Source organism: Theobroma cacao, chromosome 10 (genome assembly GCF_053813885.1).
Source record: "Theobroma cacao isolate CCN51 chromosome 10, ASM5381388v1, whole genome shotgun sequence".
In the NCBI taxonomy this organism is placed as follows: domain Eukaryota; kingdom Viridiplantae; phylum Streptophyta; class Magnoliopsida; order Malvales; family Malvaceae; genus Theobroma; species Theobroma cacao.
In genome coordinates, this window is record NC_142648.1 from 19,176,873 (window position 1) to 19,248,961 (window position 72,089).

The window sequence follows — 72,089 nt, forward strand, 5'->3', positions numbered from 1 at the left end:
CAAAAAAGGTAGAGATGGTCCTGTGTGTAGACTATGATACAAGGAAGACACTCACAGTCTAGATAAAGGTTAAGGGGAGAATCTTTACTAACATAATATTCAAGCCCATCAAATCAAACTCTCCAAAGCATCCCACAAAAATGGATTAACCCATGGACATTGACAGTAGTCTTGACATTAAACCCACCAATTCAATTGTATACATACTACAAAAATTACTTGCAAGGCATGCTTAGGAACAAGGTTATATTGGTAATTTTATTTTGCAAAAAATTGAGCACCTACAGTGGCATTTTTAGTTTGTACTTCATAGTTGTGTAAACTAGTCAACATTTCTTAATTCTTGAGATTCTGAAGTTGGAGTTCTTGTCCCAGCAACCAATATTTTTATGATCTTTACATCCTTTCCAATTTAATTGTGGTTCCACCCTAAATAAATCCATTATTAACAGCAGGTTTGCAAAAAAACTTAAGAGCAGGTTGATATTATCGCATGGGTAAAACTAGCAACAAAAGGTATCCATGAATGCTCAGACACAGACACACACACACGTAAAGAAAGAGACTGATCCAGACAACAAGGGAAGAGAAAAAGAATGTAAACTCTAAAGCTTAATTACCTGCAATGCTTCTAAATATTATCAAGCTTATAGTGATATTTATTTATGTATTCATCTTGCCTGCTCAAAATTACCAATATCCTCTAAAGTATTTAGAGTTAAGGATCTTCATAAATTCAAATTTGCTGGACATGTCATCTCTAGTCAAAATTGAGTTAGTTTCCTAATTGGAATCATTATCCTACACATAAAATGTTTCCGGCATTGCTTACCACCACCATGTTTTCAGGAGGTTAGCAAATGTCAGTAGTTTCACCAGAGCAAGTGGCCTCACTCTTTGAATTAATGTAGATAACAGAGGAATTTCCTAGGTGACACAAGCCCATAGTACAAAGTTAACAAGGATCCCATCTTTAGAACCAAATCTCAGCATTCTTTTATTAGAATTTCAAAATATCCTATAAAAAAATCTACATAGCCAAAATTGCAGTTGACCCCTATTTAGAAATTGATTCTAACTTCAAAATTAGGCTAATTGTAGATAGAGATATAAGTAGAATTATTGGCTACAAAACAGCTACCAATTTCAGCAACTGTGCCTGTGCATCTGAGAGAGAGAGAGAGTATTGTCATCTCACAAAAAAATAAAAGATAATTCAGTCTAAAAGAGATAGGACATTTGCTAACCACCAAGCAACTGTAGTGGAGCTTAGCCAAACCTAATCAAATCCACCCAACCCTCCCCCAACCAAGAAAAGAAAAAGGACAACCTCCAGTCACTCATTTTCCAAATTCAATTGAAGATAAGTCCACAGACCTACAGTTTTTTTTTATTTTTTTTGTACCTGAGGGAGCACTACAGCTTGAATCTAAGTTCTCTATCCAATCCGTGCCCACCCTTACAACTTGAGCTAGGACAAGTGGCAACATATATTTTTGCCACGTCGCATTTCCTTCATTTGAACATAAGATGAAATTGTCTACATTTTAAGCTTTGCTCTATCTTCAAATTTCAAATTTCCAGCCTATATTAACAAACAACCAGCTTTCTTCATCAATTCTGAAATACATTTCCTGAAAAATCATAATTAATCACAATACTTATGCCTTAAATCCATTAAAACTCTTTTCAACTGCTCTTGGTAGAATTAGACACCAAATATTATACTTCTCAACACCATGACAGTACAGATGTCAGGCTGCCATTACTACTTTAAGTGCAATTAAAACTAATTCCAAAGTGCTTATAAATGAAAAAAGAAAAACCAGTTCCAAAGCGCAAAAAAAGTACTGCAGAAGCCCTGAAGATCCAGCACCAGAGAACATGCCCTAAATAATTCTATCCAATATCATCTAGACATGCATTTTAACAACACCAATATTGGGCACTATGACAAAGCTGCAACTTCATATGCCAGTATGAGAGAGATAACAAGCATCCAGTAATTACAAAAGCAAGCATGATATATAAATCCAGAGAATATATATTCAACTGGGAGGAAAAGAAAAAAGCAAACTTTTTGCACTAGATGCCTTCCTAGTCTAGTAGAAAATTGACTTCCTTTGCTCAAGAAATTTTAAAATGCCAATAAAGTAACTAGAACTAAATATGTCTATCATGGAATTTACTTCTGGTTTTCCATGAACACAAAAATACACGAAATGATTTAGCTTGATATCAGAACTAAGAAAGCAAAAGAACTTAAAACTATTTCTATCAAATAGGTGTTGCCAAAACATACCGGTGAACTACTGTTTTTTTCTCTGAACTTCTCTTCCCATTCTCTTTGGGCCCTTTCCATTGCTTCATAATGGACAATGAGTTGTGCTTGATGTTCTAGTGCCTTTTCCATGTCTTTCTCTCCTTCATACCCATGAAAATCAAGATCAAAACCGGTTACATTTCTTTCATTCTTTAAGGCATCTGAATGTAGATTGTCCACTGTACTTTTATTCTCATGAATTTCAGAACCCATTGGCAAAATATGAGGCCCACCTGTGGAGTGATTGGCATTTACTTCTGAAGAGTTTTCAAGTCCTTTTACTTGTGGATCAACCATGATATTGTCTGATTTAAGCTCCTCTGCTACTGATCTGATAAATAAAGCAAGCATAGATAAATTTTTGTTTACTTGACTAATGAGAGTAAATACCTATGAGGAAATCCATGTTATACATGCAAGAACTTAACATGCACCCAGATGAAGAAAATTCTCAACTGAAATCATTTTTACAAAGAAAAAGGAAAGAATGATCCTTGTAATAATATTCTTTCATTTTGATCTTTTAATTCTACAGTTTCAAAATAAAATGTATTGTCTTCATCTCCTTTTATTCTTTCTTTTTGTTTCTTTTCATTCCTTCATCCCTTCCCCATTAGTCTATATATATTTATATATATTGTCATTAGGAAAAAGAACAGACAAGGGGGGTGGTGGGGGCGCATACCACATCTTGTGATACAATAAAAGACAGAATCATGTACTAACCTTGATTCCCGACGTCTTATCTGCCGGCATGATTTTCCCTGGCGGTGTTTTCGGGATGAAAAACTCATAGATGCAAAACTATTGCGACTTCTCACAAGTTTATCTTTATACCTTTCAGGAGAATGAGAAGCACTCTTGCGGCCTTTCCAAGACAAACTTCTACCAGATGCTGAAGAACAATCAAATTCAGAACCTGAAAGTTCCTCTGACTCTTTTTGTCTCACTTTTGAAGTGACAGAGCTCTCCTCTTCTTTAGTCGAACCATTATTTATGTTGGATTCAAAAGGTGCATCCTGGTCAGAGCTTGAATCAAGTTCCTCAGATATATCACTTACCCCATTATTCTCCAAAATAGCAAGAACATCTGCTGTAGCCTTTTCAGCCCTCCTCCTTTGGACAGACACAAATTTTAGCTGTTTCTCCAGTTCAGCAACCTAAGTCATATAAATACCAACATTATAAGCCATGAAATGAAGAGTCTATATTTATGCTATATATAAACACAGATAGACAGAGAGAAAGAGAGAGGGAGAGAGAGAACCAAAACCAGCTAATCTAAAAAGACCTAAGAATAACACGAAAAAATACCCTTTTCGCCAGTTCATCAGCTCTCTGCCTTGCACTTTTTGAGACAGATCGTTCAGACAGTAACCGTGCTCGAAGGAATTCAATGGTCATTGTGGAATCCTCCACATTGCAAGTTGTCCTGACAAAACAAGGGCAAAATAATCACCCAAAATCAAACAGCAAACCTAATTTAGTACAACTTTACAAAAGTTCAACATGTTCCCTCCTCCCCATTCAAGTACACCAAGCATGCATGGTGCTTCATATAAATAGAAAGAAACGTCCAAACTCCAAAAACCAAGGTTCCATCAATTCATCCACAAAAATACAAACAATTACTACAGCTAACGCAAAGACACAAAACCTTATATGATCTTTACATCAAAACTTTAGTTTCTCCTTATGAATAAATGAACTTATTTATCAAAAAAATGTACGCAGGAAGGCTTGCTTTAAAGGCACAGAAACATGTACTTCCAAGGTATCAAGAGGCTCCCTCCAGAGAAAGGGAACTACCGTTAAAGAAAAAAAAAATCAGTGGGAAACTAAACAAGCAACAATAACAGTAAGTAACCACGTTTTAGGTACATCCGAAACTAAATCCTAGCCCTTATGAGAGTTTACCACCAACTACAACTAAAGCGGCACTCTAAACCTCTAAAATTAGCTCCAATATCAGCCACCATAGCTTGAAAAATCAAAGTAGGATCAGCATGAGCAGTTCTCATGCTTTCCTAAGCTCTTTTGCTAGCAAACTTTGTAAAGAGACGCATCCCCAACCCAATCTCGAAAAAAAATGATATTCCAAATGACTCCCCTATCAAATTCCTGATCGATCCAATTCGAACACTTAACTCTCCTATCTCTCTAGAGAAAAATGCTTATGCATAGCTAAAACCGGGTTTCTATTGTGACACTCAACTCTAACTGAAATCTTAGCTTCTTAACAACAGCTCACTCCTCTCAACAACCCAAACAACGAAGCAAGCAACAAAATACTAATCCATGAACTTTAAAGTAATCTAAATACAAAGAGAAAGCTCATACCTGAAAAAATAAGGGATGAGAAAAACAACCCATGAGCTAACAATACTTCAACAACATAAAAAACTAACTAAGAGCATCAAAAATTTTAAAAAGAAAGAAATACCCAGATTTATTTACCTTTGATCTTGCTTTACTTGATCAGAATTATGCATTTTAGAAGCTGTAGACTTTGATCAGCTACACTCCCAATACCCCAAAAAGTCAGCTTCTTTGATAAAAAACAAAAAAAAGAGACAAAAAGAATCAGATAGAATATAGAGTACGATGAGTGAGGAAAACAAGGTTTTTTTTTCTTTTTGATTCAGAAGGAAAGCAAGGGAAGAAATGAGAGAGAGAGAGAGAGAAGTGTGAAGAATACGTTAGAAAGCAAACTCCATGGAAGGGGAAGCCAATATGGAGTTGGATGACTTTTGTTTCACTAATTTTCACTTGGAGGGGTCCGTTGGGAATGAAGAAAGCAGGCAGAAGTTTCTTTATTTGGAAGACGTCCATTTGGACACAACGTGGCCCACACGACCTTTTCTGCTATCTTTCTGTCACTTCTCTTCTTTTATTTATCCCTTTTTTCATTAATTAATTTTTTTATGAGGTTAAAAAATAAATGACATCAAATTTTGTATAATTATTATGCTATCATATAGTTTTTTCTTTATATTTTGTTAATCTTTTGTGTTTCACTGTTGTTATGATTACAGCCTTAATCATTACTATTATGGTTTTCAATTGCCCTCATCATAATATATTCTTTTGGCATATTATTATTTTCATTATTTTAGCTTTTTTATGCTTTTACAATAAGAAAGCTTTCTTTAGAAAAACAAAAACTCAATCTTGTCACTCGCAATATCTCTATTGGTTTCAGCAATTTTGTATATAAAATTAAAATAATTTTAAAAGATAATATTTTAGTTAACCATAATCGATCAAACACGCTTGGAATCAAATATGGTCAAATTTGAATAAGTTAGAAAAAGCCTTGAGTCAATTTAAGGTCAAAATGAATCGAATTCACAATAATTTAAATTTAAAATAAATTGAATTCAGAACAATTTAAACTTGAAATGACTCAAACTTGCAATAATTTGAATTTGTCATCATTCTAATCTAAAACATGTAAAATATCAAATTTATAATTAAAAAAATTAAGACTTGTAATTAAATGATTTTTATTAAAATAAATAAAACAAAAAATAAAATTTTTTTCTTTAATGAAAATTTAAAAAATTTGAAAATAAGCAATATTAATTTATAATTCTTAAACAGTAATGTAAATAATCTACTTTTCAACTTTTTCAATGTTAAATATTTGAATTGAATTATAAAACTAATTTAAGACACACAAAATATGAATATTTAAATTATTTTAATACTATCATTATTTAATTATAAAAAAATGATTTTGTTAATATGACATTTGATTTTATTATAAAAAATAATCAAATACATGGAAAAAGCACTGATATCTAAAATTATTGATAAAGATTTAGCTATGAGGGCTGCTGGAATTAAAGATTTACCTCTCTCTCTCTCTCTCTCTCTCTCTCTCTCTCTCTCTATGTATATATATATATGAAATTTCAAATGTGAACTAAAGAGATGCATCTAGTGTGCTAGAGTTTGAAAATGGGTGGCATTAATTAATGATCAAGAATAATATTTTGGAGCAAATTGAATGGCTTCAAGGGTTGTTGTACAAGATTCCAAATTTAGAATCATAATATTAATTTCTTGGGAGCAATAAAGACTAGGAAAGGAGTGAGAGCATAAATTCTTTTGTGGGAAATTTGGATCAAATTGACCAAAAGATTTCCATGATATGGGAAACCAAGTGCTTAATGTGATCCACATATTTTACCCAATGAAGGTGGAAAAAAAGGGTGGTCATGAGTCTCCTAGTGGAAGATTCGAAAGTGGTCTTGAGATAGTTTTGGGGAATACAACTATGTCAAACCAAGCATAGCTGTGAAGAAATAGAAAATTTCACAAGTATGCCTGCAACATCTGCTAGTGTAAACTGAAAGGCATGACTCTTGAATTTTTTTAGTCTAAGAATGGTTAGGATGTTGTGGTACAACATGAGATAAGCAACTTTTATCCTTTGATTTTTTATTCAAATTTTGCTATTGATTTCAAGTCTTAAATTTGCATACTAGAGTTGTTGGCTATGCACATCTATTCCACACACAATCTATTCACTTGGCAAATTTTCCTGAAGATGGAGAGCCTAAAATGATTTTGGTTCTTTCTGTTTTTCTGGTGCTGTAACAGTCCCTTTCGTTTGGGTGCTTGCCTGTATATCTTGTTCTGGTCTTTTGTTTACAGACCAATCTATGAATCAATTTTTTTGTATTTAGTAAATTTTTGAATTGATTGAGAAATAAATAAATAAAGAGATAAAAAATGGTAAACGAAAAGATAGAAGCCAAATGAAGTAAAAAGAAGTGTTTTAATCTTAGTCATAGATTTTTATTTTGATCAAAAGACTAGAAAATAGTGTAAAACTTATTAGTTTTATAGTGCTGTAAATAAATCCTTCTCGTAATGTATATATATATATATATTCATAAAAATTCTTCCTGATTCAAGTATAAACTACGAGAGTATTTAATATTTATTTATATTTTTATACACTTATTTTTATCTACTTTACAAAAAGGTAATGCCTATAAACAAAATTAAGATGATAATCTATTGTTGTGTTTTCTCATATTTCTATGATGGTAAAGGTATTAGCTATATACAAAAATTATCATCAAAGTGTTCAATTTCTAAAGCTATATGTAGATAAAAAATATTGGACAACATGAGTCACAATATTATCGGATTTATCATGCAAATACACATATCATTAACAAATAATATAATAGAAAGTAAAGTTCACTCCTACGAAGAATTTCCAAAATCGTTTTGGTAAGTTCTAAAATTAAAACAACTCAATCATATCCAAACAATCAAATTTAAAACTACTTAAAAATTAAAGAAACTAAAATTAAAACTAAAACTAGAAGCAAAAGTAACAATTTAACTAGAATCAATAAATCAAAAGTAAAACCACAATATTTCCTCAATATCTTATGTGAATCTCTTCTACTCTCTCTTTACTTACTAGATGGGCTTGAATTGTTAACCGAGAATTTTAATGTATTTATAGGTCTCTTTCAATATTCTTATAAAAATATCTTCTTTAACCAACTTAAATTCCTATGCAAATTGAAATCAAGAAAGACTTCTTAAGCTTAGACTCTAATTATGGCTACGTATGATATGTAAGTGTATTCCTATCCTATACGTGTATCAAATCAATCATCTTAGGCAATTGATATTGCACATATGTCATTTCATTCATCGTTTACACTAAACTCCCTCTTCCAATTCCATTTAGGTTTATGAATCAATCTAATTGGTGATCAAGCAATCATACGCATTAAGAATAAGATTGAAATAAACAGCTCAAACACTATCAATCATAAACAAGAAAAAATATTAAAAATTCAAACTACACATTGGGTTTTATCATGATTCTAGATTAAAAATTTAGTTTCACACAACTACTAAAAATATCATCCAAAAAAGAAATTTAACCATCAAAACTAAACAAGAAAGTATATAGATAACAAGAAAAGAAAGAACTCTAATATTTATCAAGTCTTCGATCTGCAATCTTCCTTGCTTTCTTGCAAGCTTCAATGCCTCTTTTTCTTTAGAAAGCTATACTTAATTTTTTCTCCAAACATGCTCTAAAGGAGGGGATTAAATAAAGCTTGAATTAACGTCCAATTAGAAGTTCAAACATGTCAAAATTCCTTTCTAACATATGGGCATCCCGACGTCATGGCCATTTATTATATTTTTAGGTTTTCTCTTCGAGTGTAGTGGCGTTGCCTCCTTAGTGGTCAAGACGCCAACTCCTTTAGATGCTTGAAGTGTACTTGCTTGTCGGGGTGCCATGGCACTGATTGCTTCCATGGCCGTAGTCCTCGATATGTCTTGAAAATTCAGGTTCTGCTACACTACTTTGGCTTGTGATGTGATTTTCTCCTTCTTTGAGGTTGATCTGGGCAAAATAGTAAACATGAAAGTTGTAGCTTTGCCTCCTAGCTTTCCAATGTTTCAAGAATCACATCAATTAGGCTTTTATAATGGAAGATATACTCATAATTCTGAAACATGTGCAGTGAAAGTCTACATCTTGAATGCATTCATCTTCACGAAAATATCACCCTTTTTATAGTACACCTACAAAAGCAACAAACTAACTTAAATAATAACTTAACTTAAAGCAAAATATCATAATATAACTTTAAGCAATTGAACCAAATATAATTACCTTTAAATGAAATCAATGACTAAAAATAATAATACTTAAACTAAATCTCAAGAACTTAAACAAAATATACCCAAAATTATGACCAAATAACTCTATAAACTAGAGTTATCATACCCCTAAACTTAAGATTTTGCTAGTACTCGAGCAAAATATAAAAGAAAAGCTAAAAAGAAAGCAATTTAAATGATAAACACAATCATAAGTAAACAAACTAACTAGAGACAAGTAGCACCAACTCAATGATCTCCATAATTTCCTCCAAAGTATATTTATAAATCTCCAACTCACGATAAAATATAGACATCATTCAAGTTCATGTTTCAATTCAAGTGCAAGCTCATTCTTCAATGAATTTTTATGTGTGTGTGCAATCTTTTACAAAGAATATCATATTTATCCAGATGAGTTTATGCCAATGCACAATTTCCAATTAGCACTAGAACTCCATAGGTTTGAAATTTCAAAATTTTAAAATTTGAAATTTTGCATTAGCATAAACTCATTCGGATAAGTATGATGTCCTATGTTAAAGATTGCACACACATGGAAATCCATTGAAGAATGAGATTGCATTTGAATTGAAACATGAACTTGAAGGATGCCTATATTTTATCATGAGTTGGAGATTTATAAATATAGTTTTGAGGAAATTATGGAGACTATTGAGTTGGTGCTACTTGTCTCTGGTAGTGTAAACTAAAAGGTATGACTCTTGAATTTTTTTAGTCTGAAAATGGTTAAGATGTTATGGTACAATTTGAGATAAGCAACTTTTATCCTTTGATTTTTTATTCAAATTTTGCTATTGATTTCAAGTCTTAAATTTGCATACTAGAGTTGTTGGTTATGCACATCTATTCCACACACAATCTATTCACTTAGCAAATTTTTGTGAAGATGGAGAGCTTGAAATGATATCAGTTCTTTCTGTTTTTCATAATATATATATATATATATATATATATATATACTATAGTTGGCCTCGTACCATGTGTTTGGGAAAAATAGAAGCTTTTGAATGAATTATTTATATCTATATATTCATAAAAATTCTTCTTGATTCAAGTATAAACTGGTAGATTATTTTATATTTATTTATATTTTTATTTACTTATTTTTATCCACTTTACAAAAAGGTAATGCCTAAACAAAATTAAGATAATGATCTGTTGTTGTGTTTTCTCAGATTTCTATAAAAGTGAAGGTATTAGCTATAAATACAAAAATTATCATTAGAGTGTTCAATTTCTAAAGCTGTCTGTAGACAAAAAATATTGAACAACGTTGGTCTTAATGTTGTCGGATTTACCATGGAAGTACATTGTCACGACCCGAAACTCCCATCGAGCCCGTGACAACTGCCGCGACGTCCCAATAGGCACTCATTACCCCGAATGCCGATCAAAACTTCGTAAGGCTTAACATCAGTTTTCGCATCTCCCCAGTGAGCGACAGTTATTAAATCTCACATTTCAAAAAAATCATAAGTTATTTCAAAATCAAAACAATAAAATATTACTTTCTAGCTCACAAGGGCATTTTCGTCATTTTTCTTCGAAAATACAGAAACTCGTCAAAAACATGGTGTAAAAGCTAAATATATTCATACATACTTTAAATCAAATAACTGAAGAATAAAATTACTTTTACAGTGACACGTGGGCCCCCAACTGACTAAGAAGATATAGGGTTACGAACCCTTACTTTCTAGGATGCAACTCCGAGATTAATTCTCGTCTTAATCAACTATCAGCAAATTGTCCTGAGCTTGAAAAATGGATAGGAAGAGGGGTGAGATTATGATTACATAATCCTAGTGAGTAAACAATTACCATCAAAAGCATCTAAAACCGAGTAGATGGAGACAATATAAAAACGTTATATCTCAATAATGTTCATAACACAAATTTTGTTTCAATCTATACCAAACAATTTCTTTTCATCAAAATTTTCCGGCTTATGAATTTCTTAAACTTAACGCCTACCAATATCATTCTTGCGGGTACCTTCGTCAAGGTATCCCACTAAGACCGCCAAGGCTGTTCAATGACCCATACCCATAAACATGTTTTCACATCTGACACACAGCCGTTCTTTGGCGTTGGCTGAGTCTCACTTTCACGTGGTGGCCTGAACGTGAGGTGCACTCAAATCATACCTCAGGAGATACTTCACCCAACATCTCCCCCCGAAGGTAAGTATATAATTGGGTTACCGTACCCCTCTCATAGGCAGTCCACGAAAACCCCCACCACTGTAGTGACCGTTTAATATACCACCAGACCCATAAAATTTTCGATAGCATAATATGGCGAATAAAATTTAATCCAATCTACCGAGACCAATCCAAAACTATTCATATATTTCATGTCAACCCCAAAAATTTAGCCATCATGCTACCATAGTGTCATAAGCCCCAATTTCAATAACATATAAAATCATAAATTTCAACACAGTCTCCATATACTCAATTTTCCCAAAACAATATTTGATTTCAAAACCATTATAAATCTCATTTTTATTAAAAAATAATTTTAATTGGAAAACATAATATTTTATAATTTAAACTCACTATTTAATAAAAGCATCAAACAAGTATAATTACTCTAGATATTTAAGACGATAAATTGTCCACTCATAGTTCTAGGAGTCGATATACTTCAAACCCTAGTCTTCAAGCACAATCTCTGTACTTTTACCAGTTTAATTTGCTCACCACCTATCCACAATGTACAATACATAATTCACCACATTAATGCTTGACCATTATAAAATCAATTCAGGCTCGGTGTATATGCATGATATGACATGCAACTTATCCGACTACCGCTTAAATGCGGTACTGACCTAATTCAACCTATTATCTCCAAGTTAACTCCAAATCAATTCTTCTCACTTTCTACACTCTAATTATACTTAAATTACCTCAGTGACTGTGAATGAGATTCAATTTATCAGTCCTAATAGCAAATTATGAAAATACCCCTAGTGGGTAAAAATTCGTATTTTTGCTCCGAAAATTCCCATTATTTTTCTAGGCTCATAATTCATCATTATTCATCATAATTCCTCAAATAAACATCAAGATCATCAGCCAATATTCCCCTAAAAATTCAGCCAATAATGGTACACTAACTTCGTGATTTTTCCTACTTAATTTTTTCTCCATAATTCATTAATTTCTACACCAAAAACTATTATTTCTTAATCAAATCACCTAGAATAACATCTCATTCTTCCTCTTTATTCACTTAGAGAATTCGGCTATTGATGGGTTCCAAACCTTTGGTGGTTTTCTTCGCTTATTTTCATGCTACACATCATTAATCACCTAAAAACACTAACATACCTAAAAATCAAATCAATCCAAGATCATTCTCTCTCCATACCCATTTTGACCAGCCATAAATTCATCATGAAAACATGTAATTTAACCTTGGAAATTAAGGGAAAATGCATGGGTAAGGTAAATCACTAGCAAAATCAAAGAAATTTTACCTTTGCTTGATCAAATCCTTGAATTCCAACACTTTCTCTTTGATTTTTCCCACCTAGGGTTTGTTCTTCCTTGGTTTCTCTTCTCTTCTGGTTTGGCTGATCACTATGGGAGAAATGGGCTGATTTTTTGCCTTTTTAGAAAGAAATAATAAAATAATAAAATAATAAAAACATGACACATGGCATTTCCTTATTAGTTCAAATTTTAAATATTTGACTTTTAATTCTTTAATTCTCCACCACACATTTCTCATGTTTATCCATTTCCATGATGAATAAAATCCCTTGGTCTGGACCAATGTCGAGGTGAAATTCACCGATTTGCCCCCGAGGTGGTAAAATTACCATTTCACCCCTATACTCCAAAACATACCAAAATTAAAATTTTTCACTTCTAAACCTCAAATCATACTCCAATACTCAAATCATACTCCAATAAGTCAAATGGGGCAAAAAAAAATCTTTTATAAAAATTTTCATTTTGTCCCCAAGTGACAAATGACCATTTTGCCCTTAGATAATGAAAATTCTGATTTGACTCCAAATTGATCATCGAACTCCGAATTACCATTTTGAGTCATCCCTGAACTGTGAAACTCTTAATTTCACCTTAAAATTCTTATTTGAACTAGTTGAGGCTTAATCGACTTAATGATACCATTAGGGGTAATATCGTTTTTTAACGATTTCTCAAACTTCCTAAATATGTAACCATTCTATTGAGCATGTAAATGACGTCGTAATTATTTTATAGAACAGGGTTTGACATACATGTATCATTAACAAGTAATATAATAGAAAGTAATGTTTATCCCTACAAAGAATTTCTAAAATCTTTTTGCTAAGTACTAAAATTAAAACAATTCAATCATATCCAAACAACCAAATTTAAAACTACTTAAAAATTAAAGAAACTAAAATTAAAACTAAAACTAGAAGAAAGAGTAACAGTTTAACTACAATTAATAAATCAAAAGTCTAGAATCACAATATCTCATAAATGTTTGATCTGAATCTCTTCTATTATCTCTTTACTTACTAGATAGGCTTCGGTTGTTAACTTAGAATTCTAATGTATTTATAAGTCTCTTTCGATATTCTTATAAAAATATCTTCTTTAACCAACTTACTATATTCCCATGCAAATTGAAATAAAAAAGACTTATTAAGCTTAAACTCTAATTATGGCTACATATGACATGTAAATGTATTCCTACCCTATATACGTATCAAATCAATTATCTCATATAATTGATATTGAACATATGTTATTTCATACATGGCTTACACTAAACTCCCTCCTCCAGTTCCATTTAGGTTTATAAATTAATCTAATTGGTTATCAAGCAATCATATGCATTAAGAATAAGATTGAAATAAATAGCTCAAGTACTATCAATCATAAACAAGAAAGAATATTAAAAATTCAAACTATGCATTAGGTTTAATTGTGATTCAAGATTAAAAATTTAGTTCCACATAACTACTAAAAAAATCATCCAAAAAAGAAATTTAACCATCAAAACTAAACAAGAAAGTATATAAATAATAAGAAAAGAAAGAACTCTGATATTTATCAAGTTTTCGATCTGCAATCTTCCTTACTTTCTTGCAAGCTTCAATGCCTCTTTTTCTTTAGAAAAACCTTACTTAATTTTTTCTCCAAACATGCTCTAAAAAAGGGGATTAAATAAAGCTTGAATTAGCGTCCAATTAGAAGTCCAAACATGTTAAAATTCCTTTTTAACGTATGGGTGCCGTGGCACTAGGGCCATTTATTGTATTTTTTAGCTTGTTTGTTTGAGCACCATGGCATTGCCTCCTTGGTGGTCACGACGCTAACTCCTTTAGATGCTTGATGTATACTTGCTTGTCAAGGCTCCATGGCACTAATTGCTTCCATTGCCCAACCCTCCACACTCTGTCTTGAAAATTCAAGTTCTATTGCATTACTTTGATTTGTGATGCGATTTTCTCCTTCTTCGAAGTTGATCTGGGCAAAATAGTAACATGAAAGTTGTAACTTTACCTCTTAGCTTTCCAATGGTTCAAAAATCACATCAATTAGACTTCTGTAATGGAAGATATAGTCAAAATTCTGAAACATGTGCAATGGAAGTCTACATCTTGAATGCATTCATCTTCATTAAATATCACCATTTTCATAATACACCTACAAAAGCAACAAACTAACTTAAATACTAACTAAACTTAAAGTGAAATATCATAAAATAACTTAAATCAATTGAACCTAATATAATTACCTTTAAATGAAATAAATGACTAAAAAAATAATTCTTAAACTAAATCTCAAGAACTTAGACAAAATATATCCAAAATTGTGACCAAAAAGTTTATAAACTAGAGTTCTCACACTCGCAAACTTAAGATTTTATTAGTCCTCAAGCAAAATATAAAGGAAAAGTTAAAAGGAAAGTAACTTAAATGATAAAAACAATCATGAGTAAACAAACTAACTAGAGACAAGTAGCACCAACTCAATGATCTCCATAATTTCCTCAAAAGTATATCTATAAATCTTCAACTCACAACAAAATATAGGCATCATTCAAGTTTATATTTTAATTCAAATGCAAGCTCATTCTCGAATGGATTTTTGTGTGTGTGTGCAATCTTTTACAAATAACATCATGTTTATCCGAATGAGTTTATGCCAATGCAAAATATCAAATTTGTACTAGAACTCCATAGGTTTAAAATTTCAAAATTTCAAAATTTGAAATTTTGCATTGGCATAAACTGATCCAGATAAGTATGATGTTCTTTGTAAAAGATTACACACATATATACAAAAATCCATTCGAGAATGAGCTTGCATTTGAATTGAAGCACGAACTTGAATGATGCCTATATTTTATCATGAGTAGGAGATTTATAGACATACTTTTGAGGAAATTGTGGAGACCATTGAGTTGGTGCTACTTGTCTCTAGTTGGTTTGTTTACTTATGATTATTTTTATCCTTTATGTTGCTTTCATTTTAGTTTTTTTTGCTCGACAACTAGCAAAATTTGCAAATACAAATTTTTTCATTTTGAAGGAACTACTTGCACTAGACTTTGATCTCTTCTGTGCCATGATTAAAATTCCTACAAATTACTCAACCAAAACTAAAGCAAAGGAAAGCAAAACCACACCAACAAAGCAACATTATTTTCAATTAGTTTCCAACACCCAATATCTTTTATCAACAATTAACACAAAATCTTAAGTAGGAGTATGACACCCAATACCCTCGTATTGAAATCAATATGACCTTGTCAACGAGACAAAGGGTCAATGGATGCTGTTTTAAGTGCCAAATGATGGAGACGGGTGAAAAGAGTATTTTAAGATAAAATATTTCGCATTTGAAGAAATAATAATAAAATAATAATATTTTTGTCGGGGAAGAATTTGCGAGATAAAAGGTGATTTGGATGTGAATCGAGGCAAAGTAAGATGTTTTGGAGCCCTAGAAGGCTAGTGGAAAATTTTGAAATAAAATAATATTAAAATATTAATATTTCATTCGGTGTTGAAATTTTTCATGAAGAAGAAATATATGGTCAATCTAAGTGGGGGAGAAGAAGGACGAGGAAATTTTAGAGAAAAATGACGTTAATGGGGCTCGCATGTCTTTATTAAATAAAGCTAGCGTTTGTAAGTAAATATTTAAATATTATGGTGTTACAGCGTTGAATCATAAATTTGATAGTTTATTGGTACAAGTGTTAAGAGAGAAAATTTGGAAAGAAATTGGAATTAAAAGATTGTGGGAGGATACAATTAAAAAGGGTGAAAACTTTGGAAGGCAAAACAATAATTTTTCATAAAGCTTGGTCAAAGCTTCCAAAAGAAGTTTGACTCTCCATCCTTATCCCATGGCCGACCATTGTGTCCAAAGCATAATCTTCCTCTTTCATCTCCTCCCAACGCCATTTTTGTTCCTCCCCCATAAAATTCAAGATTTTCATTTTCTTTTCCTTGTTTTCGTTTTTTCCTTTTCTTTTCTTGCTCCTTCCTGCTCCTAACTTCTTGAGCATCAAACTTGCTCCTTCTAACCCCAATTTCCAACACATCTAAACCCTAGGAGAGAGAAAGAAAAATCTCTATTTTTTTATTTTGTTTTCTATGTCTACTCCACTTTCAACAACACTTGGATTTTTGGCTTCAAATCTTCATTTTTAAGGCTAAAAGGTATATATTTTCAACCCTTAAATTTTTAAATTTATGGGTTTTAATTTCTAGACTTTATTTTCTAAGTTTTTTCAAATTTCCTTTCCTTGAAATTTGCTAGGTTTGGTTGATCTTTATACCTTCAAGCACCAGGGTAAAGAAACTTCAAACTTGAACAATTAGTTTAAAGGGTTTGTGAATTAGACTAGAATTCTAAGTTAAAAGTTGGGTTAGAGTGTAGATTGTATAGTGTATATTTATTAAATTCAAATTATGACTTGATGGAGGTTGTTATGGCTTATTGGTAAATATAGGTTTTAATGGTATTTCGGGACTACTTAGATTGAGACTTTGTGAGCACTAGTTTTGTAAGGTGGCATTAAGGTGAGTGAACTTGCATTAAAATATTTTGGAATAAATGATTATATGCTTGATTGAACCACTTGCAAATATTTTATTGGTTTTTCTTTAAAATTTGCATGGGAACAAGCCGTTGATGAAATGTTTGTATGTTGTGAAATATGAATGCGATGAATTAATATGTTTCTACATTATGTTGATGCGTATGTTATGCATTGAATGGCACTATTAGGTGATAATTGTGACCGTGCATGTGCAATGTGGAAGTACACATGACAGTGATAGTGGTGTGCTGTGTGAGTGCACACACTGATGATGATATTGCCTGTGAGTGATGTGGGGGTGGACACGATGGCATTAGCTATTCGCGACGTGGGGGAGCACACGATGGTATTAACTGTGCGTGATGTGGGGGTGCACAGGATGACTCCGATTATGTGCGGTGTGGGAGTGCACATGAGCTGGGTGAGGTGGTGGTAGTATACGTGTTTGAAAATGATTGTATATTTACTATATAGAGAGAGGTCTGAAATTAATATGTGATTGCATTGACTATTAAAACTTGATTATTGTCAAATGTGTTTAATTTGATTTTCATTGCAATAGGATTGGATTTTTATAGCAGTGGAAATTCCCCTAATTTCATTTGCCTAGAAATTTCGCTACAGCAAAAATGCCTTCTCGCTGCATCGAGAAACTTTCGGGTGGATGGCCTTAACCCTTGCTCTGAATTTTGCTGTAGCGAAAATGCATTCTCGCTACAGCGAGAAACTCTTAGGTGGTTGGTTAAAATGCCTGCGTAAATTTTTATTGCAGTGAAAATGTATTCTCGCTACAGCAAGAAACTCTCGAGTTGTTGGTTTAAAATTCGCTCTGCCATGCTTGCCTTGCTTAAAGTTCCTAAATGTTTTAAAATGAGTTGAAAAAAAGCACGGCATCAAGTTTTGTTCATAATATATAAAATTACATTGTTTTTCAACAAGTGCATCATCTTTTCGAAAAGCTCTTCGTATCGTTTGCTTGTTCCCTTCCTATGTGTTGAGATGCGCCCTGTAGCCAATTGGGATTGGTTGAGGCTTGATTTCAATCATGCAACAGTATCATTCATGTTGAATGATTAGAGGTTTTCCTTCATCAATAAGACATTAATTATAATGAGTTATAAGTCTAATTGGATAAAGTCTATGAGATTAATATGCCTTGTAAGGAAATTGTAATGGGTTGCAGTTATGAGATTCCTATACATTAATGCATAATCTCAAAATGTTCCTGGTCAATGTATCGTTGAGACTGGACATCAATGATGCTTAGAGACTGGTATATTCTATGTTCCTTACTTTAGAAGTAAGCAATCGATCTCATATATTGAAGCATAGAGATACTTGGAACTAGAAAGTTCATTGAACATGACCCGCCATGAAAAGTGCATTTGGTAATACACTCTAGTGTCTATGCAACATTTCTCATGTGTCAGTCATGTAAATACTCCCTAGGCTTAAGACACTAGGTTATCTTATATGTGGAGTGCTATACTTTGATTTCATCCCTACGGGTGCCTAACCAAGGATGCCAAAATAATTTACTTTTGGGTATAGTATGAAACATGTGAAGGCAAATGAGTGGTCAAGATAGGAATCATCACCTCAAGTATTTTAGAGGACATATTCTATCAGTTCTTGGTTAACATTAACTTATTGAAGTCCTTAGCTAAGGTAACATGGAGATTATGAAAAAGGTTTCATAACTCTATATAAAGCTAATGCTATAATTGCAGGAACAAATATGAAGGTTAAAAAGAGTAGACACTATACCAAGCTCTTATCATCTCCGAGATATATGATGAGGGAATGAATTATACTGATAAATTGTACACTAAAAGGTTGTCAAAGAACCCTTTGACTCTCCCAACAATTGGGTGGCCATGATGCATTACTAGATGCCAATCTTGGTCTATGGAATTGATTATAAACTAATTGATTGAAATTTATATTAATCAATTAAGTCATTAATCAATTCCATTGCCAACATGTTGGGAACCTAATGGGCCACAAACAATGATTGCATTTGAATTAAATTAAGAGAGTGACGATTTAAGTTAGACTTAAATCACATGCTAGGTAATTAACTTCTATAAACTTAATTAAAAGAGTTTAATTAAGTTTTTGGCATAATTATAAATAGTTATAACTATAAGGCCTTGATTACAAAATATAAAGAAAATTAATTTTGATTTTAATTTCCAAGGACTTAATTAAAAGAGTTTAATTAAGTAATAGGCCCAATATTATAATGTGTTATAATATTGAGGGCTTAATTGCAAAATTGAAGTTATTTTAACCTAACTATATAGGTCATTTTTTTTAACTATTTTCCATATAAGAGTTTTTCACAATTGAAGAAAACGTAGTTTTTGTTAGAAAAATAGAAACGTTTTCTTTCTTTGCCACCATTCCTTTGTGTGAGAAAGAAAATTGCTTATGAAGTAATTTTTTAGAAAGGTTTGGCTAAGATTGTGAAAAAGAAGAAAAGGACAATTGTTATCCTCTTTACTAGCATAAAGTATAGTTAAAAACTTCTTCCTTTGTTGAAGGTTCAAGTGCAATCGTGTGTACTACCATTGGAGGCCAAGCACTTGATTGGCTAGGGTTTTTGCTCCTTATGGTGTTCACGGGATTGCTTCAGAAAGTGCCATCGTGATTACAAAATTACATGGCAAGGTAACTTTCTAAACAATAATTTATTTTGTGCTTTTATGTGTTAGATATCACCAAGGTGATCCATGGGTGGAGGCATGCTTTGTTGTTTAGTTATAAAGTTTTTAATTTTCTTTTCGCTGCGTATTTTGAGCATGCCATCCATAGCCAAACCCATCAGTGGTATCAGATCCTTCCTTGGTTCGATTTTAACATATTTTAATGTCTATTGTTGTTAATGCCTTGTTGAAAAGGAATATGAGATGTTTGGGTTTTGTTCTACAAAAATTAGTAAGTTTTAAAACTTTACAATTTGTTCTAGTTATTTCGATTTCTAGATAGATTTTAATTGTAAATTTTAAAATTTATTTGGCATAATATTAATCTCATTTTAATGTCAAAATATTTCAGATTAACATGTGCATGAGATGCATGAATTAATTTAGCAAATAAAAATTTGATCTCATGACATTATGGTGTGATGTAAATGGTAGAATTTGATTCTGTCTAGCCATGGTATTGGTCCATTTTCAGCCATAAAAGTGAGGCTTAAGTACTTCATAAAATGCAGGAAAATTAAGGGATCAATACACATTGGAAATGCTCCAAGATGGGTGATTATGTGTGGCTAATGGTGGAGGTAAAGTTACCAAAACGTGGCTAAAATAGCTACTGTTTGCAATAGTGACAGTCATGGTTTTGTTTGGCTTGGCAACCAATAAAGGCCTAAATTTGTGCAATTAGTTACACCAATTGGCTGAGGATTTGTTTTTATGAAAAGGTTCCATAAATTGTTGAAATTGTTTCCAAGAATTTTAAGGATTTAAATCCCTAGAATTAAGCCTTCATAAAACTGAGTTGGTGGAGTCAAAACTGTTGTTGCCTCTACAGCAACAAGCCACAGTTTTGAATTTTTTTGACTAACTAAAAATGTTTCCTAAAAAATCCTGAAAAATTACTATGGAATTGTTCCATAAGTTGTCTATCAAGGAAAATTTAATTGGGAATTAAATTCCTGATTTTATGCCACCAAATAGCTTCAAAAGAAAGACAAAACCAAAACTACCTCTGCAGATAAAGGTCACGGTATTGAATTTTTTTTTGACAGCCAAAAACACCTCCTAAAATCCTAAAAATTTATTTTGGAATAGTTCCATGAGTATCTATCAGGATAAATTTTATTGGAATTAAATTCCTAAAGATACAGCACCATAATGCCACCTAATTAGGACATGTCTGTTGCTGTCTGCAGCAGGACACTATCTTGGTTAAGACATAGAATTTGTCAAAATTTTACACCAATAAATGATCAATTAAATTAGTTAATTGGCTGAGGATAAGTTATGGAATTGGTTCCTTAATTATGCTGATTTTTTGAAATATTTAATTTAAGGAATATGATTCCTAAAATTAAGGATGTCAAAAATGATGCATTAACATCCACAAATAAAGAAATGTGATTTCTAAAATTATGGAAGTTAAAATATCTTCATTATCCAATTAAATATTTATGGAATATGTTTTGTAAAGATTGATAATTTATTTCATAAATTATGGAATGTGATTCCTTAATTTAATGGTGTCAAAATTTAAATAATTTAAGACTACATTAATTTAGGAATTAGATTCCTAGGAGTAATGGGAGTCTTAATATTTATAGACAAATTTTATTTTAAATTGACTTCTTACAAGAAGATAATTCTAATTTGACATTAAAATTAAAAATTAAATTGTCTAAGTTATTTCCTAATAAAATTAGGTAATAATAGACACTCAATCTTTAATTAAATGAGATTAATAATATGTTGTGTAAAATGTTTAGGAGCACAAATTAAAAATATTTTATTTTGTAATTTGTAATAAAAATTTAATTCTAATCCTAAGAAGATTAGGAATGGATAAATTACTAATTTTGATTAGTAATACTTACCATATATGAAAGAAGTCTCCATATATATAGAATTAAATGGTTACTCGAAAATTTGATATTGGCAAAATTCAAATGTTGAAAATTGCCAATCTCAAATACCTCATATGATTAACAATTTGAATGAGACATGTTTTTAAATTTTATTCATATTGATGAATATATGTGGATGATTATGGACTTAGGCCCAATATGATTATGCTATGGTTGAATATATATTTTCGATATTTTTGAAATAGGGTTTGCATGTCCTACCTTATCTTTTTATCTCGGTTTGTAAAATTCTTTCCTTATCTTACTCCCCTTGAATGTAACTTGAGGTTTCAACATTCAAATGTAATTAGAATTAGGGTAGATTAGGAATTAAATTATAGAAAAATTGACGATGGAGATCCAAGGCGCCAAGAAGGACAAGGAGATTACAAGCAAATTTTGAAGATTCTTATATGTAATCCCCTAGGTTTGACCAAGCTAGTTTCCTTTGATGGCTCAAGGAAATTAGTATAATTAAAGACTATAATCATCCAAAGTAGTTTGCATGTGATAGATTTATTTTATGCAATTTAATAAATGCTATGCATGCAAAGATGAGACCCTAATAAAGGCGAAAACAAAATCCTTCATTATATATTGAGTCACATGCCACGCATGAGCAAGTTGCCTTCCACCATATAGCAAGATAACATGGCTGCTCTTTTAATCGGAGACTTGGTGAGCACACTTAAGGTCACACTTTTACACAAGTATGTTTGAGCTATTGGTGGGTCTTACTAAACTAGTTTCATAAAATCCGGATGCTAGAAAACTTGATTATTATGAAACTAGAGGCAAAGGTTAAGCGAAATATATATGATATGTTTAGGCAATGTGTTGTCACCTAGCTGATCTAGGAGTTGTATAAAGATACAATTGGTAAGCTTAGTTACCTACCTAATCCACAGATCATGGTTTGTTGAGCACACTCAAGGCCATGACTTGATGGATGGGATCCTAGCCCACTAAGAGAATCCTAGTAGAGATCTCTCGAGGTGATATGGAAGGTTATCATCTTGCAGAAAATAGTGGGAGAACTATTTAAAATTTTAAAACCTTATTTTAAATAGTTTATGCATGATATTTATGTATTGCTTTATTTTATCTATTTAAACATAATTTATATACATGGCTAATAATATGTCACTATGGTGCATCTTGGATGCAAATCAAACTCACTAGACCAAACCCTTTTTAAAGGTACCAGGACTTGAGAAGTGTTCTCAAGTGAAAGGTTCTTCGTTCCACAATCTTTACCAAATACAATTCATAATTAGGAGTGTGCTTCCATGAGATGGAATTTATATTGCCTTAATTATGAATTAGGAAGACACCCATAATAATGGCACTAACTGGGAAATGTTCTCAAACATCTTTATGGTAAAGATGGACAAAGGAGGGACTAAAAAAAAAAATTTCCTTGACAGAGTTAAAGAAGAGGAAGCTTATAGAATCCTCTACTTTGCCAAAGTTTATGATTGAGCTAGAAGTTACTACTATTGTATTAACATCATAAGTATTCGATACTAGATGTTGAATGCACTTAAGTAATGACATAAAGCGCAAAACAATAGTAGTAAGTCAATGCTCAATATAAATGTCAAGAAAACGGATTGCATATGATCTCAATTATGGCATTTGAGTCTTGATCATTAAACTAAGAATTAAAGTATGAAGATACTAAGATCCTTTTGATTGGGAATCATAAAGCACCTAGTAATTCTTATATGACCAAATCAATTTTCAAGCAAAAGTGAATGACTTGGTATGTTCAAAAGGTTTTATACATATAGATGTATACGAACCATTGAACATGAAATGTTATGGAAAATGTTCCTAATTCATTAAGTTTACACAAGACCAAACTAAGATTTTGTCTTGTATACTTAAAGAAATAAAATTTGAAACCTTGAAATGTTCAGAGAATTCAAATATAAGATCATATGAGCTATATAGTATGAAGTACTCTTATTAAGATATGATCTTAGTGAAGATTACTCTTACTTATTAATTAATTATTCAAAAGATGAATGTAGATTCATGTGAAATGGAGCTTTCTTATGAATAAAACATAGAGATGTTTGTTCAAAGAAGAAAGCAAATTTATATAGTGATATGATTTGGTCCATATCTCTCCAATATATATGTAGCCAATTATATTATTCCAAACCAATACGATTCCAAGCATACATTGAGATGTATGCATGTAACATCACGAAAAATTCAAAAGAGTTCGAATATTACTCTCACAAAGGATCTTGGATTTAGTGGGAGCATGATGACACTAAGAAAGGAGCTTCTTTAGTTATTACATGGTTAAATTGGAATCTAATTCTTAAGATTTTGCATAGAGATGCATAATCATATGTATGAGAACTCGATGGATTTAGTAAGATACATTGAAGATGTATTATTCATATGAGATGAACTGCTAAATATGTTTTTCGTTGGAGTTATACACTTTGTTCTATTAAATGGGATCAAAAGGGTTGGATTTAATAATATGTACAAGTGTATTTATCTCATACATAAAAGGAGGTTAATAGGAGTGAATACAATTCTTTGGTGATACAATTACATGGGATGCAATATGTATAAAAAGAAAGTGCCAAAATTTAAAAAGGGTGGATGGTACAATGAAAAGTGACAAATGCATATGATGCATACAACATAGTTTCGTTGGAATGGTTCCAAAGAAAGAAAAAGGACTATGTACATGTATATAATTCAAGTCATATGCATCCTATTAAAAGGGCTCTAATAGGAAGATACTTAGATCTTTAGTCCATGGAACTAATAAAAGGTTTTGAACATTGTTAATGTAACAATGGAGCCATACAAGCAGAACCTAGGCTCATTGGATCTAGATATAGTAATATGACATGATGTGATGCATGGACATTACGAAGATAGATAAAAGTAATTAACCACATTGAAGGGCACAAGCGAGTCTACATGCAGACACGATTGCTAGATGGATTGAATCCACATATGATGAGGTAGCAATTGGCTTTGTGCTAGTGGGAGATGTTGGGATGAGCCTTGCAGTCAATTGGGATTGGTTAAGGCTTGATTCCAATCATGCAACAGTATCATTCATGTTGAATGATTAGAGGTTTTCCTTCATCAACAGGACATCAATTATAATGAGTTATAAGTCTAATTAGATGAAGTCCATGAGATTAATATGCCTTGCAAGGAAACTATAATGGGTTGCAGTTATGAGATTCCTATGCATTAAAGTATAATCTCAAAATGTTCCTGGTCAATATATTATTGAGACTAGACATCAATGATGCTTAGAGACTAGTATATTCTATGTTCCTTACTTTGGAAGTAAGCAATCGATCTCATAGATTGAAGTATAGAGATACTTGGAACTAGGAAGTTCACTGAACATGACCCACCATGAGAAGTGCATTTGGTAATACACTCTAGTGTCTATGCAATAGTTCTCATGTGTCAGTCGTGTAAATACTCCCTACACTTGAGACACTAGGTTGTCTTATATGTGGAGTGCTATACTTTGATTTCATCCCTATGGGTGCCTAACCAAGGATGCTAAAACAAGCTGCTTTTGGGTATAGTATGAAACATGTGAAGGCAAATGAGTGGTCAAGATAGGAATTATCACCTCAAGTGTTTTAGAAGACATATCCTATCAATTCTTGGTTAACATTAGCTTATTGAAGTCCTTGGCTAAGGCGACATGGAGATTATGAAAAAAGTTTCATAACTCTCTATAATGCTAATGCTATAATTGCAGGAACAAATATGGAGGTCAAAAAGAGTAGACACTATACCAAGCTCTTATTATCTCCGGGATATATGATGAGGGAATGAATTACACTGATAGACTGTACATTGAAAGGTTGTCAAAGAACCCTTTGACTCTCCCAACAATTGGGTGGCCATGATGCATTACTAGATGCCAATCTTAGTCTATGGAATTGATTATAAACTAATTGATTGAAATTTATGTTAATCAATTAAGTCATTAATCAATTCCATTGTCAACATGTTGGGAACCTAATGGGTAACACACAATGATTGCATTTGAATTAAATTGGAAGAGTGACGATTTAAGTTAGACTTAAATCACATGCTAGGTAATTAACTTCTATAAACTTAATTAAAAGAGTTTAATTAAGTTTTTGGCATAATTATAAATAGGATAACTATAAGGCCTTGATTGCAAAATATAAAGGAAATTAATTTTGATTTTAATTTTCAAGGACTTAATTAAAAGAGTTTAATTAAGTAACAGGCTCAATATTATAATGTGTTATAATATTGAGGGCTTAATTGCAAAATTGAAGTTATTTTAACCTAACTATATAAGTCACCTTTTAACTATTTTTCATATGAGAGTTTTTCACAATTGAAGAAAACGTAGTTTTTGTCAGAAAAAGAAAAACGTTTTCTTTCTTTGCCACCACTCCCTTTGTGTGAAAGAGAAAATTGCTTATGAAGCAATTTTTGAGAAAGGTTCGGTTAAGATTGCGAAAAAGAAGAAAAGGACAATTGTTGTCCTCTTTGCTAGCACTAGGTCTAGTTAAAAATTCCTTCCTTTGTTGAAGGTTCAAGTTTAATCATGTGTGCTACCATTGGAGGCCAAGCATTTGATTGGCTAGGGTTTTGCTCCTTGTGGTGTTCGTGGGATTGCTTCGGAAAGTGCCATCGTGATTACGAAATTACATGACAAGGTAACTTTCCAAATAATAATTTATTTTGTGCTTTTATGTGTTAAATATCACCAAGGTGATCCATGGGTTGAGGCATGTTTTGTTGTTTAATTATAAAGTTTTTAATTTTCTTTCCGTTGTGTATTTTGAGCATACCATCCATAGTCAAACCCATCACGCGCGCCAATCACAAACCCCTAGGTTGGGTCGTGACATGTTTAGTTTTGGTTTTGATTTTAGTTAATTACTTTATTTCGATTGTTTGAATAAGATTAAGTTGTGATAATTTTAGTGCTTAACAAAAGTTTGTAAAATTCTCTATGGGATTCGACACTCTTTTTACCATTATATTACTTGTTAACGATATGTGCACTTACATGATAAATCCGACAACACTTAAGTGTCTACTAGACTAAAGATTATGGGGGTGTGTTGGAAAAATTATCTTCATCTAGTGAAATAGCAGAAAAAATGCTACAAATTAGCTTGGCAAGAAGTAACAGTCATTTGAAGTAGGAAGACGGCTATCCTAGGGAGCAAAACGTAGTTGTTTAAACTTTACTAATTCGAGTTAGTAAAACGCAAACTTTGTGTGTTGTTTATTATCCTTAGGTCCTTGTCTTAGTTATACGATAGTATTCAATGTCGTTTTAGTTTCTTCTATTGGCTTGTGCACTTGTTTCTTTTGTCGTTTTGATTTGTTTTTTGTAAGGCTTAACAGCCACGTGCTTTGTTCTCCTCTCTTAGCCATTGCCTGGCACAGAACACAATACTTGATCTTCTATGCTCAGCCTATTGTTTTCTCGATTTCATTTTTCAAGGCTACATCTAAGGCCTTGATTAGTTTTTCATTGTTAGTTGATAAGTATATAAGCTGAAAGGTCAAATGGAAATGTGAGCCCTTTCTTCTAAAAACTGAGTTAGTCTCAGTCTTCTTCTATGCTATTCATCAATACTTTATAATTCGGCATTCATCATTTTTCTGAAAATTCTTTCTTCAAAAGTTTCGACATAAAACCAAGTAACAATAACATATAATTCATTATATATATTTTATAAAATTTCACATCCTTAGCAAAATACTAAACCCATGACCATGTCTTTATCTAATTTCTGTTTTTAATTTGAATCCTGATAATTTTTAAGGTTAAGTATTCCTTTCAGCTACAGGTACTAGGTGATAGTCTATTGGCTTGTGATGTTGCCAAAGCTTTGATGGTATTGCATTTACAACAAAACTCCCTGGTGCACTCCGTCCTCCAAATTGGGAAATAGAAAAGATTATTGTTACACCAGCATAAGAAGCATAAGAAGTAACGATTCCCTTGTTTTCGGAAGGATCAACTGTAGAAGAATGTTCGATTTCGTTGCAAGTTCTTGTCTTTGTGCCTATCATTTCTTGAATAGAATACTTTTTCCTGCGTTTAACTTTCTATGATTGAGGGTTATATTATGCTTAAATTTCTATGGTAGATTCAACTGCGTTAATTCTAGAAAATGAATAACAGGAAGCCTCTAGATTAGTCATTGCTCAGGATGACTTTCCTACAAGGGCATAAATAAGCTTGGTGATAACTTCTAGTATTCTGTGTCTATCATTTCTTGAATAAAATTTCAATTCAACTATTTAAATGTGTCATGAATGGAATGCTTATTCATTTGATTCAGGATCAGGTTAAGCATAGGTTGATCTATTTTTAATATTTAGATTAATAAATTTTAAGAAGTTTGTAGCTTACTTTTCAGAAAACAAAAAGTTTGTAGCTTATAAATGAGGTAAATTTCATTGATCTCTAACATTTTATGTTGATCCTATTTTAATTTTTAACCTCTAAATTCTTCCATTTAAATCTTTAATTTCTTAAAATAATTTTAATTTTATTTTGTCATCAAATTATTCTATTAAAATTAAAGTAATAATCACATTATAAAATACATGACACGCTACATGCCCTTAATATTTCATGTGAACATTTTCAATTTCTTGATTTTTAACAAAATAATGTAATGAAAGATCAAAATGAAATCATTTAAAAATACTAAGAACTAAATTGAAACAATTGAAAAATTAAAAACTAAAGTAGAACTAGAATAAAAATGTTGGGAAAAAAGATGAAATTTACACAGCTTAATCCTTGATCCATGAACCGCACTAACCTTGGAAAGTAGAAGTCTCCATTTTTTTTCCACAGAAATAATTAGAAGGCAGTTTTTCTTTTTGTTTTTACATTGTATGTTTCTAGTGTGGGTCCAAACTTTTTGACTCTGAGCATTCTTTTGCATTTACTAGGTCTCCCTGCCATCATTTCTCATTACTGTTACAATAAAAATTCCTAGAAATTGAATACTAACATTAATCCTTCTTTCCTAGAAGCTTACCAACCGTAATGAACTGCAGGTCCAGTGTAGAAACCACGTTCAGGCTAATTTAATTACTTCCAAGAAGACAACAAGTTTGACTCTAACTTGTATAAATAAAAATAAAAACAGAGTTCCAAAACTTGTATATTGCACGTAGTTCTCCTTGATGAACCAGTTTTCAATTGCCTTATTCTATTAGTTTGTACTTGAACATAAATTCTATTGTTATCATCCCTGTGTCAAAATGTTGTATAGAACTATGCCCTCAGTATTTTTTTGAGTATTTGATATCCAATCTTTGTTGATGCCAAATTTGGAACTCTTTTAGGATAAAAATCAATTGTCAACATATATCTTAGTTTCTTATTGGATTTATCAAATTATGTTGCCAATTTAACCTCTGGAAGCCATTTCCCTTTTATCTGTGAATAATTGAATTCTTTATTCATCCAAAAGAAACGAGAAAAAGAAAAAAAGAAGAAGAAAATACATGCAAAAGAAGGAATCTTTTAAGTTTTGCAAGCAAGGGTTAGAACAGTGCATATCAAGAAGCAATAAAAGAGCTAGTTTTAATCATTTAAGCACATAAAGCCACAAGACTATAAACATTTATTTCAACAGTAATGAAACAAGATAATATTTTCCATCTGCTAGTTTGAAGAAAGAAGCAAAGCTACTGGTTGCATCATATATTTTTAATTCGTTATATGTCACAACCCGAAACTCCCCATCGGGCCTGTGACAACCGTCGTGAAGCCCGATAGACATTCTTCACCCTGAATGTCGATTGAAACCTTACAAGGCTCTCGTATCAGCTTTCGCACTTTTCCGGTGAGCAATAGTTATCAAATATCGTAATTCGAAGGATTACGAGTCATTTCCAAATCAGAACATAACATATTGTTTTCTGGCTCACAGGGGCATTTTCATCATTTTTCGTCAAAAATCTCAAAACTTGCTAAAAACGTAGTAGGTAAGCAGACAATATATATTTAGTGATTTAAAAACAAATTAAGTATCTAAAATGTTCATTTGTAGTGAAAATCTGACCATTTGAATATAATAAAAATATTCAATAAAATAAGCTATTTTCTTGTAAAATAATTTTTTTAAAGCTATCGGTAAATAATTCTTATAGCGTAAAAGTTAATTATATTCATATATACTATAAAACAAATAACCAAAGCATAAAATTACTTTTACAGTGACACGTGGGCCCACATCTAACCAAAATGCATCGAAAGCTGAAAACCTACAGTTTTTGCCGATTCAAGTCCAAATGAAGGTCCTTGTCAAAGTCAACTAACTATGAAATTCCCCGGGCCTGAAATGTGAGGAAAGGAGGGTGGTGAGATTATAAAATCCCAGTGAGTAAATAATTACCATCAAAAGCATCTAAAGTCGAGTAGATGGAGATAATATAAAAACGTTATATCTCAATAATGTTCATAACGCAAAATTTGTATCGATCTATACCAAACAATTTCTTTTCGTTAAAATTTCTCGGCTTATGAGTTTCTTAAACTTGGCCTCTGCTAGAATCATTCTCGCGGGTACCTTCGTCAAGGCATCCCACTGAGACCACCAAGGCTGTTAAATGTCCCATACCTATAAATATGTTTTCGCATCTGACACACAATCGTTCCTTGGCGTTGGTTGAGTCTCACACTCATGTGGTGGCCCGAACGTGAGATGTACTCAAATCTTAACTTAGGAGATACGTCATCCAACATTTCCCCCTAGAGGTAAATATATAATTGGGTTACCGTGCCCCTCTCATAGGTAGTCCACGAAAACTCCCACCACTGCAGTGACCGTTTAATATACCACCAGACCCATAAAATTTTCAGTAGTATAATATGGCGAATAAAATTTAATTCAGTCTACCGATACCAATCCAAAACTGTTCATATATTTCATGCCAACACCAAAAATTTAGCCATCATGCTACCATAGTGTCATAAGCCACAATTTCAATAATATATAAAATTATAAATTTCAACATAGTCTCCATATACTCAATTTTTCCAAAACAATATTTGATTTCAAAACCAGTATAAATCTCATTTTTGTTAAAAAAATATTTTAATTGGAAAACATAATATTTTATAATTTAAACTCACCATTCAATAAAACCATCAAACAAATATAATTACTCTAGATATTTAAGTCGATAAATTGTCCACTCACAGTTCTAGGCGTTGATGTACTCCTAATCCCAGTCTTCAAGCACAATCTCTGTACTTTTACCAGTGTAATTTGCTCACCACCTATCCACAATGTACAATACATAATTCACCACATTAATGCTTGACCATTATAAAATCAATTCAGGCTCGATGTATATGCATGATATGATATGCAACTTATCCGACTACCGCTTAAATGTGGTGCTGACCTAATTTGGCCTATTACCCGATTAAATGGCAATTGTGTCCGATTTGGCTCCAAATTGCTCCATTTCATTTCTAATATTTCAATTCACTAAATACAATTCCAATAATCTAAAATTCAGCCTAACAACCCTCACAATTTTTTTTTGAAAATTTCGACCATTGTGGTGCACTATCACTAAAAATTTTCCCATTCCATTTTCTCACCATAAATCATCATTTCATCAATTTTTCAACCAATTCACTTGATCACAAAATCAATTCATTACTTCTACACTTCACATAGGGTTTGGCCATTGAAGGTTCATGGGGAAAATGGATTCTTTTCTTGTTGTTTTGTTTCTAAACATGCTTAACTAACTAAAAACACTAACATAACTTAGAATCAAATCAATCTAACATCATTCTCTCTCCATACCCATTCCAACCAGCCATGAATTAATCATGAAAACATGTAATTTAACCATGAAAAATGAGGAGAAATGCATAGGAAAGGTAGATCACAAGTCAAAATCAAGAAATTTTACCTTTTGTCACTTGTTTCCTTGAATTTTCACCAATTTTCCCTTGAATTTCTCCACCTAGGGTTTTTGTTTTTCTTTTCTCCCTTTGTTCTTCTTTGCTCTTGGTTTGGCCGGCCATATGAAAGAAATGGGCTGATTTTTATGCCTTTTTTTATAAAGAAACAATAAAATAATAAAAGCATGACACATGACATTTCCTTATTGGTTCAAATTTTAAATATTTGACTTTTAATTCTTTAATTCTCCACCACACATTTCTCATGTTTATCCATTTCCATGATGAATAAAATCCCTTGGTCTTGACAAATGTCGGGGGTGAAAATTTACCAATTTGCCCCTAAGATGGTAAAATTACTATTTTACCCCTATACTTCAAATTATACCGAAATTAAAATTTTTCACTTCTAAACCTCAAATCATACTCCAATAAGTTAAATGGGGCCAAAAAAATCTTTTCTAAAAATTTCCATTTTGTCTCTAGGTGGTAAATGATCATTTTGCCCTCAGTAGTGAAAATTCCAGTTTGACTCCAAATTGATCCTTGAACTCTGAATTACCATTTTGAGTCATCCCTGGACTGTGAAACTCTTAATTTCACGTTAAAATTCCTATTTGAACTAGTTCGAGGCTTAATCGACTTAATGGTACCATTATGGGTAATATCGTCTTTTAACGATTTTTCGAACTTCCTAAATATGCAAACATTCTATTGAGCATGTAAATGACATCATAATTATTTTATAGAATAGGGTTTGACATTATGCCTTGGCAGCATCATATTTTTGTAATGCTAGCTAGTGGTCCAGACTCTAGACAAAAACTATCTTTGGTGGAAACTCTTATTCTGCGGCCTGTTGAGGGAGTAAGAAAGAGTGATTCAGCAGCCAAGTAGTTTCCTGAGCTTACAGCTTTTATACTCACTATCAATAACAACTAAAAAAAAGTTCACCTATTAGAATTATCTTATCCCAATCAGAAATTCATTTGCATTGTTCTACATAATTACTTTAGTTTAGCACCTGCCTAAACTATTATCAACAATACCTGCAATGAGAGTTGGCCAAAAGATAACACTTTTTGGTGTTTGAATTCTATATTTGAAATTGGAGTTGCTTGTTCTACTGAATTGCCAACTGAGCGAATGTGCATGACTGATGTTGTTGCTAAGCTTTGTTCTATAAGAGACAAGCTGCTTCTAACTTGATCATCAAGAACAAGAGGTGCTTGTCAAATTCCAAGCCATTCTTCAGGGTTTTAAATTTTTTTCTTGCCACTCCATAGGCCTCTAACTCTAACTTGGAAGTTGAAAGCGATTCCTCTAACATCATTCTTTGTGCGAGAGACCATAGCAAAGTTCCTCGGCGTATGAAACTAATCTCCAATGCCATTGAAACTCTCGCAAAATCCATCAGGAGAGTCACCTTCAATCATATCAGCCGAAAGATTAACTTAGTAGCTGACAGTCTTGCTAAAGCTGACGTTTTGCGAGCTGACAACTTCAATTCCTTCTTTGAGCCACCAAGAAGGGATCTTTCCTCTGAAGCTTAGGAGTGGTATTTTATTTATAGAATTTATCAATTGGTCTTCCCTTGTCGTGTAGGATTATTACTAGAATGCATTAATGTTGCACTTTCCAATATGCACATCAGACTACTTCTGATGCTTGCCAATCATAGTATGTGAGGATTCTTTTGCTTCGTTTGAAAGCTGTACAATTTGTTATGTCTCTTTAAGAGATTTTAGCAATAAATTTACTTTAAAAAAAAAAAGAAGAGGTGATACAATTGTTTTACATCTAAAGAGTAGTAATAACTTTTTAATTCATTATCCATTTTTGTAAAAATTTTGCATCCTTCCCCAAATTCTGAACCATGATATGTCTTTATTTATGTGCAATTTTAATTTGTATCCTAAACTTTCTGAAGGTTTAATTATTTCCTTCTACTGCAACTACTTGTTGATGGCTTGTAATGGTGTAGCTTGTTTTGTCAATGATTCTCCATAAGAAGTAACCATTCCCTTGTTTTGTCAATGATCAAATTTATAAGAATGTTGGATTTAGTTTCAGGTTCTACCCTTTGTCTACATTTCATGACTAAAATTCCACCTCTATTTTTTAATGTTCCATGATTTAAATAAATTTTCTCGTGCTTAAGGTTCTCCGTCTGAGGATGTGGTTATGGCTAAATTGATCTGGTTAAGGTCAACTACGTTTAATTCCAAACAAATAAATCTTAAGAAGCTTTTGTCTTATTCATTGCTCGAGAATGGCTTTCCTTCAAACCTTTCTCTTTCAATTTCCACGAAGAAATTACTAGGCAATTTGCATTGTAATTAAGCAGGCCAGGAACCATAAATATAGCCTTACAATTTCAGTTGACTTGAAATTGCCAACTTACCTTGTAACTAAGTAGGCCGGGAACCATAAATGATAGGCCTACAACTTCAGTTGACTTGACATTGCCTAGAATTAATGCAAAGGGCAATGACCAACATGCCTCAATCCTAGCTCAACCTTACAAGACCTCTGGCCACATCACTAAGTCAAGTATTTAGCATGTCTAAAACTTCAATGACCAGAAGTGATAAAACCAGATAAAATAAGAGTCCCAAAAGTCTTACATTGCACTTAATTCTTGTTGATGAACCAAGCACTCTCAAGTATAAACTAATCTCAATTCAAAAACTTGTCTAGCTTGATGATGAATCTATCAAGAAAGCATTTGAAACTGTCCAACTCTCTTTTCCTTGTTTACTTGCTGTTATTCCTCTCACATTCTTTTACCAGCAAGGTCCTAACTTCTGTTGATTAACTAAGAAATCTAGAGAAATGAATCAGCTAAAAAATAGAGAAGTTGAGAAAATTCTTATCGAGGAAGAAGAAAGAGAAAAATTCTTGATGAGCACAAAATAGTGTGCTGCACACACTCTACATTTAACAAAGAGAAAATGGTATTTATAGGTGGTTACATAAGAGACAAAATAAACAGCCAGCTAAGGACACTTGGTTCTCTAGAAACATCTAAAAGAATAGTGCATAGAGAGACAGCCACACAAGCTTAACGTCTACACAAGTAAAACAACACAGTATTTGAAAGAAAAAAAATATTGCTAATAAAAAAAAGATAACACATAAAACTGATAAGGATCAATCGACATAAGCCATTCTTTTTTTCTACAGCTATGAATTTCCTGTAACCATCAACCTTTGAATCAGCTTAGTAGCAAGATGAAGCCATCTTTCAACACATCTCTTTGCTTTCCATCTTGCTGACTCCCAATAGTTCTCTAAGATACCACAATGCAGAACATCAATTTCCTCTTCTTTAACAGCATCCTGAATGAAGTGAAACTTCACTTTTATGTGCTTTATCCTTCCATGATGTACTGGATTCTTAGCAATAGATATTGCTAATTGATTGTCTATCATCAATGATCCTGATTTCTGCTTGAACCCCAAATCTTCCAACACTTTCCTGATCTAGATGGCTTGATTTGCAGCTGATGCAGCAAAGATATACTCTGCTTCAACTGAGGATTGTGCAACCACCTCCTGTTTCTTAGAGTTTTAGGAGAAAACAACACTTCCAAATGAAAAACAATAGCCTCTTATGCTTTTAGAGTCGTCCAAACTCCTTGCCCAGTCACTATCACAGAAACCAACCAATTCACTGCTCTTGTCCTTCTCAAATCTCAAACCATAATTTGTTGTCCCTTTAATATACCTCAGGACTCTCTTTGCTGCCAAGTAGTGTTTATGAGAAGGTTTTTGCACAAATCTAGACAACAAACTTGCAGGATACATCAAGTTCAGTCTTGATGTAGTCAAGTACAGTAGACTCCCTATGATACTTCTATAATTCGAGCTTACAACCTCAAGAGTTCCATCATTTTTACTCAGCTTACTGTTGGAAGCAAAAGGAGTCTCAACAGACTTACAATTCGCCATGTGAAACCTCTTCAACAATTCAGTAGCATATTTCTTGTGATGAATGCAAATTGAATCTGCACTCTGAATAAATTGCAGTCCCAAGAAATAATGCATCTCCCCCAAGTCAGACATTTCAAACTCCCTCATCAATTTTGACTTGTAATCTGACAGAATAATGTCATCAACACCAATAATCAAAAGGTCATCCATGTATAATGAGATTATCACTCTAACCAGTTCAGTTGATTTGTAGACATACAACGTAGGTTCATTAGCACTCCTTAGAAATCCTTCTGCAAGTAAGAAAGAATCAATTCGAGCATACCAGTCTCTTGGAGCCTGCTTCAAACCATACAATGCTTTTATAAGCTTACAAACTTTCCCTTCATCTCCAGGTTAACGAAACCCCCTGGTTGCTGAATGTAGATGTCAAGCCCGACTCTACAATATGTTTATTATGCAATTTCCACAGAAGAATGCATGTTTACTTACTTGAGTACCTCGAAAATCGTTAAAGGACGACAATATACCAATTGGTACAATTAAGTTGAATTAAGCCTTGAACTAGTCCAAATAAAGATTTTAAGATGAAATTGAGAATTTTAAAACCTCAGAATGACTTAAAATGGTGATTCGGAGTTCGAAGACTGATTTGGAGTCAAATTAGAATTTTCATAACTTAGGGGCAAAATGGTCATTTTGCCACCTGAGGTTAAAATTGGAATGTTGGGAGAAGTTTTTGACCAAGATTGACCATGTAGAACATAATTTGAGTTTGAGAGGTGAAAAATTTTAATTCCGGCATTTTTTCGAGCATAAGGGGCAAAATAGTCATTTTGCGACCCAGGGGCAAAATTGAAATTTTTCACCACCCAACACTTGTTCAGCATATGAATTTCACCCATTATTATTATGGATAATTGAGAAATTTTGAATGGTGGAGAGAGATTGCTTAATGGGTAAGTATGACACATGGGCCAATGGAATGGTGACATGTGTCAAATTTTCATTTATTTATTATTTGGCTTTAAAAATCAGCCCATAACCCTCCCAACTCATTTCTCTTGGCCGGCCAAAGGAAGAAAAGGGAAGAAAAGAAGAAGAACAAAAACCTAGCTAAGCATTTCAAGAGAAATTCACAAAATTTCAAAGAATCAAGCGACAAAAGGTAAGATTTTTCAATTCTAGCTTGTGATCTACCTTTCTATGCATTCTTTTTCATTTTCCATGGTTGAGAATCAAGTTTGCATGAGGATACCTTTGCTGGCCGGACATGGGGGGAGGAGTTTTGAACTTGGATTTGGTTAGATTTCAATAGATTCTAGTGTTTTTAGTTAGTTAGTGATGTGTAGTATGAAAAGCAAACAAGAAAAGTTCATTTTCTTCCATCACCCTCCACTGTTCGAATCTTCCCTACAGTGTGTTAATGGTGGACTTGATTTTATTTCAAGTGATTTGGTTAGGAATTAATGATTTATGGTGTAAAAAATCAAGTGGGAAAAACCATAGTGTTCATGCACCCACCATGGCCGAAATTCCCAAGAAGAAATGTGAAGATGATCTTGCTAAATTTTATGTTACTTGACTTGAGTTTGATGATTTGGAGTATTGGGAGAGAAATGGAGTTATTTGGAGTTAAATTGGACATATTGGCCAATTAATCGGGTGATAGATTGAATTACGGTAATACCGTTTTATTTAAGTACACAATTGAATTTATGTAGAACACTGTGTTTAGACGATGATCCGAACAATTTGCATTCCATTTCATGCATTAGTATAGAGCCTGAATTAGTTTTATAACAGTTTAGTACAAATGTAGTAAATGGCTTATTGTGCATTATGTCTAGGTGGTGAACTTTCTGGCAAAAGTAAAGACATAGTACCCCGAGGATCAAGAATCGGAGTACTCGAAACTCGATTTCCATTACAGTGAGTAACCTTATCATCATCTTGATTATCTGAAGTGAATTTTAATTCGTTTTTGTGATTTTATGGAAAATGAGTTTAAATGGTAAATTTTTATGTTTTATAAGCTAAATGTGATTAAATGAAATGATTTTATAAAATTGTCTTGAAATTGAATGATGATTTTGAAAATGGAGTAATTGGAGACTACTTGTTGTATTGTAAATTATGTTTTGAATTGAATTGTAAAACTCGACCCTATAAACACATGTCATGACATACATGCACTGAGTAGCATGTTATTACGTTAGGAAAGTTTTTAAGAATAGACGAAACTCGATATTGTACCTAACGGTACACTTGAGTTGATTTAACCTCGAACTAGTTCAAATAGGAATCGTAGGATGAAATTTAATATTTTACAGTCCAGGAATGACTAAAAATGTTTGTTCGAAATTTGAGGGTTCATTTGGGGAAAAATTTAAAATTTTGATGTTTAAGGGCAAAATCGTCATTTTGCCACCTAAGAAAATAATTTGATCTTGGAATGAAATTTTTGACCAAGATTAACTATTTGGAGTATAATTTAATGATAGGAAGTGAAAATTTTCAATTCCGGTAATTTTCGAAACATAGGGGCAAATTTGTAATTTTATCACCCAAGGGTAAAAACCGTAATTTTTACCACCCAAAACTTGTCAAAATCATAGGATTTACTTATTTTTGGTATGAATAACTATGGTATGTTAAGTGGTGAAAAATTGAAGTTTAAAGGATGAAATTTTAAAAATGGGCCAATGGAAAAGTGACACATGGCACTTTTTAATTGTTTAATATTATTTTAATGAAAAGTCAGTCCATTTAAACCCCATATTAAGTGATGGCCAGCCATAAGGAGAGAACAAGAGGGAAAATAGAGAGGAAAGGAAGAAAAGAGGAAAACCAAAGGAAAACTAAAAAATTCAAAGGGGAAATCGTGTTTTTCGACCGTTTACGCGTCTAACGGTAAGATTTTTTGACTTTAGCTTGATTTCTACCTTTCTTATGCCTTTGTTTTCATTTAGCATGCTTGAGGAGAGAGATCAAAAAGTGATATCAAGGGCTGGACGAAATTCAAGGGGGAGGAATTTGAAATTTTTATGTTTTGATTTTTAGTTAAATTGATAGTTTTAGTTAGTTAAATGTGTATAGAAATCAAATTGGGCAAGAAAGCATGAAATTTTCACAATACCCACCCTTGGCTGAATGTTCAATGATGTACAATGATGATGAACTGATTTTTATTCTAAGAGAAAAGAAGAGAAAATGATGAAAAATGGTTAAATGTGATAGAAAAACAAAGTAGAAGATTTACCGAATTAATGTCCCATTTTTGGCCGAATTTTTCAAGGAAGAAAGTGAGCTGATTTTGGTGATTTTAGTGAGTTATTGGCTGATATTTAATGGTTAGAAATGTAGGAGAGAAAATGGGATAATTTATAGCTAAAATGGAGCGCGTTAGCAATTTATCGAGTAAAGTGCCAAATATAGGTTAATATTGCGTTTAAGCCGTTTTAGGCTATTGCATTTCATACCATGCATTAGTATAGGATTTAAGTCAATTATATAGTGATTTAGCATCAATGTGGTGAATTGGGTAAACTTTGTAATGTGTTGAGGAGGAGAGCTTTCCGGTAAAGGCAAGAAAGTCGTACCCGACGAACAGTGATCGGGGCACCTAGAAAGCATTTAATTTGTACAAACGGTGAGTAAGCCTATTATTATTGTAAATTATCTAGAGTTTATTTTTAAATGATCTTTATGTATTTTATGAAACGAAAATGAGATTAAAATGGGATTTTTGATGTTTTAGAAATAAATGTGACAAATAAATATATTGTCTTGATTTTCTTAAATAAGAAACTTTTGATTATAAAATTGAGTAATTGGAGGCTGCCAATTGTCTTGAAAAATATATTTTCCTATGAATGGCTTATGATATATGAGTATATGTGACTATATTTTATAATTGCATTGGGAATTTATGTAAGCTGTCCTTTATTATGCAAACTGAGTAAATAAATAAAAGCTACGTTATATTGTCGAAATTTTATTAAAATTGGTGGGTTTAGTCACTATAGTGGCTGGTTTTCGTGGACTGCCTATTAGAGGGGCACGATAAACCCAGTTATATAGTTACTCCGGTTGTAGAGGAGAGGAGGGTAACTCCCAGGGTAGTATTAGAGCTCACTTCACGTCGAACCCCCACGTGAATGTGTAACTCGGTCAACGCCAAGGAACGACTTGTTTTCAAAACTAACATGTGTTTAACATGTAAATATCTTAACAACCTTGGCAGACTCGGTTAGATGCCTCGGCCAAGGTATCCCCGAGGACTAGTTTTGGCTTGAGCCCTGTTTTTAATAAAAGTTATAAGCCTTAACAACTGTTTTGGTAAATTACAAATATTTTATGGTTTAAGAAATAAATTGAAAAACCTTATGAAATGGTTTGTAATTTGTTGTTTAAACTTGCCTCCATATTACTCGCCTTTAGATATTTATGATAATGTCTGTTTACTCATTGGGATTGTGAAATCTCACCCACCTCCTTTCCAAATATTTCAGGCCTGTGGTAGCTTGTAGATACCGATTTTTTCAAGGATTCCAATTGATCCCTCTATCACACGGACAGTAGGTTACTATCACCAACACTTGGTGTATTTATGGGCCACTTGTAATTGTAAATATTATTGTACATTATAACTTTGTAAATTATTGTATGTATGAATTTATTTTACTTCTAAGTTACAAAAGATTACTTACATGTGTTTCTATAAATATTGTTTTATATAAAAATGCTATATTTTTGTCTTTTGATTTACTTGAGCCGAAAACGACTGAAAATTGTTTAAAACTGATATATAAGCCTTGCGGGGTTCCGATTGGTATTCTAGGTAATGAGTATCAATCGGGACATCGCGGTGGTTATCATGGGCCCGAGGGAGGTTCTGGGTCGCGACATGAATGGCTTATGATAATGTGGGCATGAATGGCTAGATGGATATTTGTGTTGAAAATGCATAAACTGTTGTTTGCCTTGATAGGCTGGATAATGATAAAATTGCCATGTCATGCTGTTGAATTTTATTGAATTGGTGGGTTATAAATTGGTCACTGCAGTGGCGGGTTCTGTGGACTAGCCTATTAGAGGGGCACAAAATCCGAGTATATTCTTATCTCGATCGGAGAGGCACGTAGGGTAACTCTTGAGGTAAAACTGTAGAGTTCACTTCATGCCAAACCACCATATGAGGGTGAACTCAGTCAATGCCAAGGAACGGCTATGTTTTCAAAATAAAAACATGATTTATGCGTACATGACTTTTTAACAGCCTTGACAGACTCAGTTGGGACAGCCCCAGGCTAAGGTATCCTTGACAACTGAGTATGAGAATGATTTTGGCACGAGCCAAGCTTTTCAGGAAATCATAAGCCTCGTTGTTTATTTGGGTGAAATGAATATATTTTATCTTATTAAAATGAGTTCGAAATGCTATGAATCATTTTTATGCTAATCTATTTTATCTGTCTCCATTTACTCAACTTTAAATATTTTAGATGGTATTTGTTTACTTATTGGGATTATATAATCTCACCACCCTCTTTTCCACCCATTTCAGGTTCAGGATAGTCGATAGATAGCTCATTTCGTTGAGGGCTATAGTTGGACTTGCATCCTCAAAAACTGTAGGTTCACAGCCTTCATTACTTTTAGTCATTCGAGGGCCCACATGTCATTGTTAAATGCTTTCAATACCTGGCTGCGTGTGCTACTGTATGTAGGAATTTATTTTGTTTTTATGCTATAAAAATTATTTAGGTAGCGTTCTATAAAAATTGTTTTATGAAAAATTAGAATATTTTATTCATTTTTTAAATTTTATTCCATTAGCTATAATTTCACTTTAAATGAATGTTTTAGATATCCAAACTTATTTTCAGTTATGAAATGTGTAAATTTCTCTCATATACTATGTTTTAGTTGGTTTCAAAATTTTTGAGAAAAATGACTAAAATACCCTTGTGTAGTTGAAATTTCTCTTTGACTATTTTTGAATTGAAATTGGTTCATATCACTTTGAAACATGATTTTAGTAATTAATACTCACAAGGGAAGCGAGAAAACTGATGTTAAGCCTTACGAGGTTTTGATTGGCATTCCGAGTAATAAATGTTTATCGGGACATCGCAGTGGTTGTCATAGGCTCGATGGGAGTTCCGGGTCGTGACAGTAGATATCCTCAGTAAGGTGACCATTCAAAAAGGCTGACTTCACATCAAGGTGGAATATTTTCCAACCCTCTCTAGTAGCTAAGGCAGTGAGCATCCTGACAATGTCCTGTCTAGCAATTGGAGCGAAAGTCTCCCGATAGTCTATACCATAAATGTGAGAATAGCCCTTAACCACCAACCTTGCTTTAAGTTTGTTAACTGATCCATCAGCATTTAGTTTGGTCTTATATATCCACTTAACTCCAATAATGTGCTTACTTGCTGGTTAATCAACTAGTATCCAAGTCCCATTTTTGTCAATCATTTGCATTTCTTGTTCCATTGCCTGCACCCATCTAGCATCTTTAGCAGCTTCACTATAACAATTAGGTTCTGTGATAGCAACATTACACCTTGCATATATATCTTGCAAGGATCTAGTTCCTCTAACTGCAAGGCTTTCATCCTCAATATCTGTCTCATCCTGCTCATCTTCATAAACTGATTTTAACTTATCAGCACTTTCAATCACTGATTTCTCCTAATTCCATTTTGAAAACTCATCAAACTTGGTGTCTCTACTGACCAATATCTTCTTAGTTTTCACATCATACAACTTATATCCTTTTGTAACCTCACTGTATCCAATGAAGATTATCATAGCACTCTTCTCATCTAGCTTTGACCTCTTTTTATCTAGAACCTTTACATAACATATGCAACCAAAGATCTTCAAGTGTGTTACAAACGGTTTGTAACCAAACTAATACTCAAAAGGAGTTTTACCTGATACTGACCTGGTTTTAGTTCTGTTTAGTAAATAATTTACTGTATTAACAACTTCTGCTCAAAATAGCTTGGGAATATCCTTTTGAAACAACAAGCACCTTGCCATCTTCAAGAGTGTCATATTCTTCCTTTCAGCAACTCCATTTTACTAAGGACTATAGGTTGTTGTAAGCTGATGAGTGATACCAAGATGAGTTAACAACTTCTCAAATTCAGTAGTTGTGAATTCCTTCCCATTATCACTTCTAAGTGTTTTAATGGTAGTGTTAACCTGATTCTCAATCAAACTTCTGAACTTAATGAAGTTCATTAATGCATCGGACTTAACTTTAAGAAAATATATCTAGCAGTATCTAGACATATCATCAATAAACACTAGGTAGTACCTGCTACCACCAAGGGAGATAGTCTGCATAGGTCCTGCTAAGTCAGTGTGTACCAACTATAGCTTCTCAGTAGCCTTTCACCCTTTATTCTTTGGAAATGAAGTTCTGCTTTGCTTTCCAAACTGACAAGTGCCATACACATACTCAGGCTTCATGATCTTAGGCAATCCTTCATCCATCTCCTATATAGCTATATCCTGCAAAGATTTGTAGTGCACATGCCCTAACCTCCTATGCCACAGTTCTGACTCATCAACAGTACTAATATAGGCCTTCTATTCTATATGCTTCCAATCAATCGGATAACATCTATTCTTCATCTCCACCGTGAACAGTTCATAACCTTTAAGATCAAACACTGTGTAGCATTTATCCTTGAAAACTAGAGCATAGTGACTCTTAGTAAGCTATCCAACACTAAGCAGATTTTGATTGGCTTCTGGAACAAAAAAGAAATTTGAAATATACTTGATGCCAGACTGAGTTTCTACCATAACAGTCTCTAATCCAAGTATCTTTAAAAAAGTTCCATTGCAAATTTCAACTCTAGACTTGTAGCTCCTATCCAAGATAGAAAACTGACTCTCATCCCCAGTTAAATGATTTGAACAGGCACTATCTAACAGCCACAAGTTCTTTTTAAATGAACCTCCCACTTCTCTAGTCATGAATAGCACCTCCTCATGTTCTTCAACTTGCTCAGCCATTGCAGCCTTCTCTTCAAACTTAACCCCTTTATTTTTACAGACTTTTTCAACATGTCCAAGTTGGTTACAGGACTTACATTTCACATTTAGTTTGTACCAACAAAATTTTACAGAGTGAGTAGTTTTCTTGTAGTGTGGACAAGGTTGATACTTCTGCTTCTGTTTTTCAAGTTTACCATAAGCTCCTTTCTTATCCTTATCCTTTCTTTTAACTTCATTCTTCTTTGTATTGCTACTGTTCACTTTGAGATTTTTAGTCTAAGCTACCAGGGCACTATCAACTACACCTCTTTGCCTAAATACTCTTCTTTGCTTCAGACCCTCCAAAATATTTACCAGTTCTTTCATAGTCATCTGAGTAATATCCCTAGAATCTTCTAAAGAGGAAATTTTGGATTCATATTTTTCTAGGAGACTCACCAGTATCTTGTGCACCAACTTTTCCTCTGTAACAGCCTTTCCCAACAACCTTAACTGATTCACAATACTCATCATTCTTCTAAAGAACTCCTTAATATTCTCATCATCTTCCATCCTTAACATTTCAAACTGTCTAGACAAATTCAAAGACTGAATATGCCTAGTCCTATCACTACCAAAAAACTCATCCTTCAAATGATCCCATACCTCCTTAGGACTATCTAAATGCATAATCCTAAAGAAAATTTCATCAGAAATAGCTGAATGCAAACTTGACAGAGCTTTGTACCTTTTAGCTTTGTCCTCTTCAAACTGTCGAATCTGAGCAAGAGTGGGGTTAGCATGATGTTGAATAAGATCCTCACTAGTCTCCACAACCTCCCGAAGACAATAAGCCTTCAGATACGACCTTATCTTCACTGACCAAATAACATAGTTTTCACCAGTAAGGACTGGTGGAGCAGAGGTGTTGAAACCCGCAGCAGCCACGAACACTAAACCACACAAAAAAAAAGATGAACAAACTTGAAGGACGATGATGAGAAAAAGAAGTAAACAGCCCCTTAAGACCCGTTACAAAGCTCTGATACCATGTTGATTGACTAAGAAATCTGGAAAAATGAATGAGCTAAAAAACAGAGAAGTTGAGAAAATTTCTTAATGAGCACAAAACAGTGTGCTGCACACATTCTACATTTAACAAAGAGAAAATGGTATTTATAGGTGGTTACATAAGAGACAAATTAGATAGCCAGCTAAGGACACATGGTTCTCTAGAAACATCTAAAAGAATAGTGCATAGAGAGAAAGCCACACAAGCTTAACGTCTGCACAAGTAAAACGACACAGTATTTGAAAGAAAAAAAATATTGCTGATATAAAAAGGATAACACATAAAACTGATAAGGATCAACCGACATAAGCCATTCTTTTTTTCTGCAGCTATGAATTTCCTGTAACCATCAGCCTTTGAATCAGCTTAGCAGCAAGATGAAGCCATCTTTCAACAACTTCCTTGGTTCAGCAACCCCTGTGGTTACTGAAAATGAGACAGATAAACGAGCTTTACTTGAGTTCAAGGCAAAGATAATTGATGATCATTTCGGGGTTATGCACTCGTGGAATAATACTATCCCTTTCTGCCAATGGCATGTTGTTTCATGCGGTCACAGACATCAGCGAATCACCAAGTTGGACTTGAGATCAATAAAGCTCGTGGGGTCCATATCACCATTTATTGGAAATTTGAGCTTTCTTAGGGTGTTAAACCTTGAAAACAATAGTTTTCATCAAGCAATTCCTTAAGAAATTGGTCGTTTGCGAAGATTGCGTGCTTTGGTGCTGTGAAACAACAGCCTAAGTGGTGTAATTCCTTCCAATTTGTCTAGATGTTCTCAGCTTGCATCAATTTTTCTTGGAAACAACCTGCTAACGGGAGAGATACCACGTATGCTTGGTCACTTGTCAAACCTAATAGAATTTAGTTTTAGCAGAAACAATTTAACAAGGTGTATCCCGCTTTCCGTGGGTAACTTATCTTCTCTAGAGTTTATTTGTCTTAGTTACAATGGATTGAGTAGGGTTACCCCTGAAGCCCTTGGCAAACTGAAAAATCTTGTAGTTCTCGTTGTGAGTGCAAATGAAATTTCTAGTGTCATTCCTGCCTCAATTTTCTATCTCTCCAATATTTTAGTTTTTCATATGAACACAAACCAGATACAAGGCAGTCTTCCGTTGGACCTAGGAATCACTATGTCATGTATTGAAACTCTTGCTGTTGCGGATAATCAATTTACTGGACCAATCCCGGTTTCAATATCCAATGCCTCAAACCTTGTAGAATTTAATGTTGTAGAAAATAAACTTAGTGGATCCTTGCCTTCATTTGAAAAGCTTGATAAACTATCACGATTTGTTATCGGTGTCAACCTTCTTGGAAGTATGAAATCAACTGACCTGAACTTTCTCTACACTTTAAACATTGCTTCCAGACTAAAGTTCCTATTGATAGGTGAAAACAACTTTGGAGGGGTATTGCCGGATTGCATAGGCAATTTATCTAGCAATCTCGTTACTTTTAAAACTCAAGACAGTAGAATATTGGGAAGAATTCCAACTGGGATTGAAAATCTCATCAACTTGGAGTTGCTAGCAGTATCAAACAATCAATTATCAGGTTCTATTCCCCTCGATATTGGGAGGCTTCAAAAGCTAAGGACATTTTATTCACCTAGAAATTCTCTCTCTGGGTCCATTCCCCCCTCTTTTGGAAATTTGACAATGTTAATAACACTTGATTTAGAAGATAACAATCTTCATGGCAACATTCCTTCAAGTCTAGGTAAGTGCGAAAATTTGGTTGAATTGGATCTTTCTAATAACAACCTAAGTGGTTCTATACCCCCTGGAGTAATTGGGCTCTCTTCTTTGTCCATTGTTCTAAACTTATCTTCAAACTAACTGGCGTGCTTCGCGTCAAAGTAAAGAATTTAAAAAATCTACGTGGATTATCTGTGTCTCAAAATAGGCTATCAGGTGTGCTTCCAAACAACTTTGGTAGTTGTGTAAGACTGGAGAGACTGTTCTTGTATGGCAATTTGTTCCAAGGTCCCATTCCTTCATCTTTGAGTTCATTGAGAGGTCTTATAGAATTAGATATATCTAGCAATAATCTTTTAGGTCAGATTCCAAAATTTCTTGTGAACTTTGGGTCGTTACAGTATTTAAATCATTCTTTCAATGATTTTGAGGGTATGGTACCAATTGAATGAGTCTTTAAAAATGCAAGTGCTACATTCGTTGTGGGAAATAGTAAGCTTTGTGGAGCCACCCCAGAGTTATACTTGCCTAAATGTAACTTGAAAACATCCAATAGAAGATCGAACAATTCTCTAAAATTAAAAATTGCAATTGTTTTTGCAATTTTAGGAGTGACATTGGTATTCTCATTTCTTCTCATTTGGTGCTTTCGAAAGAAAAAGGAAGAGCCAATAACAACTTACGCTGAAAAATCACTTTTAAACTTATCATACCGATGCCTCCTAGAGGCTACTGTCTCCTCAGCGAATTTGGTTGGTTCAGGTAGCTTTGGTTCTGTATACAAAGGAATTCTTGAAGAAAGTGGAGTAGTTATTGTCGTTAAGGTGCTTAATCTCCTATGTCGTGGAGCTTCTAGAAGTTTCATGGCTGAATGTGAGACGTTGAAGAATATTAGACATCGGAATCTTGTCAAGGTCTTAACAGAAATTTCAGGTATTGATTATCAAGGGAATAATTTTAAAGCATTGATTTATGAGTTCATGAAAAATGGAAGCTTGGAAGATTGGCTACATCCATCTATTGGCATGAATGAGGCAAGAAAAAGATTAAATTTTTTTCAAAGATTGAATGTGGCCGTTGATGTTGGTTGTGCATTAGATTATCTTCATCATTATTGTGAAACACCAATTGTTCACTGAGACCTCAAACCAAGCAATATTCTACTTGATGATGAAATGGTTAGCCATGTGGGAGACTTTGGGCTAGCAAAATTCATTACACCAGACATGCAAAATAAATCGTCAAGCCTGTCAAGCTCCCTAGGGTTAAGAGGGACAATTGGTTATGCTCCACCAGGTAAGTACACTACTCAACATTATCTACCATATCTAAAATCATAGATTAAAATTCAAAGTGTATCCATAGTTTTCATTCAACATGATAAAAGTAGAATGAATTCTTTCAAAATCAATATGTTATTTAATTTAACATATAACGAGGTTTGTTGTGAGAAAGATATTTGCATCTGTTTCAAAATTGTTGCTCATATTTGTAATAAAATTGAATTGCAGAATATGGCTTAGGAAGTATCGTGACAACATACGGTGATGTGTACAGCTATGGTATTCTTTTGCTGGAGATGTTTACTGGGAAAAAGCCCACTGACAAAATGTTTAACGAGAACTTGAACCTCCATAGCTTTGTTAAAACAGCTTTGCAAAATCAGGTGGTTGCGGTTACAGATACCGTTCTTCTTCAAGGAAGTTTTCAAGGAGAAAATATGACCAACAATTCTCGCAACCAAAGAGATAACAAACTTCTTCAATCCCTAAATTCAATATTTGAAATCAGAGTTACGTGCTCTGTTGTTTTGCCTACTGAACGAATGAATATGACTGATGTTGTTGCTAAGCTTTCTTCTATAAGGGACCAGCTGCTTCCAACTCGACCATTAAGATCCTTAGGTACGCAAATATTGTTTTAAATCCAAGTAACAATAACATATAATTCATTACAAATACTTTTAAAAATTTTACACCCTTTTGGAAAATACAGAACCCATGATATGTCCTTATCTATGTGCTATTTTAATTTGAATTCTGGTTGTTTTAAGGTTAAATATTTCCTTCAACTGTAGATAGTAGGTGATAGTCTACTGGCTTTGTGATGTTGTTGCAACTTTGATTGGTATGGCATTTACAACAAAACTCCCTGGTGCACTCTTATTCCAAACTAGAAAGGATCAACTCTAGAAGAATGTTGGATTTCGTTTCAAGTTCAAGTCTTTGTGCCTATCATTTTTTGAATAAAATACTTTTTCTTGTGTTTAACTTTTGTGATTAAAGATTATGCTATGTTTAAATTTATATGGTAGATTCAACTAGATTATGTTATGTTTAAATTTATATGGTAGATTCAACTATATAAATTCTGGAAAATGAATAATAGGAATCCTCTAGCTTAGTCATTGCTCGAGATGACTTCCCTTCAAAAGGATTAATAAGTTGGGTGATAACTTCTAGTCTTGTGTGTCTATTATTTCATGAATAAAATTTCAATTCCAATATTTGATTGTTTCATGATAATGAAATGGAATACTTATTTATGTGATTAAGGACGAGGCTAAGGTAGGTTGATCGACTTTTAAGTTTTAGATTAATAAATTTTAAGAAGCTTCTAGCTTAATTGGGTAATTAGTTTCATTTATGATCTCTGACTTTTTATTTTGATTTTAATTGTCAACCTCTAAACGGTTCCATATGATTCGGGTCTAATCTTTTAAAATAATTTTATTTTCATTTTTTCATCTAATTGTTCTATTAAAATTAATGTAATGATCACATTATAAATTACATGTAATGTGTAACATGACAATAAAAATTACAAGGTTAAAGATTCAATCCATCACTATTGACTTCAAAACCATTATATATATATAAATTGCTTTTCAAAAAAAATTATAAATTGTTAGATAGTTTGTAATATTTGAGAATTTCACATTGGAAGATAATTATTAAAGATATGACTGTTCATATTAAAACATAACTCTTTAAATAAAATAAGTATTTTGAACAAACACAACTATTGAAAGTTGCTCAGTAGATATGTATGTTGAAACACAACAAACATCTATAAAAATGGTATAAACACATCTGTTGAAACTTAACAAGACATATATGTTAAAAGACAACTGACACAACCTTTCAGTGTCTATAAAAGAAACGTACTTCCAAAGCAGACTTGATTCATTCAAAAAGTATTCTGCAAGAGGCTTGTTGTATCCTAAAGAGTTCTTGTTTACAAATCCCAATAGTAGGCAATAACTTTTTAAAGAAAGTGTGTTATAGCACTCCCCAAGGCTTTCTCTTCTTTTCTTAGACTATTTTTCTAACAATTTTACAAAGTTATTCTCAATGAAGTCTAATCCAAATTCAAGATTTCAACTTGTGAGTCAAGAATTCATCGAGGTTGACTGGTTTGATGGAACCAATTTCACCCATTAGAGGGATAAGATGGTGTTTTTGCTTACTGCCTTTGAACTTTATTATGTTTGGATCCAAGTCTTACTGCATTTCCAAAACCAACTAATGAAGATTCTAATTCACAAAAGGCATAGAGAAAAAAAAGTGAAAAAGATGACTTGATATGCCATGGACATATCCTAAATACTTTTACAGATCATCTATATGATCTATACTCCAATCTAAAATGTCCAAAGAAAATTTGGATAGCTTTGGGGACTACCTACAAAAACGAAAAATGACAAATTTTTGTTCTTAAAATATTTCGAGTTTAAGATAAATGACAATTTGCCTACCATAGATCAAGTACATAAATTACAAGTTTTAGTTTCAAAACTAAAATACCTTGAGGTTAAGGTTCCTGATGCATTACAAATATGTGCAATTCTTTCTAAACTGCCTTAATCCTAGAATAATTATAGAAAAAAGGTTTTGCATTCTATGGAGTCTCTATTAGTAGAGCAATTCATGACTCAAATGCAAATAAAATGTGAAACACATGCTCGTGATGCACTTTCAACCCTCTTTATTCAAATGTGAATCTTGTGAGTCAAAATTGTAATAATTTTGGAAAGAATTCTATGAAATCCAAATCATCTACATTGAAAGTTTCGAGATAGCCCTTTAAGAAAATAGATAAGAAAAATATAAATTGTTTCCATTGTGGAAAGAATTTTGATTCTTAAAATCCTGAAAAAGTAAACATAGTAGAAAAGGCTATTAAGGAATTAGTTGCCATGATTTTCACAATGAATATTGGAATGGTAACAAAATTGAATATGACTATTGATTCTAATAAAATAAAAATTGGTAGCTAGATTCTGACACTACAATTCATGTATACAATGATAGAAACTTGTTCAAGACTTATATGAAAGTTAATAAAATAGAAGATGTTTTGATGGGAAATCATGTTACAGCTAGAGTTGAAAGAAAAGGGATTGCCGAGTTGAATTTCACTTCTGGACGAAGCTGACATTACTTAATGTATTCCATGTTCTTGAAATTTGAAAAAATTTAGTTTCTGCTAGTTTTCTTGCAAAGAAAGGTTTTAAAGTTGTAATAGAATCTAATAATGTAATAGTATCCAAGGGTGGCCTATTTGTATGAAAGGGATACTTTTGTAATGGTATATATAAGTCCAGTATTAATGAAATAAATAATGTTTTTGCTTATACCGTTGAGTCTAATTCTTCATTATGGCATGTTAGCCTAGGACATTTAAAATTTGGTTCCATAAGATTTATGTCTAAATATAGTTATGTTGCATGTAAACATAAGCACTTAGAAAAATGTGAAACATGCATAGAACCAAAAATGACAAAGAAACCTTTTCGTAGTATAGCAACAAACTCATAATTATTAGATATTGTGCATTCTGATATATGTGAATTAAATGAAAAATTAACTAAAGGAGGAAAAAGATATTTTATAACCTTCATAAATGATTATTCTAGGTTCACTTATATCTATTTAATTACAACAAAAGATAAACCTTTTTAGAAATTTAAAGAATATAAATTTGTTATGGAAAATAAAAAAGGTAGGAAAATCAAAATTCTAAGAAGTGATAAAAAAGGAGAATATTTTCCAACAAAATTTGATAATTTTTGTGAAAAAAATAGTTGGATACATAAAAAAAGTGCTCCTTATTCACCACAACAAAATGGATTGGCTAAAAGGAAAAATAGAACTTTGGTTGATATGACAAATGCTATGTTATTAAATGCACGTCTATTGCACAATTTATGTGGTGAGGCTTTATTAACAGCATGTTATATATTGAATAGGGTTCCTTCCAAAAGTATTAAGTGCTTACTTTATGAATTTTGGAATGGAAGAAAACCAAACTTGGAATATCTTAAAGTGTAGGGATGTTTGGCCATTTATAAAGTTCCTGAACCATAAAAAACAACACTCAACATTCTAAAGCATATAGAATTTTAGATTTACAATCAAATGTTATTGTAGAATCTATACATGCTGAGTTTATTGAAAATAAATTTCTGTATAACTTTAATAATAAATTTGATTGTGAACAAAATATCTTGATTTCAAGTTATGACCAAAGTGATATGACTTTTATTGATACACCTAATAAAAGAAAAATAGATGATACTTAAATTGAGCCTAGAAAAAGTCAAAGAGCCAGAAAAAGAAAGCATTTAGATCTAGATTTTATTGACTGACAAGCATTAGCATTCCTTATGGAAGGAAGTAAAACCAAAATGTATAATAAGATACCTATTTTATTAAATGTCAGAGATGATCCAAAAAAATTCAAAGAAGCGATGTCTTCAAGGGATATAGCTTTTTGGAAAAAAACATTAAATGATGAAATGGATTTCATCTTATCAAACAAAACATGGGTTTTGGTTGATCTTCCCTTTAGATCAAAACCCATAAGCTGTAAATGGGTATTTAAAAGGAAATATAACACAGATGGTTCAGTGCAAACCTTTAGGGCTAGACTAGTTGCCACAGGTTTCACGTAAAAATAAGGCATTGATTATTTTGATATTTATGCTCCAATTGCAAGAATAACATCCATAAGAACGCTTTTTCAAATTGGCATCTATTCATAAATTACATGTATATCAAATGGATGTTAAAACAACCTTCTTAAATAGAGATCTTAGTGAAGAAATATATATAGAGCATCTTAAAGGTTTTATACTTCCTGAAAATGAGAAGAAGGTTTGTAAACTAATCAAATCACTTTATAGATTGAAACAAGCTCCGAAGTAATGGCATGAAAATATTGATGTATTATAATTTCGAATGGATTTGTACATAATAATGCAGATAAATGCATTTATTCTAAATTTACCAAAGACTATGGTGTAATCACACATTTATTCTAGATATGCTTGGAATTGTTGAAACCAAGAAATATTTGACTTTAGCTTTCAGAATGAAAAATCTTAATGAAGTTGATACAATTTGGGGAATTAAAGTCAAAAGAGATCAAAATGTGATTTCATTGAATCAATCATATTACATAGAGAAATTTATTAACAAATATAGCCATTTGAAAATCAAAGAGTTTAATACTCCTTATGATTCTAGTATAAAAGTGACTCAGAATTGTGAAAGAGTTATGACACAATTAGAATACACAAGTGTCATAAGCAGCATAAAGTATGTTGCACATATAGCCTCTACTATTTACACACTTTCAAGGTTTACAAGTAAACTTTGAAAAGATCATTGGAAGGTTATTACTAAAATACTTTGATATTTAAAGAAAACAAAAAATTTAAAAATTTTTTACAGTGATTTTCCTAGTACTTTAGAAGGATTTTTTTTATGCTAGTTGGATAACTAGTATTGATGATAACAAATTCACATCAAGATGGACTTTTACCTTAGGAAGTGGTGCCATTAATTAGGCATCTAAGAAGCAAACTTCTATTACGCATTCCACAATGGAATCTAAACTTTAGCATTAGTAGTTGTTGGAAAATAAGCAGCATGGCTGAGAAATTTGTTATTTGATATCAAGTTGTGGCCACAACCAATGCCAATCATTTTCCTATGTTATGATAGTGAGGCTACAATGTGTGTAGCCCACAATAAGATTTATAATGGAAAGTCTAGACATATAAATCTACGGCATGCTTACATAAGAAAATTAATCTCAAAAGGTATTGTAGTAATAATTTATGTTAAATCTTATAAGAATTTGGTTGACCCACTTACCAAAGCTTTACCAAGAAAGGCTGTAAAATCAACATTTAGTGGAATGGGGCTAAAACGCTTGACTTAGAAGCACTAGTAATAGAAACCCAATTTTAAGTTAGCAAAATTAACAATAAAAGTTCAATAAGTAATAACAAGTTATTATATGTTGTTATTATGCACTAAATTTTTATATTAAATAGCCTCATTCAAGAATATTCAATACAACTATTACAAGGAGAGGATGAGCGAAAGGCTCTTAATGGAAATGTCAAATGTTTGTAGTAATAGGGATATAATTACAAATTCCACCTATATGAATATTGGTGTAGTGCCCCTTTAAGCAAGAGTTAAAAGGATTTACTCTTGTAAATATTCATGAAACCAGGATTAACACAAAGCCATATAAGTGCTGAAGCAGTTGGCAGAATCTTAAAACAATTAAATAATGCTATATGTGTGATATTTTTGATTATGACATAAGGAGTTGTGGTTCAATACCTATGATACTAATAACTTCGTCTTAAATTAAAATTTCTATACTAGTAGAAACTTCAAATTTTGGAGATACTTTCTATCATGCGTAGTATTATTAATATTACAAACCAGTGGAGGATTGTTAGATAGTTTGTAATATTTAAGAGTCTCATATTGGAAGATAATTATTAAAGATATGACTGTTCAGATTAAAACATAACTTTTTAAATAAAACAAGTGTTTTCAACAAACACAATATCGAAAGTTGTTCAATAAATAGATTTGTTGAAACACAACATACACATTTGTAAAAATAATACAGACACTTCTGTTGAAACTTAACAAGCCACATCTATTGAAAGACAAAAGACACAACCTTTCATTATTTATAAAAGGAACGTATTTCCAAACCAAACTTCATTCATTCAAAAAGCATTTTGCAATAGGCTTGTTGTATCCTGGAGAATCCTTATTTTCAAATCCCCATAGTAGGCAACAACTCTTTAAAGAAAATCTGTTACAGCACTTTGCAAGTCTTTCTCCTTTTTCTTATACTATTTTTCTAACATAAATTACATGACACGTTACATACCCTTAATATTTTATGTGCACATTTTTCTTGATTTTTAACAAAATAATGTAATGAAACACCAAAATGAAGTCATTTTAAAAGCTTAAAAACTCAAATGATTAAAGTAGAACTAGAATTAAAAGTTAGGAAGCAAGATCGAGTTTTACAGAGCTTAAGCGTTTGAAAAGTAAAATTCTGTATTTTCTCCACAAAATAATGAAAAGGCAGTTTTTCATAGTTTTTAGGGTAAAATAACCCTACCTTTCTAAGTTTTGCCCATAATTACATACGAGTCCATTAATTATGTTTCTAGTATGGGTTGAATCATTTTGATCCTAAGCATTCTCTTGCGATGACTTCAAGCTCTCCTTTCTATCAATTTCTAATAAACATAATCGTTAGCAAAAATTCTAAGGAGTTAATTGCCTCATTTTCTAGTTTCCTACAATCTTATCCTAAAGAGTTAATTTGTTTAGTGCCATATTTTTGTCTTTGTGGAGTGTTGAACTCAACCTTCTATCCTTTTGATATCATTTCCACTCCTTAGTCATTGTCCAGGCCGTATCATTTTAGCCAAAGTTTTGCTACATCATTTCATTAACTAAAACATGCTCCATGTTGTAATGAATTGAAAACAAAAAAAAAAAGAAATTTTGCAAATAAAATTGAATTATATAATAGGTGTAATATATATAAACCAAAAAATAACATAAGCATTAAGAAAATTAGTTTATATATAAATATATTTACTCACTTTTTAGAAGTCCTTGAAACAAGTCTTTTTTGCCTTGGAATGTAAAAAGAATTGAAAGTCAAGTCAATAATAATAATAATAATAATAATAATAATAATAAAGTTTTAAATAAACATTTTATACCATTACTTTTTTTAGAGGAGATGGAGAGTAATCTTTATACAACATATTTGCACGACATAATATTTCCTTAGTTTGATGCCTAATATAACCTAAATAATAGGCAAAATGATAGGGCAAAAGAAATTTGACAAGATTAGTCAACAACCAATAGATAAAAACATAATATTGAAAGAAGATCTACAAATCAATCCAACAAATGCACAAGATACCAACACGATTGATAACTCTAAATACGGTCGATGCATAAGAAGTAAAATTATACTGACTTTGACTAAAGGCGGATCCATAATTTTTTTTGAGTGGTGTCATAAATAAAATAAAAATAATAATTAAAATATTTTTCCTCAATCCAAGATCTGTTGGGAGAGTATTTAGATCAAATTCAACACGACTTTGCTTAAAAGATTGTTGAGTACCATCATTAAAAGAAATATATTGTTGTTGCCCAAGACTTAAGTCTTGTGAGACAGTCTCTTGTATTTTAAAATATTTTTTCATGACTTATTTATCTAAAAACCTATTAAAAATTACTACTCATTTCTCATTAGCATACACTAAAATATTATAATTGAAAAAAATATGATCTTACATAACAAATTATAAGGTTTAACAACTAACAATTTGACAAATTTCTTTTCATTGATCAAAACTAAGTGTAAGCATTTACAAACAACATAAAGTTCAATACAAAAATCAAATAATTAAACAATATATCAACAATATAAATCAAAAAACAACAGACTCATAATTTCAAAATATTATTTGACATGTAATACTATTTTTTATTAGCTAGATTCTGTTTGAGTCCCAAACTATCAAATTAATCAAAAAATATTTAGACATGAAGTATTTAAAAAATTAATATAGGTTAAAAATTACTTACAATAGATGAGCTATTTTGATAGAGTTAAAAACACAACCAAGGACCGATAAGAAGAAGCATCACTACGGATCTCAAGAGTAAGACTTGAATTTTTGAAGAGGAAGAGTAGTTTAGGTTTTAACTTTTTTTAATAAAATCTTAAATTATAAAAAGAACCTTTTTATCTTTTATGTAGTATTTAAACATTAATATACAAATTACTTTTTTATAAATTTACTTTGACGTGGAGTCTTTAATCCCACTCTCTACAATAAAATTGTAAAAAAATTATTGGGTTCATTGACAACTTTAACTACTTAAAACACTAGATAAGTAATATTAAAGTAAAAATTTTTGGTAAATGAGTGGTTTCACCTTAAGGTAGGTTCGCCTATGTACATGGGCATCATCATAGAGATTACACTTAACACAACCATCAACTTTCACTTATGTGTAATACTGTCAAGCTTGAATAATCTTTGAATTAAACTCATTGTACCAAACATAAAAAATAAGGAACGTTTGGTAATTCTTTTGTTTTGTGTTTTATGTCTTGTTTTTTAATTTTTTGAAACTACAACAAAAAGTTTGTTTGGTACCATATTTTTTTAAACAAAATCAAAACACAAAACATAATTTCTTGCATGTCTAATACATCTTTTACCAAGAAAAAGCCCTATTACTATTATTTTGATTTTTATGCAATGTTGAACTAAGACCTTTAAACCCTAAACTATTGGTAAAAATGCATGCAATCATGTCACTAATGCAACGGAAGAAGAATATTGTCAATTAAAATTCTACTACGTAAGTATACATATCGAATAGATAGTATATAAGCAAGCAAAGTATCGATCTCCTAGAGAATTGATCTAAAATTTTATTAAGTACTAAAATTAGAACAATTTAATCTTATCCAAACAATCAATATTAAATAACTAAATTAATTACTTAAAAATAATTAACAAAAATTTAAACTAAAGAGAAAAATCAAAGTAATAATAACTTGAGTAAAAATCAAATCAAACAAGCCTAGGATTACAATATCCCTCTCACTTCATTTAAACCTTAACTCTTTTCCTTAACTTATTTCAATGGGTTGAATTGCTAACCTAGAATCCTTAATTATTTATAAAGATCTCCTAACTCATCTTATAAAAATATCTATTTTAACAAAAATACTATATCCCTATGTGAATTGAAATTAAAACAGACTCATCAAGTTTATGCTCTAATCTGGCTACATATGGCCTGTAGGTATATCCCTATCTTATACACAAATCAATTAATATGATCATATGTTATCCCAATTTAGTGTAAAACCCGACTCTATAAACACACGTCATGACATACATGCACTGAGTAGCATGTTATTACTCTAGGAAAGTCCTAAGAATATATGAAACCCGATATTGTACCTAACGGTACACTTGAGTTGATTTAACCTCGAACTAGTTCAAATAGGAATCGAAGGATGAAATTTAATATTTTACAGTCCATGAATGACTAAAAATGATTGTTCGGAGTTCGAGGGTTCATTTAGGGAAAAATTAGAAATTTTGATTTTTAGGGGCAAAATCATCATTTTGCCACCTAAGATAATAATTTGATCATGGAGTGAAATTTTTTTATCAAGATTAACTATTTGGAGTATAATTTAATGATAGAAAGTGAAAATTTTCAATTTCGGCAATTTTTGAAACATAAGGGCAAAACGGTAATTTTGTCATCCTAGGGTAAAAACCATAATTTTCACCACCCAAAATTTGTCAAAATCATAGGATTTATTTATTTTTGGTATGAATAACTATGGTACTTTAAGTGGTGAAAAATTGAAGTTTAAAGGATGAAATTTTAAAAATGGGCCAATGGGAAAGTGACACATGGCACTTTTTAATGTTTTAATATTATTTTAATGAAAAGTCAGCCCATTTAAACCCCATATTAAGTGCTGGCTGGCCATAAGGAAAGAACAAGAGAGAAAATAGAGAGGAAATGAAGAAAAGAGAAAAATCAAAGGAAAACTAGAAAATTCAAAGGGAAAATCGCGTTTTTCAACCGTTTATGCATCTAACGGTAAGATTTTTCGACTTTAGCTTGATTTCTACCTTTCTTATGCCTTTGTTTCCATTTAGCATGCTTGAGGAGAGAGATCAAAAAGTGATATCAAGGGCTGGATGAAATTCATGGGGGAGGAATTTGAAATTTTTAGGTTTTGATTTTTAGTTAAATTGGTAGTTTTAGTTAGTTAAATGTGTATAGAAATTAAATTGGGCAAGAAAGCATGAAATTTTCACAATACCCACCCCTGGCTGAATATGCATTGATGTACAATGATGATGAACTGATTTTTATTCTAAGAGAAATGAAGAGAAAATGATGAAAAATGGTTAAATGTGATAGAAAAACAAAGTGAAAAATTAACTGAGTAAATGTCCCATTTTTGACAGAATTTTCCAAAGAGGAAATTGAGCTGATTTTGGTGATTTTAGAAGGTTATTGGCTGATATTTAATGGTTAGAAATGTTGGAGAGAAAATGGGACAATTTAGAGCTAAAATGGAACGCGTTAGCAATTTATCGGGTAAAGTGCCAAAAATAGGTTAATACCGTCTTTAAGCCGTTTTAGGCTATTGCATTTCATACCATGCATTAGTATAGGATTTAAGTCAATTATATAGTGATTTAGCAACAATGTGGTGAATTGTGTAAATTTTGTAATGTGTTTAGGAGGAGAGCCTTCCAGTAAAGGCAAGGAAGTAATACCCGATGAACAATGATCGAGGCACTTAAAAATCAGTTAATTTGTACAAACGGTGAGTAAACTTATTATTATTGTAAATTATCTAGAGTTTATTTTTAAATGCTCTTTAGGTATTTTATGAAATGAAAACGAGATAAAAACGGGATTTTTGATGTTTTAGAAATAAATGTGACAAATAAAAATATATTGTGTTGATTATGAAATTGAGTAATTGGAGGCTGACAATTATTTTGAAATATATATTTTCCTATGAATGGCTTATGAAATATGAGTATAGGTGGCTATATTTGATAAATTGCATTGCAAATTTATGTAAGCTGTTTTTATTTTGCAGGCTGGGTAAATAAATACAAGCCACATTATACTGTCAAAATTTTATTAAAATTGGTGGGTTTAGTCACTGCAGTGACGGGTTTTCGTGGACTGCCTATTAGAGGGGTACAGTAAACCCGGTTATATAGTTACTCCGATAGTAGCGGTGAGGAGGGTAACTCCCGGGGTAGTATTAGAGCTCACTTCACGTCGAACCCCCACGTGAATGTGTAACTCAGCCAACGTCAAGGAATGGCTTGTTTTAAAAATAAAAATGTGTTTCACATGTAAATATCTTAACAACCTTGGCGGACTCGGTTAGATTCCTTGGCCAAGGTATCCCCGAGGATTAGTTTTGGCTTGACCCTTATTTTTAATAAAAGTCAGAAGCCTTAACAACTGTTTTGGTAAATTACAAATATTTTATGGTTTAAGAAATAAATTAAAAACCTTATGAAATGGTTTGTAATTTGTTGTTTAAACTTGCCTCCATGTTACTCTCCTTTAGATATTTATAATAATGTCTGAAAATCTCACCCACCTCCTTTCCAAACATTTCAGGTCTGTGGTAGCTTGTAGATACCTTATTTTGTCAAGGATTCCAGTTGACATCTCTATCTCACAGACAATAGGTTACTATCACCAACACTTGGTGTAGTTGTGGGCCACTTGTCATTGTAATTATTATTGTACATTATAACTTTTTAAATTATTGTATGTATGAATTTATTTTACTTCCAAGTTATAAAAGATTTCTTACACGTATTTCTATAAATATTGTTTTATATAAAAATCTTATATTTTAATCAATATTTTAAATAGTAATATTTATCTATAAATCCTTTTAAAATATTTTTGTCTTTTGATTTACTTGAGTCGGAAACTACTGAAAATTGTTTAAAATGGAATGTTTAAAAATGATTTTTCATAGAAAAGGCAAGAAACTGATATGTAAGTCTTGTGGGGTTCTGATTAGTATTCCGGGTAACGAGTATCAATCGGGACGTCGCGACGGTTGTCATGGGCCCGAGGGAGGTTCCGGGTCGTGACAATTCAATTGGTATCAAAGCTTTCGGTTTAAAAGCTTATGGTTTTGAGAAAATTTTTTTTGATTTTTAAAGTTCTTGGATTTAAAGTTACTTTAAAATAATTTACAATGTCAGTGTGGCCCAATTAAGATTAGTTAGTTGCATGTAGTTGCATATAGAGTCTTAAGTCGTCTAAACCAATTTCGTTCTTTTTGTAGATCATTATGCCTCCTCGACGTGAGTTACCATCTATCACTAGATCTACCGGTAGGGGAAGAGGTCGCCCCAGACAGAGTTGGCCGGATTCCATAGAAGAGGAGTCGGCTGCGTCTTCTTTTAGAGCAGTTCCTACTATTGAGTCTAAGGACGTTCCTGTACCTCCTCCACCACCTGTTGCTACTCCTGGCATACCTGCCATGTCACCCGAGGTAGCCCAGGCATTAGCGACTTTTCTCACTGCTCTTACGGGTTAGGCTCAGGTTGGTCCAGTTCCACCCATTGTTTTCCTTGTAACAGCCCCAGTACCACCACCTCCTATTCCACCCCAAACATCGGACGTCTCCATTTCTAAGAAATTGAAGGAAGTTAGACAATTAGGTTGCGTCTCGTTTACTGGTGAGTTGGGTGCGACCGCAGCTAAGGATTGGGTTATTCAGGTATCGGAGACACTGGCAGATATGGGATTAGATGATGAGATGAAATTGAAGGTGGCTACACGGTTACTTGAGAAGAGAGCCCGTACTTGGTGGAATTAAGTAAAGTCTCGCTCTCCTATACCGTTGACTTGGATGAATTTCCTCCGAGAGTTCGATGGTCAGTATTACACTTATTTCCATCAGAAAGAGAAAAAGAGAGAATTTCTAAGCTTGAAACAAGGGAACATGACCATTGAGGAGTATGAAACTCGTTTTAACAAGCTGATGTCTTATGTACCTGAGTTGGTGAGATTGAGCAAGACCAGGTAAACTACTTTGAGGAATGACTTCGTAATGAGATACGGGAGCGTATGACAGTGACTGGCAAGGAGTCGTATAAGAAAGTTGTGCAGATGGCCTTACGGGCTGAGAAGCTCGCCACTGAGAATAGATGGATCCGAGTTGAGTTTGCAAAGAGAAGGAATTCGCCTACGTTCCCAGGTCAGTCTTCAAAGAGAGGCAAAGATTCGACATCTACTGCAGGAAGTACTACCTCAGCGTCTGTGGCATCCATTAGACCTCCATCTCAGCAATCACAGTCGAGATCTTCTAGATTTGATCGACTAGTGATGAGTAGTCAGGGGAGGACTTCAGGGGGATTAGACAGATACCGTAATTGCGAAGAATTTCATGTTGGGTTATGTAGAGAGCCTGTGAAGTGTTTTCAATGTGACCAACAATGGCATATCAAGAGAGATTGTCCTCAGTTAAGACGGGGTATAGTAGCTACTTCTACTCCTCCTACTCGTCCTAGTATATCACGAAGAGACACTTCGAGATCACAGTCCAGACAGGGCCCAGTGATACGGTCAACCATGGGGAGTAATACCCTAGAGCAGCCATCTTCCAAACCGCAGCCCCAGATTTCAACCAGGGTTTTTGCAGTGACTGAGGATGAAGCCCGAGTTCGACCTAGCACAGTGACAGGTACTATGATTGTGTTTGATAGATATGCACATGTTTTGATAGATTCAGGCTTTGATAAATCATACGTGAGCATATCATTTGCATCATTCTCAAATAAGAACCTGTCACCATTAGAGGAAGAGATTGTAGTGCATACTTCTCTAGGCGAGCGGTTAGTAAGAAATACGTATTATAAAGACTGTGGTATTAAAGTTGAGGAAGAAGAATTTAAGGGTGATTTAATTCCTTTGGAGATTCGGGACTTTGATTTGATCTTGGGTATGGATTGGTTGTCCACTCATCGAGCAAAGGTGGATTGTTTTTAGAAAGAAGTGATTGTCCAGAGTTTAGAGGGAGCAGAAGTTATATTACGAGAGAGCGTCGAGTATTACCGTATTGTGTAATCTCGACCCTCAAAGCTTTGAAATTGGTACAAAAGGGATATCCGACATACTTGGCTCACGTGATTGATATATCGAGGGAGGAACCTAAGTTAGAGAATGTCCTCGTAGTAAGTGAGTTCCCTGATGTATTTCCTGATGAATTACTGGGACTTCCTCCCGATCGTGAGTTAGAATTCACCATTGATTTATTTTCGGGTACTTGAGTCAGAAACTACTGAAAATTGTTTAAAATGGAATGTTTAAAAACGATTTCTCACAGAAAAGGCAAGAAACTGATATGTAAGCCTTGCGGGGTTCTGATTGGCATTCCGGGTAAAGAGTGTCAATCGGGACGTCGCGACGGTTGTCATGGGCCCGATGGAGGTTCCGGGTCTTGACATTTAGTCTACATTAACTTCTTTTCCCGAGTTTGTTTAGGTTCCTAAATCAATTTAATTGGTGATCAAGCAATTAAAAGCATTAAGAACAAATTGGAATAAACAATTCAAATCCCATTAAAGATAAACAAGAAAGAGATAAAAAATTCAGATTTCATGTGAGTTCAATTGCAATCCTCGAAAAAAAAAATTAGCTACTCATAATTGCAAAGACAAATAACATTATATAAATTACAACCATTGAGAGTAATAAGAAAAACAAAAGCTAAGGAAGAAAACAAAAGAAATATTTGTAGCCTTGTTGTCCAAGTTTCAACCTTAACTTCTAGCTTTTTGAATCTCCAAAAGTTGTCTAACCTAATGTCTTTTAAAAATATCTTATTTATACCAACAAACTTAACCTATAACTCCCTAAGTTGACCTACTAATTTAATTGGGCTTAAAAGTGTAATGAGAGGCCCAAATATCGATTGTAGCCTTAAAATTGCCATTCTCGCAACAATACACTCAGTCATCTTTTGATAGGATTTTCTCTATCTTCGAGGTAGAACTAGGCAAAGTGATATCATGAAAGTTGTAACTTTGTCTCTTAATTTTCAAATGGTCCAATAATCACATCATTTGAAGTTCTGTAGCTCGAGTTATGGTTAAAAAACTAAAGCATATGCAAGCAGATTTTGAAGTCTTTCAACACCTTACTTTCCTAAATTAAACCCAATTCTTTTAGTTTCTACAAAAATATAAAAACTAATAAATAATAATCAAATTAAAGGAAATAACATAAGATTAAAATAACTCACTTAAAAATAAACTAATTATAAGAACAACTAAAAATAGCTAAATTATAATTGAAAACTAAGGACTTAACTAGTATTTAATAACAAAATTGGACTAAAATAATTCTATAAAATAGAATTATCCAAGATCACAAGATTTTTAAGCACAATTTCAATCTTCAATACCTAGCTTGGACTATAATAAATCACAAGCTCCAATTTTATAGTTTTATTAGTGATTCACATGAATGGCAACTGTAAATAACTCAAAAGAATATTACGGTTGCTTATACTTGTAGAGCCTAGTGCTAGCTAAGTGAGAGACTTTTCGAATTCTCTCTTACCAAGAGAAATTGAATCACAACCAAGAATAATGGGATAGTCCAATAAGAGGCAAGGAGACAAGTTTTTCAACCTAAGTGTGATTTGCAAGGTTTCCTCCTCATTTTTTATTCTCAAGGTTTGGAATAACATTTGTCTAAGCCTTGATAAAAAAAGGAACACCATGAGTCACCACTCAAGGAAGGCCACTCAACAACCTCACAAGGTTGGGTGATGTTGACTTGCAAGGATAGGAAGAAGTCGGCTCCACATGTTTTTCACTTTCTCTTGTCTATTTCATTTCTTTAGCCTCTCAAGGTTTTGGTTGTATGTGGGTTGTTTGCAACAACAAGTAATGCTTGTCAAACCCTGTTTTATAAAATAATTACGACATCATTTACATGCTCAATAGAATGTTTGCATATTTAGGAAGTTCAAGGAATCGTTAAAAGACGATATTGCCCCTAATGGTACCATTAAGTCGATTAAGCCTCGAACTAGTTCAAATAGGAATTTTAAGGTGAAATTAAGAGTTTCATAGTTCAAGGATGACTCAAAATGGTAATTCAGAGTTCGAAGATCAATTTAGAGTCAAACCGGAATTTTCACTATCGAGGGGTAAAATGGTCATTTGCCACTTGGAGACAAAATGGAAATTTTCAGAAAAGATTTTTTGGCCCCATTTGACTTATTGGAGTATGATTTGAGTATTGGAGTATGATTTGAAGTTTAAAAGTGAAAAATTTTAATTCTGATATTGTCACGATCCGGAACCTCCCTCAGGCCCATGACAATCGCCGCGACGTCCCGATTGACACTCATTATCCGAAATGCCAACTGGAACCCCACAAGGCTTACATATCAGTTTCTTTCCTTTCCTGTGAGCAATCATTGTTAAATATCGAGTTTTTAGAGAATATATACTATTTTAGATCAAAAACAATCAAAATAAAATTTTCGCCACACAAGGGTATTTTGGTCATTTTTTTCTCAAAAATTTTGAAACAGGCTAAAACGTAATATACAAGTACAAAACACATAATTCATATTCAAAATGAGTTTAAAAGTCTAAAATCTTCATTTAAAACGAAATTACGGTTATTTGAATATAATAAGAAAATAAAAGAAATATTAAGGAAAATATTCTATTTTCTTATAAAACAATATTTATAGAGTTATACGTCAATAATTTTTATAGCGTAAAAGCTAAATAAATTTATAGATACTGAAATACAGTAAGCCAAAATATTTAATTTAATTTACAATAACAAGAGGGCCCCTGAATAAACAAAAGTAAAGAGGACTGTGAACCTACGGTTTGGAAAATGCAGATCCAATGGTAGTCCTCGATGAAATCAGCTATCTACAGTCTATACTGAACCTGAAATGGGTGGAAAGGAGTTGGGTGAGATTTTGCAATCCCAATGAGTAAACAGACATTATCATAAATATCTAAAGGCGAGTAAAATGGAGGCAAGTTTAAACAACAAATTTCAACCCATTTCATAATGTTTCCAATTTATTTCTTAAACCATAAAATATTTGTAATTTACCAAAACAGTTGTTAAGGCTTATGTCTTTTATTAAAACAAGGCTCAAGCCAAAACTAATCCTCGGGGATACCTTGGTCGAGGTATCTAACCGAGTCCACCAAGGGTGTTAAAATATTCACACGTGAAACACATTTTTAAAAAAAAAAAAACCAGTCGTTCCTTGGCATTGGCCGAGTTACACATTCACGTGGGGGTTCGACGTGAAGTGAGCTCTAATACTACCCCGGGAGTTACCCTCCTCGCCTCTACAACCAGAGTAACTATATAACTGGGTTTACCGTGCCCCTCTACTAGGCAGTCCACGGAAACCCGTCACTGCAGTGACTAACCCACCAATTTTAATAAAATTTCGACAGTATAACGTGGCTTTTATTTATTTATCCAGCCTGCATAGTAAAATCAACTTACATAAATTTCCCAAATGCACTCACAAAATATAGCCACATATACTCATTTCTCATAAGCCATTCCTAGGAAAATATATATTTTTTCAGTCAGTTTGCAGCCTCCAATTACTCAATTTCATAATCAATACAATATATTTTTATTTATCATATTTATTCCTAAAACATAAAAAATCACGTTTTCATTTCATAAAATACATAAAGGGCATTTATAAATAAACTCTAGATAATTTACAATAATAATAAGTTTACTCACTGTTTGTACAAACTAAAAGCTTTCTAAGCGCCCCGATCATTACTCGTCGGGTACGACTTCTTTGCCTTTTCCGGAAGGCTCTCCTCCTAGACACATTACAAAAATTTACACAATTCATCACATTGATGCTAAATCACTATATAATTAACTTAAATCCTATACTAATGCATGGTATGAAATGCAATAGCCTAAACTAGCTTAAACGCGGTATTAACCTATTTTTGGCACTTTGCCCGATAAATTGCTAACGTGCTCCATTTTAGCTCTAAATCATCCCATTCTCTCTCCAACATTTCTAACCATTAAATATCAGCCAATAACCTTCTAAAAACAACAAAATCAGCTCACTCCCTTCCTTGGAAAATTTGGCCAAAATGGGACATTAACTCGGTTAATTTTCTATTTTGTTTTTCTATCACGTTTAATCGTTTTTCATCATTTTCTCTTCATTTTCCTTAGAATAAAATCAATTCATCATCATTGTACAGCATTGAGCATCCAGCCAAGAGTGGGTATTGTGAAAATTTAATGATTTCTTGCCCAATTTAATTTCTAAACACATTTAACTAACTAAAACTATCAATTTAACTAAAAATCAAAACCTAAAAATTTCAATTTCTCTCCCCTAGAATTTCGTCTAGGCCTTGATATCACTTTTTGATCTCTCTCCTCAAGCATACTAAATGGAAATAAAGGTATAGGAAAGGTAGAAATCAAGCTAAAATCGAAAAATCTTACCGTTAGACGAATAAACGGGCGAAAAACGCGAATTTCCCTTTGAATTTTCTTGTTTCTCTTTGGTTTTTCTTTTTTTCTTCCTTTCCTCTCTATTTCCTCTCTTGTTCTTCCTTATGGCCAGCCAGCACTCAAAATTTGGGTTTAAATGGGCTGACTTTTCATTAAAATAATATTATTTTATTTTAAAAATGCCACGTGTCACTTTCCCATTGGCCCATTTTTAAAATTTCATCCATTTGTTTCCAAATTTTCACCATACACTTGTCCCACATATCCATAGCTTAGATAAAATTCTCAGACTTATCCAAAGTCTCGGTGGAGTAATTTTTGAAATTTACACTTTTGCCCCCGTAAAAGTGAAAAATTACATTTTTGCCCAAAAAACTGAAAAATTGCCCATAGACATATTTTTCATCCCTTATACTCATACCATTCACCAATTTGTCAAATTTGATCTAAATTCTCTCAAAATCTCAAATTTTGTTCGTGGGTGGCAAAATTACGATTTTGCCCCTACACTCCAGAAATCACCAGAATTAAACTTTTTCACTTCCTATCTTTAAATTATACTCCAAATAGTTAATCTTGGTAAAAAATTTCACTCCATGATCAAATTATTATCTTCGGTGGCAAAATGACGATTTTGCCCTTTAATATCAAAATTTCCAATTTTACCCCAAATGAACCCTCGAACTCCGACCAATAATTTTTAATCATTCCTGGACTATAAAATATTAAATTTCATCCTAAAATTTCTATTTGAACTAGTTCGAGGTTAAATCAACTCAAGTGTACCGTTAGGTACGATATCGGGTTTCGTCTTTTCTTAGGTGCTTTCCTAGCATAATAACATGTTACTCAGTGCATGTATGTCATGACATGTATTTATAGGGTCGGGTTTTACAATTCTACCTCCCCCCCTTAAAATAAAATTTTGACCTCAAAATTTCACTTACCAGATTCGACAAATAGATGCGAGTATTGGTTCCTCATCTGATGCTCTACTTCCCATGTCATTTCCTCCATGCGAGCATTTTTCCACAACACTTTGACCATTGAAATACTCTTGTTTCTCAATACTCGATCCTTTCGATCCAAGATACTCACAGGTTGTACCTCGAACTTCAAATCGTCATGCAACTCGATCGGAGGTGCTTCGAGGACGTGAGAGGGATCTGGTACATATTTCTTAAGCATGGAGACATGGAAAACGTTGTGGATCCGATCTAACTCCGGAGGTAATTCTAACCGATAAGCCACTGGTCCAATCCTTTCAATGATTCGGAATGGTCCAATATATCTCGGGTTGAGCTTTCCTCTCTTCGCAAATCGAATCACACCTTTCATTATCCAATAAAACACCATAATTTATCATGATAATATAATCAATAAGATTTAATACTTCAAAGTATTCAAATTATTACCTTTCCAAGGAGAAACTTTAAGAAAAACTTTATCATCGATCTCAAACTCCAAGTCTTTTCTTCGTTTATCTGCATAGCTCTTCTATCTATCTTGGGCTACCTTTAGCCTCTCTCGTATAACCTTGATCTTGTCATTAGTTAGCTCGATCAATTCCACACTAACTAACTTTCTTTCACCCACTTCATCCCAACAAAGTGGAGTACGACATTTCCTTCCATATAAAGCTTCGTATGGTGCCATACCAATGCTAGATTGGAAGCTGTTGTTGTAAGCAAACTCCACTAATGGCAAGTGTCTATCCCAACTCCCAGTAAAGTCAAGGACACAAGCCCGTAGCATATCCTCCAAAGTCTGTATAGTCCTTTCGGATTGACCATCCGTTTGTGGGTGAAAAGCAGTACTAAATCTCAACTTAGTTCCGAGAGCTTCTTGAAATTTTGGCCAAAATCGAGAAGTAAATCGAGGATCTCGGTCTGACACTATAGAAACGGGAACTCCATGTAGCTTCACAATCTCATCTATATAGAGCTGAGCCAGCTTCTCAATAAAGTATGTACTATGGACAGCTAAAAAGTGAGCGGACTTAGTCAACCGATCTACGATCACCCAGATCACATCCTTTCCCCTCTGTGTCTGCGGCAATCCCAAAACAAAATCCATAGTTACATGCTCCCATTTCCACTCGGGAATAGGTAAAGACTGAAGTGTACCTGCTGGCCTCTGATGCTCTGCCTTAACTTGCTGACATACGAAACACTTTGTTACGAATTCTGCTACGTCTCGCTTCATACCCGACCACCAATAATTCTCCCTGATAGTCCTATACATCTTGGTGCTTCCGGGATGTAATGCATAAGCAGATGAATGGGCTTCTTCCATGATCGCCTGTCTCAACTAGTTTCCCTCAGGAACACAAACTCGATCTTTAAACATCAAGACGTTATCCTCTCCAAATCTGAACTCACTGACTCCCCCATCGGTCAGTTTTTGAATTTCTTTTCTTAACTCATCATCAGACCTCTGAATGTCCTTGATCTGATTAAGTAACGAAGGTCGCACAATGAAGTTTGCCAATAAGGATCCATCCTCACCATTTCTCAACAGGACCCCAAGAGATTTCATCTCTATTAATGCTGAAAAATAACAACTCTGAAGTGCTGCTAAAGACGATGAAGACTTACGACTTAAGGCATCAGCTACAACGTTCGCCTTTCCCGGATGATAGTCTACCACTAAGTCATAATCTTTTATCAACTCCAACCATCGCCTTTGCCTCAAATTAAGCTCCTTTTGGGTGAGCAAATATTTTAAACTCTTGTGATCCGTAAATATCCGACAATGCTCACCATACAAGTAATGCCTCCAGATTTTTAAAGCAAACACCACAGCTGCTAACTCTAAATCATGGGTAGGGTAATTTGCTTCATGCCTCTTTAGCTGTCTAGAAGCATAAGCCACAACTTTTTCATCCTGCATCAATACGCACCCCAACCCCAACTTTGAGGCATCACTATATACTACAAATCCCTTACCATTAACAGGAAGTGTTAAAACAGGAGCGGTGGTTAACCGGTTCTTTAGCTCCTGAAATCGATTCTCACAAACATCATCCCACACAAACTTAACTCCCTTACGAGTTAGATGGGTCAAAGGAGCTGCTATTAAGGAAAACCCCTGAACAAACCTCCGATAATAACCGGCTAATCCGAGGAAACTACGAATCTTCGTCACTGTCTTAGGTTGCTCCCATTGTAAAATTGCCTCTACTTTTTTAGGATCAACATATATTCCAGTTCTCGATACTACGTGTCCCAAGAATACCACTTCCTGTAACCAAAACTCACACTTCGAAAACTTTGCATACAACTGTCTTTCCCGTAAAGTTTGTAATACTATACGCAAGTGGGCAGCGTGCTCATCATTATCTCTCGAGTAAATCAGTATGTCATCAATGAACACAATAACAAACTTGTCCAAGTAAGGGTGGAACACCCTATTCATGAGATCCATAAAAGCTGCCCATGCGTTAGTTAACCCGAAAGGCATGACCAAGAACTCATAATGATCGTACCGAGTCCTGAACGCTGTCTTGGGTACATCCTGTTCTTTAATCCTCAACTGATGATACCCAGACCTTAGGTCAACCTTGGAAAACACTGTAGCTCCCTGTAATTGATCGAAAAGATCATCAATCCTCGGTAATGGATACTTGTTCTTAATGGTCATTCTGTTAAGCTATCGGTAATCGATACATAACCAAAGTGTACCTTCTTTCTTTTTCACAAATAAAATCGGTGCTCCCCACGGAGATATATTAGGTCGTATAAAACCCTTGTCCACCAACTCTTGCAATTGTACTTTCAACTCCTTCAACTCTGCCGGAGCCATTCTATATGGAGGGATAGAAATAGGTGCGGTACCCGAAAGTAAATCAATAGGGAACTCAAGCTCTCGATCAGGAGGCAGTCCCGATAAATCATCAGGAAATACATCAGGAAACTCACTTACTATCGGGACATCCTCTAACTTAGGTTCCCCCTTTGAAGTATCAATCACGTATGCCAAATAAGCCAGATACCCTTTCTGCATTAATTTCGAAGCTTTGATGGCCGAGATTACACAAGACGGTAATACTCGGCGTTTCCCTACAAACACAATCTCTGCTCCCTCCGAATTTCGAAGAACAACTTCCTTTCGGAAACAATCCACGTTCTCCCGATGTGTAGTTAACCAGTCCATACCCAATATTAGATCAAAATCTAGGATCTCTAGAGGAATTAAGTCACCCCTAAATTCTTCCTCGCCTACCCTTACCCCACAGTCTCTATAACAACTGTTTCTAACTAGCTTTTCTCCTAAAAGGGTGTGAATTACAATTTCTTCCTCTAATGGTGACAGGTTTCTATCAGCAATTGATGCAAATGTGGTGCTCACATAAGACCTTTCTGAGCCAGAATCTATCAAAACATAAGCATCTTTATCAAATAAAGACATAGTACCTGTCATTGCTCCAAGTCGGACCCGCGCCTCATCTTCCGTCACAGCGAAAACTCTTGTCGAGGTACGAGTCTGTGGTCTCGAAGGTGGATGTACCGGGGTATTACTCTCCACATAGGACAGAATGGCCACTCCCTGTCTCGGTGGCAACCCAAAAGAATCTCTCTTCTGCATATCAGTGTGAGCTGGTGAAGATGATGCAACTACTGTGGCTCGTCCTAACCGTGGGCAATTACTCCTAATATGACCCGTCTGTCTACATTGGAAACATCTTGTTGGCCCTCTACATAGCCCACTATGATAATTCCCACAATTTTTGCATCGATCAGAACCTCCGAAACTCTTCCCAGAACCAGTTATAGCAGATCTGCTAAACCTTGAAGGTCTCTGTTGTGGTGGTGGAAATGGAGGTCGAGGAGATGTCACGGAAACAGAAGTAGTACTCCTTGAAATCGCTGAGTCCTTGCCTCTTTTTACTGGCTGACTAGAAGACATACCAAGATTCCTCATTTTTGCAAACTCAGTCCGAATCCTCCTATTCTCAGTCGCTAGCTTATCAGCCCGTAAAGCCATCTGTACCACCTCCTTATGCGGCTCCCTACCAGTCATTGTCATTCGCTCTCTAATCTCATTACGGAGCCCTTCCTCAAAATAACTAGCCCGATCCTGCTCAGATTTCACCAGATCCGGCACATATAACATCAACTCGTTAAAACGAGTCTCGTACTCCTCTACAGTTAGATTCCCCTATTTCAAACTCAAAAATTCTCTTTTCTTTTCTTTCTGATGAAAATAAGTGAAATACTGACCATCGAACTCCCTGAGAAAATCGGACCACGTTTGAGGAGT

At 33.2% G+C, this 72,089-nt stretch overlaps 1 protein-coding gene and 1 pseudogene across 4 annotated transcripts in view; one reads left to right on the forward strand and one right to left on the reverse strand.

Moving 5' to 3' along the window:
• LOC18586779 (transcriptional regulator ATRX) overlaps positions 1–5,136 on the reverse strand; it is an 8,512-nt gene extending 3,376 nt beyond the window's left edge. The window contains exons 1-5 of one of the 4 annotated variants that reach the window (XM_018129534.2): positions 5,022–5,136; positions 4,781–4,871; positions 3,638–3,755; positions 3,050–3,483; positions 2,303–2,654 (exon numbers count right to left, since the gene is read on the reverse strand). In XM_018129534.2, coding sequence (XP_017985023.2) covers positions 2,303–2,654; positions 3,050–3,483; positions 3,638–3,755; positions 4,781–4,815 — 939 coding nt within the window. In that variant the 5' untranslated portion in view covers positions 4,816–4,871; positions 5,022–5,136. Of the gene's footprint in view, positions 1–2,302; positions 2,655–3,049; positions 3,484–3,637; positions 3,756–4,780 lie in introns of all 4 variants that reach the window. The other 3 variants (XM_007010331.3, XM_018129535.2, XM_007010333.3) reach the window with 3 other exon arrangements.
• A 37,150-nt stretch (positions 5,137–42,286) lies between these two features.
• LOC148760400 (putative receptor-like protein kinase At3g47110) lies at positions 42,287–48,303 on the forward strand (annotated as a pseudogene).
• Positions 48,304–72,089: the final 23,786 nt, after the last annotated feature.